General features: G+C 42.6%; 1 pseudogene across 1 annotated transcript; it reads left to right on the top strand.

Annotated features, from left to right (window-relative positions):
* The first annotated feature begins 21,026 nt into the window (after positions 1 to 21,026).
* Positions 21,027 to 37,705, top strand: LOC308491973 (kinesin-like protein KIF2C; annotated as a pseudogene). Its single transcript has 21 exons — positions 21,027 to 21,090; positions 22,324 to 22,418; positions 24,655 to 24,753; positions 24,917 to 24,965; positions 27,115 to 27,237; positions 28,278 to 28,400; positions 28,950 to 29,050; positions 29,677 to 29,769; positions 30,243 to 30,297; positions 30,384 to 30,546; positions 31,765 to 31,855; positions 32,093 to 32,160; positions 32,239 to 32,330; positions 33,139 to 33,281; positions 34,048 to 34,254; positions 34,339 to 34,446; positions 35,224 to 35,291; positions 35,633 to 35,738; positions 35,831 to 35,944; positions 37,386 to 37,509; positions 37,638 to 37,705. The product of its transcript is annotated as a kinesin-like protein KIF2C (transcript).
* The last annotated feature ends 34,384 nt before the right edge of the window (positions 37,706 to 72,089 follow it).

Raw genomic sequence — 72,089 nt, forward strand, 5'->3', positions numbered from 1 at the left:
TACAGAATTGTATACCTGAAATTTGTACAACTGTCATAACAACTGTCACCCAAATAAAGTTTAATTAAAAAACAATAGTGTGCTGTGCATGTACAGAAGGTTTCCTGAGGGGCCCAGTAGTGCAATTGCCCCTAGTTATCAGAACCAGGTCCTATAGGGACCAGTGTTGCCTGTATATGCACTCCTATAGTGGTTGGACTGTGACTATTTTGTGTGTCCTATTGAATGTGTCTGGCCTCCTTCTTGGCTGTCTGAGAGGGCTGGCCCCAACTGCTGCGGCACACTGCTGGGTAGGTCCGGCCCCTGGCCTAGCTTCCTGTGAGGACTGGGTGCCTATTGTCGGGGGCGGTCTCCTTGTGTGGTAGGCTGTGGAGTTTGGGCATGACTGCTGCTGCTGTGCGGAGCAGGTCTTTGGTGTGGGTAGCTGCGAGGCCTTACCTCTACTGTTGCGGGTTTGTTGGTGCATGGAGGCTGGCCCCTCAACCCTACTTTGGGGATGGTCTAGTGACACTGGTTGGGTGCTGGCAGGAGTCACCACTTTGGGGGCATGCCAAGTTCCTGCTGGGTACTTGAGAATGAATGTTTCTTTGGATCTCACCAGGGTGTCTGCTGCGTTCTGACGGGTGGGGTGCCACTTTGAAGGCCAACCAAGTGCTGGGAGTCAGATTACCACTTTGGGCACTCACCAGTAACTGGACGATGTGGTCCTGCCTTGGGGGCTCACCCCAGGGACTGCAGGGTAATAGATGCTGGGTTGCTGCCTTGGGGGCCCACTGGGGTGCCTGCCAGGTGCTGGAGGTTGGGGTGCCACTTGGGGGTTGCTGGGGCACCTGCCTCATTTTAGAGGTTGATGTGTTGCTTTGGAGGACCACTGGGTGCTGGAGGGTGGGCCACTGCTTTGGAGGCTTATTGCGTTTTGAGGGGGTGGGGAACCACTTGGGAGAGTGTGTGCTGGCCTGTGTGGGGACTTAGGGTTGGGCAGGTCCTCTAAGAATGCCAGGTTGGGCAAGTATTTATCAGCTTAATAGAGTTTGGGCCCTGGCACCCCCCAGCACAAGCAGGCTGGGAAAAGGGAAGGCAAACAAAGCAAAGAAAGAAAGAATGGCACTCAGTAGTGCTTCCATCCCTGGAGAGAGCCCAAACATTCAGAATAAAATTATGATTTCTTTGTGTAATATGTAAAACCTTTCCTGATCTGATTCCTAGTGCTACTTTCTTTAGGAAGTCTCCTTTGATTTGCCTTTATCCTTACCAATCCTGCTCCCTTAATATGGACTAAGTGCTTATATTGTACAAATCTATAGTATCACTCTGCACCATTAGAGCACTCATCACATGGTATTGCCATTGCTTTTATTTTTTGTTGCCATTTAAATAAGGCCTGTCTAATTAATCTTTATATCTGACAAGAGAAAAACTCCGAGATGTCCTAAATTAAATTACAGCAGGCCAGAGGGTGGGAGGAAGAGACAAGGGAAGTTAATAAGTTAATAGGTATGGGCCCAAATCAACAAAAGACTGATCACATTCCTTACTGTATTCTAGGGCTTTAGTAAATCAAGTTTAAAAGGAATCATAAGTTATTTTGCATATCACCAAACTTCTATTTCAAGTCTTTTTGACATTTGAATCAACTTTGAATCAACTTCCAGGCAGCATCGTGCATACGCATGAACTTTCCGGATTTTTGCCCACAACCAATCCAGGAACATAAAACACTTCTTCCTCATGGATTAATTACCTATTCCAGAACTATCTCCACTTCACCTTTTCCTGCCCTGCCCCCATTATCTATAGCCAATGTAAATTTTTTCAAAACAACTTCTCCCTTTCTTCCCCAAACTCATTGTATCAAAGAACCTCATTAACTCAGACATGTTTGTTTTCTCCATCTAGGTCTGCTGCTGGTGTTTCAGATTGCAAGCTCCATATCCCGGTCCTTTTTCTGGCTAGCATATGGCTCAATAAACCCTTTCTTTCAGGACAAATTTTGGTTTTGAAGGTGTTTGTTTGTTTGTTTGTTTGTCACCTCTCTATGTCAGTGCCTTGACATCAGCCCTTGGAATACTGGAATATTTATTGAATGAATGTGTGCAAGAATGAGTGAAAAGTTTTGAAATCTAAATTGAAGAATTTAGGTTCCTATGCAGGGAAATGGCAGGAAAATCACTGATGAACATTGGTGAATAGATAAGGTCTAGATATTTGAAAGTATATAGAGATGGTGACAAAACTGATAACTACAAAACTTTTGTAACAGCCACAAGATGAAAAAGACTCAAAAGGGTAAGTTGATGACATGCAAAATAACTCTTGATTCCTTTTGAACTTAATTTAATAAAGTCCTAGAATGCATTATGTCATTGGCCCCAGTAAAGATTATAGAATCACCTTATAGTATTCTCAAAGCAGTATGTGTTCCGAATTTATATATATTTATATATATAATAAATGGCATATATAAATATATATAAATATATAAATATAATTATATTTATATAAATATAATTAACATTTATATGTTAATATATAAATATAATAAATAAATATATAAATATAATTAACATTGGGATGTAAAGAAAACCAAGACTACTTTAAGTGTTTAAATCTAATGTGGTTACAATTTGTTTAAAACAAGCTTCTTTCTTTTATGTTTCAATTTTTCCTCATTGGGTCTTCTAGCTAGAAAAGCCCTAAAGTTGCATGTTTGTTTTATATGTGGTTTAAGTTCTGTTTTCTTCATATGTGCTTGTCAAATGCTGCCATAATTGTACTTTTAAAATGAAACTCTTTGCTTATTAATTCATATCAATAAAAAGCTTAGAATAATTTGACTCCTTCTGAAGTCAAGTTCAGAAAACTGGTATTTATTTTTCTTAAATAGCCTAGAAGGGTAATGTTGTCATTTTGTTACAGGTGTTAACATTTGTTAAATTTGAATCATATGATATTTATTTTTAAGGTCCATTATGCTTTGAACAATTTAAAATATTTAAAAAACTATTAATTTAACTGTTATAAATTAAACAAGTATCACTCAGTATTTCTTTTACCCATATTTGTACCAACAGAAAACAATTGGTATTGCCTATCACTCTGATTCTCATTGGCAATTTTAGAAGCTATTTTTATCTTTATTTTATCTAGAGATGCTCTAGCACATGATTAAAAATATGTTTAATTCAAGTAAGAGAAGCTTGTTGAATATTAACCTACGCGTTTGATTTTCAGCTGTTGAAGTGCTTTCCCTTCTTTTTAATCTGTATAAAACCATCAAGATTTTTCAAGTGGCCCACATTCTATTTGAAGCTAATCATTTAGTTCAGTAAGTAATAAAAAGCATGAACAGCCTCCTATAATCTGAAAAGAGCTCCCAAGTAGGCAGTGGGCACAGCATTCTTATTAAATGATTCTGACTATCCAGTCTTTAGAGCAATATTGAATTCTGTGGTTACTGCATTGTTTTATAAAGAATCTCTATATTACTTTCAGAGGCAAATAGAGTGGTACCTCGGTTTTCGAATGTAATCCAATAGTTCTGAAACGTTCGAAAACAGCCGACAGCTAGGCCTCAGGATCTTGCACTCAGCGGAAGTCGTGTGGCATGTTCAACTTCTGAGTTGTGTTCGAAAACCGAAGCATTTACTTCCGGGTTTACGGCATTCATAAACCAAAACGTTCGTCAACGGAATCGTTCGAAAACCGAGGTACTGCTGTATAAATTTTGAACTTTACTACATTATGATAGATTATTTTTTCTTCTAAGATAAAGAAATGTTTTCTGATTTTCTTAGTGTCATTTTTTTAAACTATAAATGTGTTGTTGAATTATGCCACAAAAGCGTTCCTTCAAACCCTTTTGTTATAAATAAAGTACAAATGCAGAAAAACACACAAATGTATGGCTTAAGGAATTCTTTTAAGGCAGACATCATTTTAACTACCACCGAAGTCGAGAAATAGAAATTTACCACCCACCTCAGAAGCTCTGCAGTTGCTGACCCCCAATCATAATATCATAATCCCACCCCACCCTGATAGCAACCACTATATTGACTTTTATAGTCATCATGTGCTTACAGCTTTATCACTGATGTGTTTATCCCTGACACTATAATCTAATCTTGCCCAATTAAAATATTTATTCTACAGGTCCCTTATTCATCTTTTTCCTCACAATTTCTTTGTTAAAGATGTGTGGGGATGTTGACTGTAATTCAAGAAGTTACTCTATATTCCATATTCCCTGTAACTTGGCAGCTGAATTCAGAGGCTTGATCAGACTCAGGATTGATTCCTTCATGTTTTTGTCAGGATGTACTTAATGCTATTTTCTCCCTCATTGTGATGTTAGCTGCTGTTGATGCTCAGTATCTAGATCTGTTAATTCACTGGGAGTTGCAAGCAGCGATATTCTAGTTCTATCATTTCTTTTTCAAATATTGGGTGGATAAAAATACTTACTTGCCCATATTTGGTTACCTAGTAGAATAGTTCATACAGGAAAGTCAGGATAAATGCTCAATTCTTTACCTTTAATTATCAGTTTTTAGGATAATGAATTGACTCCCTTTAATGTTATTATAAACTCATAGATTAAAAATTTTAATTGAAATTTTTCTCTTTGAAGCTCAAATTATTGTACCATTGGCCAGTGGGAACCTCTGAAGTTGGCACCTGAGACCTTTTGATATGTCCCGAATAGTCTTTAATTGTTTCTTCTTTGTCCAATATAACAATGTTCCAGGTTTATCTTCTCCCTCAGACCTGGATTGACCCATTTCTCCAAGAAACACTAGTTTCTGTTAATGGCAAATAATATTTCAAGACCATTATCTAGGCAATAGGGAAATTTGATTAGACATTGTTTCTAAGCTTCTTTAGTAGACAAAACTAGAATATTTTACACACACACACACACACACACACCCTATAGTAGTGAATATAACTTCATATTGATATTTAAAATATATTACTATAAAGATTTTTTCTTTCTTTTTTTTTTTTACATAACCTCCTTTATATTTTACCTCTTTACTCCAATTTGAAAACTCTGTTTATCAAGGACACAAGATATCACGGAATTAGAATAACTTATAACTACTTTTGTCTTTGACATACATTATTTTGGAAAGAACCTTGGCGTAATGATGTCCCTCTGTGTATGTTGTCATTTATGAATGTTGTAAGAAAGAACTACAATGAATTTGTCCTATTTATTTGCCAAGTTCCTATAACTTTTATTATTTTAGAGTTCTTTTATATTTTCACTCAAAGTAAATTTTGCCATCTTCCCAGATAGTTCCTTCTTCCTTGACTTCTCACTCTTCAGTTCCTTCAACTCAAAAAGTTTCTTCTATAATCCTATAATAGGCATTTTCTTTAGAATGTTATTACCTTAAGAACTATTTTCCAAGTAAATATTAGATTGGCACCTGTTGTATGCTTTATCAAGAACTGGATGGTCAAATTCGTAATAAATGTGGTTTGTCAATGTGATCAGCAGGTGTTAAATAAGTAGAAGAATCAAATGGTTGTTAATTAAAATTATTTATTAAAACATGATTAGTGGCTTTTGTTTAATTCAGGAAAAAAGATTTCTATTAGTTGATAAATAATAGAGTTGTCATTGAGGAAAAACACTACAGCAATACTCTTTTATCCCCCTGGTGGGCTTTCTTAAACATTTGTATTTCAACCCATTTTATTTATTACTTTAATTAACATGATTTGGATGTATTATTCCCAAAATAAAGAGAAATAAAATAAGGAAAAGATCAGGATATTTGCATTTGTTATTACAATTATCCAGAATATTTTCCATCATGAAAGTTCTACATAATAGTTGTGATCAATTGTCTTCTATAGAGGCAAAGAGTTTATTTCCATTCTCTAATGTAACGATTGTTTTTTTAATCAAAGAAATTCAATTAAGACCACTTTGACTATTAACTCTGAAATGAGTGAGCTATTATACAACCTAGAAATTCACTATTTTTTATATTGAACTTTCTGTTCTAAATTTAAAATAAAATTGTGTTTTAAGCAGTCAGAAGTTTATACATTTTAACATAAGGATATCTTGGAGTTCTTTTTTAGAGCTTTGGCTCAGTTTTTAAATTAGGAATGTAAAATTACTTTTAATCCTAAAATTTTGAACATATTCATTATATCAAGTAGAGAATGACTAGAGTTATAATATACTTGCAATTACTGTACTAATATTTTTTGAATAATAAAAAAGTCCCTGAGGAAAATGTAGAAATGTGTATCAAGGGTCTTTTGAGGAGGTGTCCTGCACCTCCCACCTTCCAACAATGTGCTTGATTAGGATGTCTTATCATTCATTGAGCACCAGCAGGAGAGTCAGCACTTCTCTGATGGCGACACCAGGATATGACCAGGACTCTGGGACCTGCTCTTTTACATCTCAAATATTTAAAAGCAAGTTAAAAATAAAAACTTTAAAACACTTTTTAAAGCGTTAAGCAAGTCTAATATGTTTCTTTTCACTTAAAGTCTCTCTAGGTGTGTTTTTAAAAATCACACTATAACGTTTATACTGCTGTAGTTCAAGTAACATTACAATTTTGGTAAAGAAACTTTCCCATAAAATTAAAACAGGGTAAGAAAAGATGATATAGGAACATTTGTGACAACATGGATGGATCTTGAGAGTATAATGCTAAGTGAAATAAGTCAGACAGAAAAAGCAGAGAACCCTATGATTTCACTGAAATGTGGTATATAAACCAAAAACAACAAAAGAACAAGACAAACAAATGAGAAACAAGAACTCATCGACACAGACAATAGTTTAGTGGTTACCAGAGGGTAAAGGGGTGGGAAGTGGGAGATGAGGGTAAGGGGGATCAAATATATGGTGATGAAAGGGGAACTGACTCTGGGTGGTGAACACACAATGGGATTTATAGATGATGTAGTACAGAATTGTACACCTGAAATCTATGTAATTTCACTAACAATTGTCACCCCAATAAATTAAAAAAAAAAAAAAAAAGAAGAAGGCTCAGATCCTAGAGAAGGCCAGGGAATTTGTTACCTCATCTTTAACAACCAAGACAGGGAAAATGAAGAAAGAAAGGAACAGCAAAACCAGAAACAAGCCAGACTTTTGGCTGCAGTTATAGACAGATCAATGCCAGAGCCACTTCAGAACCACCCTGGCAACCCCAGAAAAGGAACACCAGTTAAAGGAGTCTGCTTTGGATGTGGAAGCCCACACCATTGAAGTAAGGAGGGTCCTAATCCTCCAAAGCAGCTGTGCCCTCTGGACAAACTAAAAGGGCACTAGACTTTTTAAAAGGACTCTGGAGAAGCTTTGTCAGAACCCCAAGCCCTGGGTCTAATTGCTGCCCATTGCTTTATGCTTGTAAATTCTGATCTCAATTCTGTTATTTCCTATGCTATTAATTTGGGAGAGGTTCAGCAGGCACTCAGGAAATATGGGGCCTGGCAACTCCCCCAGGCTGACCCCTGTACACATTGTAGCCCCATAGAGTCAGGAGACCAAGTTTTAGAAGCCTAAAGGGAGGTGTCCGTGACAGACCAGTTAGCTCCTAAATGGAAGGGACTTTTTGCAGTTCTTCCAAGTACCCCCAACTATTGTCGGGCTTCAGAGATTCAGTGGTTGGGTCCACTTCCCTTGAATGAAACCTGTTTCATTTAAGTCTCCACAGGACTCCCCCAGAAGGAAGACTGTCACTCCCGTTCCTATGAGCCAATTGAAGACCTTAAGCTCCTCTTCAAACAGACCGATAACTGCTGGAGCTGCTCGTTATTGCCTTTCTCTTGGGCCTTACTTTGGATCTAGTTTTCCTCTTTACTTGTGCCCCACCTGGGATCTAACATAAGAGCTGGGGCAATGGCCTGTGTGACTACTGCATATGCCATAAACAGCCCCCTCCCCACTATGATAGATTAGCAAGAAACTCCAGTGCCCATAGGCAGGGATGATGCCCACTCTCAGCAGGAAGCAGCTAAGAACAGACATCGTCCCCTGCCCTTGCAACCATACTAATTTCATAGAAATAAAACAAATAAAAGACAGGAGAGAATTGAAGCATGGCCCGGTTGGGACCCCCATAGCGGAGGTCTCGCACCAGCCCCAGCCTCAGCCGTCCTTGACCTATGTCCTAACAATAGATCACCCCCGGCAGCTTGAGTCCGAAATGCCCCGGCCCGGTCCAGCTTTTAGAAAATTATCCTGAAACTTATGATTAGTACCCTTAGGCTTATTGATCACAATTTCTATAGTCTAGCATTCATTCCAGGCTACTCCCATCATTGTCCCTGGGTTGCAGACTTCACCCGAGAACCACGCTGCCAGAGGGAAGGCTCCATGTAGACCTCTGGAACCACCACGTAGCCTCTGGAGGAACGCCCAGATTTCCCTTTAAATCATGCTAAGATAGTCTGAGAATATTAGGCAGTTTTTGAAGGTGTCCTGCTGCCTTCTCAGCCCACTGGTGCTCTGACAATAAATGCTTATCCTATAGCACAACTCCTGTGTTGGTCTATTGGCTGAATGGCGCAGGCAGCATGAGCACCGGACTTGGTTGCCCTTGATTCACCAGGTCACCCTATGCCTCTCCTTCAGCTGACCCCAAGGTCCAACAAAGCATCATGTGGGGACTTCTGAAACCTCCATTTCTGTAGCCCTGGGAGGCCAAGCCCAGGGTGTGGAGGACGTGATGCTAAAAAAAGATTCCACCAGCCCTGTGGCCTGCAATGCCTCAGTAGTGAGCTCGTAACTATCACATAGTACTGAGGGTGTGTCCTAAATGTCTGTCTGTCTCAGGGATGCCATCATGTTCCATTCATGGGATTGTGTACAAAGCAGGGTTCTAAGCACTTTTTGTGTACTAAGCTGTTTAATCCTCATGACACGCCTGTGTCCAGGTGAGGAAACTGAGGTCCTTGGTCCACAGCTTGTTCATGCCAGAGCCGGGACATGAGGCCAGGCAGTGTGGGCACTTCTCCACTGCACCCCAATGACACTGCACCTCAGTGACAACCATGCCATTCTATAAAGGGGAAAGTAAGTACCGGTCTGTAATCTCTTACCTGCAATTTCAAAAACCAAAACACCTCCACAAGCTAGAAGTTTCTTTCTACTTTGGCGTTTGTACTCTATTTACTTCCTCTAGTGTGCCTTTTCACAATTGTCCACATAAATGCCGATGTATTTGATTATAAGGTATCACCCCAGATCCCTGGGAGTGTTATGCAATATTCATTCAGCATCCGCACCTGGGTCCCTTTCTAAAGTCCAAAGAATTCTAAATTCTGAAACATCTGGCCCCAAGGGTTTTGCATAAGGGATTGTGGACTCGTGTTAATAAAGTTTTATGGTAAGAAACATACGTATTTTCTTTACAGTTGTCAGGCTGCATGGTAGGATAAGTTGGGGTGCGAGGTGGGTCTGACCCCCACTGATGGAGGTGCGAATGCCTGGGTGGGCCCTTAGGGCTCCCTCAGCCGCAGATGCATTTAGGGGCTCCCAAGCTGAGGTTGAACCTTCTTCCCTGGGGAAGGGTGGGGGCCGAGTGTGCTTGGGGAGCAGACTAGAGGAGGCTCCTGGCCAACCAGTGTCACTTTGAATTGGTACAGCCGTGTCACCTTTCTGTCCCCTACCCACCCAAGACTTCGGGTTTCTCCACGGACTCCCAGACCCATCCCCCAGCTTTGGTCCCACCCAGGCAAGCACAGAACTTAGACCAGCGGCTTGCATGGCTTCAGTGCAGGGGCTTATAAGCTCAGGGAGTCAGCAGACCGGCTGGCTCTGTAACTGTGAGCCCTGGGCAGAATGGGCTGGAAGCTCCTGTCCAGATCTACACTTCTCCATTTCCGGGGCCCTGAATATTTACCTTTAGGGCTATGGGATATAGGACCATCTCTTCAGATGAGGAAAAAGGGCCATGAGGCTACGGACTGGTACAGTCCCACCGTGGCCCCTACAGGACAGCAGCAGGGCCCTGCCCACCTACCACCAAATGTAGAGTCACTTCACTTTTCCAAGTGGCCTCATTGGCTACTTGATTTACGAACTGTCTGAGGGTAAGGGTCATCCTGTCTACATCTGTCCTGGATATCCATCAGCAAACACTTGTCTTTTGCACCTCAGTGCCTTCTCCTGCTGAGAAGTGCCTCAGTGCCTTCTCTGCCCACCTGACCACCCTGATTTACTAAAACATGGCATCTACATGGGGACCTGGGGCTCCCGGGAAATGGGGGCTAGTAGACAGGAGAAGTGCCCCAAGAAGTGTCAAAGTAAAAATGTCCAAACCTGTAGAGAATTTTTATAAGAATTTATTTGAGCCAAACTGATGACATTACAGAAAAGCAAGATCTCAGATGCTCTGGAGAATGACACATTTGGAATTAAAAAGGGGCCATGTGGAAGATTACATGAAAGTGGGAGAAAGCAAGGAACAGGATAGTTAAGAAGATTATGTGCTCCCTTGAGGGTGGTTACCCCTTTGAGGGGTAGAAGCTCTCATATCAGGGTGGAATCACAAGAGTAACTGAGAGCATAGGCTGTCTCACCTGTGTCTTTCTTTAGTAGATAGTAAAGATAGTAAAGCCTATCTTTACTGTAAGTCAGACTGTTTAAACTTAACCTTGCCCCTCTCTATTCCTGTGGCTGGCTGTACCTGGGACCTCATCTTCACACAGACTTGCTACACATCTGAAATCCTGAACTCCAACTGCACTATGACCTTAGCTCTTAGCCTCCTGATGCAGTTAAACACACTCCACTTATACCTGCCCGTTAGCTGTATGGAGGTCACTGTTCCATTGATTCCTAATTGTTTTCCTTCCCAATGGGTCATATACTTGCTAGTCTTCCTTCCTATCCCACTGAGCCCGGACCTCACGCTTAGTCTGGGCATGAACTGATGCATGTTGTGGTCTAGACCAAGGTTTCTAACCTCAGCACTGCTGATCTTTTGAGTGAGAGAATTCTTTATTGGGGTTGGGTCCTGGGCACAGTAGGGTGGGGACAGAGCAGGCGTGCTGTTTCCAGGCTCTCGGCCTCACGTGGAAAGGTGCTGGCTCAAGGAGTAAATGGCCATCAACTGTGATTGGATGGCCATCAGCTGTGGTTAGTTGGCTGTCAGCTGTAACCAGTGAGCCATTGGCCACTAATACAACTGCTGTGGCTATGCTAGCAGCGAATGGTGGCTGAGCTGACAAGCACGGATTGCAGTTAGCACAGCGGGTTGCAGTTAACAAGTGAGGTTGGTTAACAGAGAAGCGGCCGGCAGGTTGCGGCTAGTGTGGCTCCTGCTTCCTGTGTCTCTAACCCAGGCGCCGGCGAGTGTGGTGGTGCGACTCCACTGTCTATGACTCCGTGGGTGTTCCTTTTTGGCCTCACCGTATCCTGCCTTCTTGTGTGGGGAGCGGGAGCTGAGACCCCGCATGACACCCTGAATGACGGGTACTTAGCAGCATCCCTGGTCTCCACCCACTAGATAGAAGTAGCACCCACCAGTTGTGACAACAAATGTCTACAGTCAGATGTCAGGGGAGGGAGTGTTGAGAATCACTGGTCTAGACTCAGGGAAACCGGGCATATCCAGACATGCCATTACCAGCCTCACTTAGGCCCTATAGCCAGTGCCTGGCACAGGTGTTCCAAAGTGTTAAGTAAAAGAACAGCCTCGCCTAGCCGGAAGCTTGTTAAATGTAGTCTTAACATCAGCGATTAATTGATAGGACCCAGACTTCTCCCAGCTCTTGGCGTGCAGGTAGCAGGGTCAGCAAGCCTTTTTTAAACATTAGAACTGCCATTGGGAGAAAAGGACTATTGCAGACAAAGCTTACATGACATCAAGATCTGGAAATGATTAGTAAAAGGCACTTTAGCTACTCCTCAGTTTCAGCAAGGCCATAGGGCAGTCTCTTCTGTTTTGGTTTTTAAGTATTATGCAAAACTAACACGCAAGACCAAAGTCGGCCTGCCCTTGTCAGAGTAGGGGTGGCCCTGGACTGATACACACTAACATCAGCCCTAAGGTACTTTCTTAAATGCCAAGGTTCCTCTGCCGTTGGCCATCAACCTTTGGCCCCTATGCCACGCCTTCTGGAACTTTTATAGGACCTACAGATTCCGTGTATTTCCCAGCCCCAGGCCCTGACTCCTTCTGAAAGTTATGCTATAACAGTGACGTTACTACAAATACTTACTGCTAAGATTACAGAAGGGGGGAGGCAGGGCCACTAGTCCTCTAGACCAGGTCTAAAGGACTTCCTGCCCTGACGGACGTGTCCTCAGTCTCTGCTGTCTGACACAGGAGATATAGCTACATGTACTTCTGAGCTAGTGCACCTCAGGGTCTGAGCTTGTAATTGTGTTTAATTTTCAGTGATTTTAAATAGCCATACTTGGCTAGTGGCTCTCAAATCCCTATACAGTTCTGTGCAAAGAAGGCAGGTTGAATTCTGGTCCTTCCTAGGACACTAAAGGGTAGTACCAAGTGATAAGGGAGGATGAGAACAGGTGAGACCACTTTGATTCGCAATCACAAGAAATAGGCTGCAAGATGACATTTTTAGGCATGAAAAGAGAAAATATTTAAAAGAAGGCTTTCTTGTATTTATTTTTTTTAATCAGACCAAATCGGCCTTGAGCATTTCACTTGTGTCCATCACAAGTGCAGGGAGGGCATGCCAGGGGAGAAACTCTAATGGAAGTTAGCTACAAAATAAATTTTATTGCCCCCTTCCTAAAAGAGCTGAGCTGTGTCCTCAAAATAGGGAGGATGTAAGTATAAATAAGGGTTATTTCTTTATAAAATAAATAAATAATGACTTTTTGAAAATGCGATGTGGGGAAACCCCAAGTATTAAAGCAGGTAACTCTGTTCTCTTCCCTTTGTCATTTCACAGCAAATCCTGACAGGGTGGTGACGAGGTCTTGGAGTGGTAGAAGGTAAAGCAGTTTGTGCTGGCAGTGTTAGTGAGAGAAGTGAGAGGTGCTAGGAGTAACTAGGCCAAAAGGAGACCGGGAGAGCAAGGTGGTGATAATTTAACTTTCTGGGCTTGGGGAAACATTGCTCATCTCTGCATGTGTGAAGTGTAGGAGATGCAACAAGGCTCCTGTTAGTGGGAGAAAATGTCCAAGTTTCTGCTTTTCTCTCCACTTCTTCCCCTCCCAAGTGGGAGGATGGATACCTCAGGGATTTGAATTAAAGAACAGGGAGGCTCATTCCTCCATAGCTACCCCTACTGAGGTTCATCCTTAGGCCTTGCTAGCCTTTCCCTCACCCCAAAGGCCTCGGATCCGGAGTTGGACTGAGCCTTCTGGTTGACAATTCCACTCGGCACCAAAGCAGGGCCCACAAAGATCAAGGGCGATCCAGGTGGCCTGGAAGAGGATCCCTGGAGGCCACACACAACCCCTTTGTCTGCCTTTTCCTAAGCACATAGGCCCCCCTTCTCCCCCTACAGCAAAGGATGGAATTTCTCCGCAGGCCGGCTATGTAGCCCAAGTGTGAGTAGAGAGGGCGGTCTCCTCTTCAGCCCTCGTATCTTGTACGCTAGCTGGCCTCAAGGTTCCATTTCAACATATTCTCCTGACCCTAGTTCATATGAAATTCTCCTCCTGGTAAAAAGCTCAGAAAAGACACCATGGGTCATCTTTTATTTTTCCCTACGACCTAATGCTGTGTTCAATCCTTTAACATGAAGGCCAGAAGTTTGCCTTCCCTGCATTTCTATACTCCTGCCTGGGCTAAGGCCACCTGGCGGGACCATGCCCACTTCCACAGCCTCTGACTCCGCACATCTGCTGAAGCAACCAGGGCCTGGGGAATCCCACAGTACACTTCCCAGGGAAGACCAAACCAAATGCCCTAGGACCTGCTTTCTGGGGGACCGTTAGATCTCAGATTTCTGCCTATGATGGACACTGAATCTTTTTCAAGAGACAAAAAAAGGACGTGTTTACTTTGTAAGATCTGTTCCCAGCATTCATTTAATGCCACACTCCTACCTCTCACTAGCAAGAATGGAACAGACCAGTAATTATACTCCCATGTTTCCTGTCTCCAACATTTTTGAGGTTAATTCTTTAGGGCTCACATAGCTGTGAGGTTCCTTTTAAACATGGATTCTTAGGCCTACCTCAGGGATGCTGATTCCTGGGCAAAGTTCAAGGGCTCCCTGGGAAAAGTTCAAGAAACAGAGCTGTAAGAGCGGCACAAATGTAATAATGTGACTGAGTTCTGATGTCTTTGGAAAGCGGAGGGAAGAGGTGGAGGAGTGCTCCAGGGCGGAGAGGAAATCCTCTGTCTTACAGGCCGACAGCCAGGGAAGTGCTTGCACAGTCCATTTACAAACCCAGATGCATCGATCACTGGCCTGGCCGAATCATGGGCAGCGAGCAGGTACTGCAGTGGGTGAAGGCAGGGACCACGACCACAGGAGAAACAAGATACGTGGATTGGGGTGAAGTGTTGGAAAAGGGGAAGGACAGCCAGTGGGGGTGCCAAGGAGGCAGGTGGCATACGAGCCGGTAAGTCACCAGGCTGTGGAGGAGCATAGGTGGACAGCCTGCAAGACCTCCGGAGCGTAGGTGTTCTCAAAGGAGGGATCGTAGCCTTCCCCATACACCTGGGTGGCCACAAACCGTGCCAGCTTTGCCACCACCCCTCACCTAAATTCTGCCTTCCTTCCTGCAGGCCTCCCAGCATGCGCTACCAAGGTCCTGCCCCAAGGCTGCCAGACCACCCACCTCCATCTCATTGTTTGGTTTGCAGCTTCTCCAACAATCCAGCTCTTTCCAATGAACACATTCCCCCTCCCCTCAACCCCCATATATCTTCCTTCCAACTGGAACATTCCCCCTCTATCCAGGGGCCTCTTCCATATCTGCTTGTCTTTGATCCAATCCCCTGCCAATCACCCTTCCCTCCGCCCCATGGAACTCCAAAAGACAGGTCCCATCTGTTTTGTTCCCTGCTGTACTCCCAAGACCTAAAACAGGGCCTGGTACCCAAAAGTGCTCACTAAGTAAGTTGCATGCATTTCCTCTGCCAGGCCTTGTTCTGGGAGCATTACCTATCTTAACTCATGTACTCTCCACTACACCATGTGAGCTTTAGGTAGTATAATTTCCAATCTCATTTCATAGATGATTTCACTACACCTCAAATGCAAAACACCTGGAAAGCAGAGGCATGTTGACTTTTTAAACAGAAGCAGATTAAAAAAAAAAAAAAAAGATGTAGGACTCCTTCAGTTCTTAACTAGACTTAGAAAAACTTCCCGGAATACAGCTTCACACTATAAAAAACAAAGAAAAAACGTCTTGCGGTAGAATCCTTTGACATCTGCACACTGCTTCACACTGCTCTGCAGCGAATACTGTGCATTCTGGATCTGGTCCTGTGTTCCTGTAAGGGTAATGATCCGATCTCCCGAAACTTCTAAAGGCTCATCAGTATTAATCAAAGTTCTACACTCAGGATGAATTTGTTTAATCTGCTGACCACCTTTGCCAATAATAGATCCAGCCAAATCTTTGGGAATAGTTAGTAACTTGGTAAGTAATAATAGGTCCACCAAATTGGGATCACAAGGCTGTGCACATCCCTTGATGGGAGACTCTGATGTAAGATCAAGGATGATCTGTACACACTCTGCAACCCTATCAGGTTTTCCTCCAATAAGAACGACTCCGTCAGGGGAATGAGGACAGCACTCCTGGAAAAGCTTAACTGTTGTCTGAGTGTTCTCTTCTCTGAATGTTCTTTGATTTTACCGTGTTTCCGGAAAATAAGACCTAACCGGAAAATAAGCACTAGCATGATTTGCCGGATGCTCACAATAGAAAATAAGCCCTATGCATCTTTTGGAGCAAAAATGAATATAAGACCAGGCCTTATTTTCAGGAAAATACGGTAAGGCTTATTTTATATTACAAACATCCTGAAATATCATGCCAGGGCTTATTTTCCGCTTAGGTCTTATTTTCGGGGAAACACAGTAGCACCTTTGACCCCAATAATTCCTCCTGCCAGACTCTGATAAATCAACAGTCTCACCTAGCAGTCAAAGTCTCTTCCTTTGTAGTGTTGATACTTTAAGCCTTCGGCAGCATCAGATTCTAGCGGGAGCTGGCTGGTTGCAGTGGGTGATGGCAACTGCAGGCCCTCTTCCAAGGTAGAGATGATTTTCTTCAGAATTTCTCCAATTGTTTCAACATCAGCACTGATAGTCAATGTGTGCTCGGGCTACTGCTGTCTGGGGCTGAAACACTGGCACTGTCCTCTGTACGCAGAGCATGAATATGCTTGCCTCCTTTTCCAATCACTGCCCCAGCATTCTTGCTCTGAAGCAGAATGCAAAATTCAACCATCTCATCAGTGTTTCGAGATCTTTTAAGGCTTGTTCCACTTCCATATCTCTGCAGGGCGTTTACCAAATTCATCACTGGTTTATGTGTTGAGAAGGTTTCCTCTGGCTGTTCAGTTTCCATTTTCATGGATTAAATGGACACACCATCTATAGGCCATAAACAAGCAGGACATAGGCAAGATGTGGAGGTTAGTGCCACCAAGAAACAAAGGATAATCCTGAAAGTGTGTTTAAAAGAGAGGGTTTATTAGCTCATTGATGACCAGGAAAAAAAACAAAAGTGCAGGCGGGAGGTGAGCTCTATTCTCCCACTCCCCAACCCAGGTCTTGGTGCCTGGAGTCTAAACCACCAGCAGCATGGATAGGTAGATATGACAACATGTTATTGTCCCTAAGTTTTGCAAGCATTTTTATATATCAAGTAGGGGGAGAAAGACATAAACCATTCTAATTTACATTACGTATAGACACAGGATGGCCTAGTTCTGGGATAGGCGCAGCAGAGCCCTCCTGGGATAGGGGGTTAGCTGTGGGCAGCAGATTGGAAAATTCATGTGTAGATAAGATGCAGAGGTCCTGGGATTCAGTGGAGCCTGGCTATTATGTCTTTGAATAATCGCAGAAATAGTCACCTGAAAAATATCCTAAATTCCAACAGATACACATATGTGAGCAGTCTTTTCTCAGAGCTGCTCCATAGCTATTAACACGCTAACTTCTGTCTCCCTTACTCTCCGGATGCTGCAAGTTTAATTTAGAACAATTTTAATTTACAACATTGCACAATTTTTCTTGTCATATGTATTCCTTGTCTTTTTGGAATTTACTGATCTGCTTTTATTATTTGCTTTTTGCTTCATTTTTTTTAAAATATAAGCAAATACACACTTTTTCTTTCTTGCTATCTCCTCCTTTCTTCTCACTACTCTGCACCTTTCCCCACTTACTGACATATTCTGGAGATCACCCCGTAGTGGAATTTAACTGGAAGCCTGCTCTGACCTGGCACTGTTTTAAGTACTGGGGGAATGGGAACAAATGACACACACTACCTAGTACAAGGGAGTTCACGATTCAGAGGAAGAGACAGATAATAAATTAAGGTATTCCTCATTCCTTTCCACAGTTGCCAAGAATTCGAGAGTGAATGTGCCTCAGTTTATTCAACCAGATTCTTTTGATGGACAATTAAGCTAACTCTCACTATAAAACATCAGGACTTTACATGGATATGTGATAAAGATATAGCTTTAAATCAATACCCATATTGCTAATTAGCAACACCATTTATAAAACCCTAGCCCTAACTGGACCTGCTGGGCTAACGTTATCCAACGCCACATATAACCAAATCACCTCTTCCCCCAGCCAAAGAGAGAGGCTACCCAAGGTTCCCTCCTCCCCAGAGTGAAAAAGCTCTCTCTGTACTGGCATGGAAGGAGTTTCAGTAAATACTAATGGAAAGGGGGAAAACAATGTGTTGTATACTATAACTGGAGTGGACAAAGGAAAAAAGCATACAGAGAAATATTTATAAATGCAGAGAAGAGCTCGTCCAGCTGCTGCTGCTGCCTCTTCTTCACCAATTTTCCCTGGTATCCTACACCTGGTCATTTCCTCCCGCTCACTCACCCTCGTTGGCTCCACTCTGGCTTCTGTCCTCAGCGCTACCCTCGCTACAGCAACTCTGACCTCCAGGTGGTGAAGGCAAGCTGCTCCGGTTCTCACCTAACGGGCTGCTCAGTAGCATCTGACAGTCACCACTCGTTTTCCTCCAGATGCTTCCTTCCTCAGCTACAGTGACCCCAAGCGGTCCTCCATACTCTTTTCGTTTTCCACCAGCCTCAGTCTCCTCTGTGCACTTATTTCTCGCCACCTGAACTTTAGTCCTTGGGGTTCCTTAGGGGTTAGTACTAGGCCCCCAGTTCTTCTCACTTCCACAGGCCAGCTTCAATTGCAAACACACCCCCTAGGCCTGGCTTCTCTACTCTCTGTACCCAAATAGCAAGTTGGATGTCTCCAAGACACCTCAAATTCCACATGCCCCAAAATGAATTCATTATTCCCTCCAACCTGTATAACCCCCTGTCTCTGTAAATGACACCGCTTCTGAATCAAAACTTTAAGAGGCATCTTTAACACCTCTCCCTCAGCCCACTCAGCTGATCAGTTACCAAGAGTTGTTTATTTTACCATCAAAACATGTCTCAGAAACATCTACTTCTCCCCTTCTACTGATGCCATCCTGTTAAGAGCCTTGACTTCAATGCACCAGTCTCTCCTGAGTTTCCCCCGATCATACACCTCCACGTGTCTTCCCTACAGCTTCGTTTCTCTCTCCCTGGCCACAAAATGCCAGAGTCCTCAAAACTGAGCCAGAGGCTTTTTTCGTGCTCTTATTGTACTCTGGCTCCATAAGATAACTCAAACTCAACCATTGTTTCAAGTAGTCTATATTGACCAGGGTCTCCCAGATTCTCATTGCATATCCAGTCTGTATTATGGGGGTGGTACTCCAAATCAGGAGGCTACTTGATATCTCCACTTAGATAACTGGGTCAACCAAAGACAACTGAATACAATTCATCCAAAACTAAATTGATATCATTCGCCAAATCTGATCTTCCAGTATCATACCTCCGCGAACGCTAGCTCTGTCCATCCCAGAACAAGCCACAAACCCAGCAAGCATCCTTGAGAACTCCATCTCCTTTATCTTCCATATCTAATCCACTTCCAAGTCCTGCTGCTTTTATCTCCCAAACATCTCTGAAACCGGTTCCCTTCTTTCTGTCTCCGTCATCACTGACCTAGCCAAATCATTCAGGCATCATTAACTGGAAGTCTGCTCTGACCTGGCACTGTTTTCAGTACTGGGGGAATGGGAACAAATGACACACACAACCCAACACAAGGGAGTTCACAATTCAGAGGAAGATACGGACAATAAACAAACATATACTATTATGGAAAATAAAGCATGGTGAGGGGATGAATGTGGAGGACGGAGGGCTGTGTTTATACGAGCTGTGCCTTCAAGAAAGTACCATCTGGGCAGCACCACGAGGAAGTGAGTCACGTGGGCTCGTGGCCGTCCGTCCGTCCATCATCCATCCGTCCGTCCGTCCATTCATCCGTCCATCCGTCCATCCGTCCGTCCGTCCATCCATCCGTCCGTCCATCCGTCCGTCCGTCCGTCCGTCCGTCCATCCGTCCATCCATCCATCCGTCCATCCGTCCATCCGTCCGTCCGTCCATCCATCCATCCGTCCATCTGTCCGTCCGTCCATCCATCCATCCGGAAGAACGGGCCCTGAGGCGGGAGCCTGCTGGGCCTGCCCCATGAACGGCAAGGTGGCCAGAGTGACTGGAGTCCTCGAGTAAAGGGCAGAGGGAGGGAGGTGACGGTGAAGAGGCAGCCGGGGCAGGACCGTGTGCTCTTGTCACTGCTCTGCTTAAACTTCTTCAATGACTTCTCATTAGAATAAAAGCCAAAATTATTACCTATAAGCTACAAGATGCCAAATGATGTCACTCCTCTCCCCGTCACCTACTGCCTTCCAGCCCCACTAGCTTCTTTCGTTTCTTCCAGACAAAATTCTTTCCTGCCTCAGAGCCTTGGCACACACCATTTTCACATCTTGGTGTGGAAGGCTCTTCCTCTCTTTCTTGCCCCCCCATTTTGATACGTCCAGTTCCTCCTCGTTCTCTACACTCCGGTTAAACATCACTTCAGAGATTTCTTTCCCGGCCACTTTACGGCAAGTGGGTTCCTCCGTTATTCTCTATCCCAGCTTTCAATTTCCCTCGGAGCACTTACCTCAGTGTTACTTGTTCTTTACTTCTTTTTGTCCCCTATTCCTATTAGAAATGTCAGGTCAAGGAGGGCAAGAACGACTGTCTCCAGCACCTAGCACCGTGGCCCAGCACGGGACACACAGCACAGCTGTCTAGTGACTCTGTGTCTTCCAGGCACGTTAAACGTAGTGCCCCCCCCGCCCCTAAATGAATAAATAAATAAATGAATAAATAAATAAATAAATAAAAATGTTAAATAAATAAATTAAGTAAAATGTTAAATAAATAAAAAAGCGAAAACAAAAACAACATAGTCCCTCCTTTAAACTTCGCAACAACTCCACGAGGAAGGAAACACACTCCCCATCGTGCAAAGAAGGACACGCAGTTTCTGATTTGTCGGCGGTCACCGAGCGACTGAGAGTCCAGATTCGACGCGAGGTCTGCAGGACCCCAGCGCCGTCCCTCAAACACCGCACTGAAGTTCCTCAGTTCGGGGGAACACCCCAGGACAGAGGAGTTCTGGTATCGCGCCGGAACAAGAACGCTTTGGTCCCGCGGGCCGGGCAAGTTCCCAGCAGCCCCCGCGCTCGGAGTGGCCGCCCGCCGAGGGGGCGGTCCCAGGCGCCGGAAGACTGACAGGAGACTACATGTCCCAGAAGGCTTCGCGGGAAAGCGCTGACTGGTGGAAGTACGGCCGGCGACAGCGTGATGACGTAGCAGAAACGCTGGTGCAGGGGATTTAAACTGTGGCGGTTTACTCGGGGTTGAGACCGTGGGATCAGCAGGGTTGTGGTTTCTTTCCGCTTTGAGCTGTTCGCCTGCGCCACCGTGGTCTGCTAATGGACTCGTCGCTTCAGGCCGGCTTGTTTCCCGGTCTCGCCATCAACATCCAACGCAGTAATGGTGAGGGGCGGGGTCCTGAGGCCAGGGGGACCCGTGGGCTGTGACACGACTGAAATTACTGCCCGTCTGCGAACGTCAGAACCCCGACACTTTGCGGGATTTCACCCACACTCCGGTTCTGGGTCTCTGCTCTGGCAGTGGGTCTTCCCTTTGCAAGGCCAGGGGGTCTCTGTACTGGCGGTGGTCCCCTCTCTGTCCTCCGGGAGTGGGCGGGGCTCCTCCACGTCAGGGACCTTCCAGGAAAGTTACGGCTGCTAGATTAGCTTAACCCCCCAAAGGTTCTCCCTGGAAACTGCCCAGCTCTTGGAGGAACCTCGGCTTCCTGGCCCCTCTACTCTCATAAATATCGCACATCTGTAGTATTTAAGGCACCCGGGACTCAGGGTAATGAAACAGACTGATGTGGGGACAGAGCCAGGAGAGCAGTTTCCAGGCTCAGCCTCACATAGAAAGGTGCTGGCTCAGGTAGTAAATGGCCATCAACTGTGATCGGATGGCCATCGGCTATGGCTAGTTGGCTGTCAGCTGTAACCAGTGAGCCATTGGCCACTAATATAACTGCCGTGGCTACGTTAGCAGAAAATGGGGGCTAGCAAGAGATGGTGGCTGAGCCAGCAAGCGCGGACTGCAGAGGCAGATGCCGCTGGTGAGAATATAGTGATGTGACTCCACCATCTATGGCTCCATGGGTGTTCCTTTTTGGCCTCACCACGTCCTGCGTTCTCGTAGGGAGTGGGACCAGAGACCCTGCGTGACTCCCTGCATGACACCAGATACCTGCTCTTCAGAAGCTTACAATGTCTCGTATGGTTGATACCCACCACAGCTGTCTCAGGTCTAATACCACTGTCATTAGGAGACTGGTCAGACATAACTGTGAAGAGTGAATTAGGGAAACCCCAGAGCGCTCTAGCCTCAGTGCTGCGTCAAGGGACAGTTCACCTAGGGACTAGGGTGACTCCCCTTGCCAAATATACCTTCACCCCACTGTAGACTCTCTTTTGAGTGGGGCTGAATCCTTATCCCCTGCAACTCAGTTTTAAGACTTGTTCCCTGCACACCTCACTATGGGATGTCCTAAGGGTGAAGTACCAGGAGGTTGTTTATCTCCTAGTGTTAAAAAGAAAGGGGGAAAAAAGGCAGCTGTCCATTTTTCAGGTCAACTCCATGTTGAGAGTCTGTGGGATCCTAAAAGTGAAAAAGATGGGTAATTCTGGACTTTTCATACTATAGGCTTAATTCAGAGTGCCATTGTAAGGACTGTGAACTTGGAGACAGCCTGTGTTTCAGTGGAATGCACAGAAGGAGGTGCCACAAGAGGCAAAGAGGTAGGTTCGATGAGTATGCCTCCACCACATGTAACACCTTCCTCCCTAAAAGATCTGTGAGAAAATGGAACTTGTGAGAACCTTGTTTTTGATGCTGTGTTCTTCTCCCTAATCTTAAACTCAGTCTTTTGGGGATGCATTGGGATTTTATTTAGTCAGGCCTGTTCTAAATTGAAGTAATCAACAGTTTCTGGTGTGTTTGTAGAAAGCAAATGGCTCAGAATGCTAAAACTTTGCTTGCCCATTCGAGCATCTGAGTGCATATGATACTTGTTTGGGGAACAAAGTTGATAACCTCGCTGAGAAGACAAAAGTACGTTTCTGAAACACCAAATAACAGAAAGCAACTTGTGATGAATGGCACAGATAAACAGAGCAGCTCAGAGGTAGAACTCACTGGGGATGAGCCGGCTTGTGGGGGTGGGGCAGGGAGGTTGATCAGGTGACCCTCATGGGGCCTAACGAAGAAGTTGGCTCCAGGCAGCAGGAGACTCAGGGGGCTGGGTCTTCATCTCCCGCGCTAAGATGTTTCAGATTTCATTCTGCAGGCAGTGGGGAGCCTTGGAAGGATTTTAAGAAGAGGAGAGATGAGAGATACGACTAAGACATTTATGTTTTAAAGGCTTTGTGATGTGGTGAAGAGGTCACCGGCGTAGGAGTATGTAAAGCTGGATTCTAGTCTGGCTCTGCCACTTCTTTATATGTTCCTCAGACACATTTCTGTCCCTCTCAGAAATTTAGTTTGCTCATCTATACAATGAGTATGATAATATCCACCTCATTGGGTTCTTGTGAAGATTTATGCAACAAATCCTTTTGTACTGGTTCCAAAATGCCAGACAGTGTGTTTGGTTCTGGGGACAGATAAGTGAGTAAGACCTGGAGCCTCTTTCATGGAGCTTAAAGAGATAACACATGTAAAAGGCTTAGCATGGTGAGTTATGATAGGTATGCAGATAGTTAGATGGTGTACTTGAGAAATGAGAGGATTGAATACATTATCTGCCCTTGAATCAAGAGGTTCCTAAAATTTCTTTCAACCAGCTGTTAGCAGTTCCTTGTGATTTGTTTTTGTTTTGTTGTTTACAAATGCAGTTCTTATTGGGTCTCACTCCAGCTGAGATATTACCTGTGGATTAAGGTCCAGACTTCTTAGTGAGGTATTCAAAGCCTTTTTAAGATCTGATCCCAATCTACCTTTTCTTTGTACCACACATCATATCCTGTGCCAGGGGCAAATGGGGCAGGTCCCCACTCTGACCATGCCTAGTACCTTGCTGCCTTCACACTTTCTTGTTCCTTCTCCCTGGGATGTTCACTCTAAATCACCAATGAGAGAATCAGTTAATGTCAGAACTATAGCCCTTTGTACGTGTGATTTCTCTGCCCCATTTGAATGTGAGCTCATTGAAGCAAGAGCGATAGATTCTTTAATTTATCTTTTAATACCTTCTTCTGCCTTACTTAAGCCCAATAAATGTTTGCATAAGCCAGTGAATAAATACAGGTTGCATAAGTAGAAGGTAAAGCTCTTACCCTGGTGAGAGCTCTCATCCTTGCTTCAGTTCTGTCACATTTCAAAATACAAATATCCAAGTTGATGCTATTTTGCTGTGTTTGAACCTGCTGGAAAGTATGCTGATGCAGTTTGAGTTGTTCTTAGAGGGTTTCAGGATGTGACGTAAACGCAGAATTGTGACCTCATTGCGGGCATGAGCAGGACACTGTGACTAGGGAAGAAGTTTCTGGGCCCATCAGAAAATGTAGGTAGACTTATGGTGAGGTAGCAGCTCTCGGGAACTTGTCCCTGCCTGGAAGATCCTGAAGGGCCCTCCATTTTGACTATCACCAGGACAGTTAGAACTTGGTTCCTCTTCCGTGTTAGCCAGCAAAATGTGTTCGGGGTGCTCTTCCCAGCAGGACCCCATGCCCAGAAGAACAGTAAGGAAGGCAAGTGGCCTAGACCTGCTGTGGACTACCTGACTATTTGCCTGCCTGTCTTCCTCTTCACCTCATTCGCATCTCTGACATCTACCGTCAGCTTGGAAATCAGAAATCAATATCCATCTAGACGGTAAACCATGACTAAGGAGTAAGTATTTGCTTATAGCTGTTAGTACTTCAGTGGAACTTAAAGTTGGCAAAGTCTGAATCTAGGGGTAGCCTTGGTTGCAGAGATGCAATTAGATTGAACAGGCTATGTTGTTTCACTGAAACGTTTGCTTGCTCCTTGCAGATTGATTTTAAAGATGTGGCCACAATAAACCCAGAACTCTTACAGCTTCTTCCCTTACTCCCGAAGGACAATCTGCCCCTGTAGAATGTAACGGTTCAGGTTGGTGCCTTCATCTGGCTGCAGCCAGTGCTCCAGAGGATTCACTTGGCTTATTCCTCTTTGCTGGGTTGATTTCTGGGACTGCCTAGGACTTCAGCACAGCACATAGGCCCTTGAGAATCGATAAGAGCCATATATTATGGTGGTTTGTTTTGTTTTTCAGAAACAAAAACGCAGATCAGTCAACTCCAAAATTCCCGCTCCAAAAGAAGGTAAATGGCTTTCTACTGGCTTATTGTCATGGGGTTGTGCCAGAAATGGTGTTCCCGGGGCTCAGGAAGCTATGAAGATTCATTGCTCCAATTTAGCAGGTGGCTTCTCTGTGGGTTGAGTCCCACTTTATCTTCAAAGTGTCTTTCTCAGTGAGGAAGAATCCCACCTACAAGGAGGAGGAAATGGGAGTATTGGTACAAAGATTCAGTTATGTAACATAAATAAGTTCTGGCGATGAATGTACAACACAAGGCCTCTGATTAATCATACGGCATTGTGTACTTAAAATTTTAACTGAGTGGAGATAGTATTTTAGTGCTCTTACCACAAAAGGAAAAAAAAACATAAAAAGGCAATGGGCAGAAACTTTTGGGGTGATGGGTAATTTTATGGCATTGATTGTAATGATGGTTTCATGGATGTATACTTATCTCTAAACCTATCAAATTGTATACATTAAATATCTACAGCTTTTTGTATGTCAATCATAACTCAAAGCAGTTAAAAAAAAAAAAGAAGAAGAATCCAGCCCTCCAACCTACAGTTCTTAGGCCAACCTCTCAGGGACCTTGTGCATTTGGGAAATTTGCTGACTGGTGTGGAAGTTTTTGCTGTAGAATCCAGAGCAGTCATCAGCCATTGGCAGGCTTGTTTTCTTTCCTTGAGAACAATGTGCCGAGGAGGGAAGTCGTGAGTAGGCTATGAGAAAAGCTAGGTCTGGGCTGTTTAGAAGTATAGTCGATGGTGCCATGAAGATCTGGGGGTGGGATGGGATGGGTGGGATTTGAGCAGTGCCTCAAAGTCTAGGAGACTTGGGCTTTCTCTGCAGTAGTCAGCATAAACCTACTTTAACTACAATAGTCTGTGACCGTAGGGTGTGGTTGTAGGTACAAACTGCCCAAGAAATCCAGCTTATTGTTGGGAGCTAACTAGACCCGCATGGCCTATTCCACCCCAGAGGTTTATCACTACCCTAACATGATCCAGCCACCTCAGGGGCCAAGATAACTACCTGGCTGGAGCTTCAGGTTCCTGGGAGCGTAGGGGGAGAGGTGGTGCAATTGCGAGCTTGGGTTGGACATGAGTAGTGTGGTGTTGACCCTCGCGCTGGCTGTGCCGTTGGGGCCTATAGGAGAGATGGGAGTGGCAGCAGCCTCACTCCACATGCATGAGCCCAAAAGATAATTGCCACAGCTCCTTTGAATGGAAAAAAATCTTAATAAAGGTGCGTGCTATTAAACAGTAGAAATGAAATACAAAATTACCGGTCTTTTGGGAAATAGGAAATTGTAATAATTCGTGCTCTTATGAAAGACATGGATTAGACCGAGCCATCAAATCACCCTAAATTTAGGAGACTTATAATTTCAGTACAAGTTGATCTTTGCCTATATGACACCTAGGTTTCTATTTCCAAATTTGTGACTTCTTTCATTTTATAGGTGAATTGCTTCTCTCTTATGGAGGGAAACTGTATAGATGGATAGAAATTGACAAGCATTCAAATATAACTGAATTGTTCCTATCAGTTAAGCATTCTTTTAAGATTGCAGAAAATCAATATAGTTGATCCCATGGGTTTCTGATGATGTGGCCCAGGCCTGGCTTTGTAAAGCATCCTGGAGCAGTGGGAAAAGCCCCGACTTTGGAATCTGACAGTCCTGGGTTCACATCCTGGCTCTGACACTTACATTTGAGTGACATTGGGCAAGCTGCTTAATTTATCTGAGCCTTAATGTCCCCTTCTATGAGATGAGAATACTGATATTTACCTTATAATGTTGTTTTGCGATATGGGAAGGTTGTTTGTAGAATGGTAGGTGCTGCTGCTAAGATTAATAATGCTTTTTTTCCGGGATTAGGTCTGCCTCTCCAGAAATGATTGGCTGTGGGTCCCTCCATTTACTCAAGACAGATGCTCTTGTGGGAGATATACTTGTCCTCAGGAGCTCTCAGATTTGCAGAATGTGAACAAATTCATTTTGGGGTCACTAATACTTAGCCTTTCTAATTTTTCCTTTCCTCGTGCGGAAGGAATGGAAAGTTGGTGGGCTCCTTTCCTGGTGGTTAGGGCTCATTTCACCCGTATAGAATCTTAGAGAGTTGCCCCCATCGGCCCTCCTGATCGTGCTGCCCCCAGTTCTCCAGGTCTCCAAGGCCGCTCCACTCGCATGTCCACTATCCCAGAGGTTCGCATCCCCACTCAGGAGAATGATACGGAGGTGGAGCTGCCTGCGCCTGCAAATTCCCGCAAGCTGTTTTCAGTTCCCAGTGAGCAATGAATCTGTTCTCCCTGTTTGAGGCCCTACAGCAGCATCTCACACATTGCCCTGAACCTGTTTGGTAATATCCTAATTCCTGTACTCCCCCGGCTTCAGTACTGTCCTCCCTCTGCCCCATCGCTCCCTTATCTGGAAATTAATCTCATTTTACTTTTTTAACTTTATTGAAACATAATGTACAGTATATACAGAAAAGTAAACATATCATTGAGTAAACATATCACAAACTGAACACACTCATGTAACCAACACCTAGATCAAACAGCATGACCAGCACCCAAAAGTCCCCCTTAGGCTCACTTCCAGTTCCTAAGCCCCCAAGGGTACCCATAATCCTGACTTCTGAAAGCATAAATTAGCTTTTACTCATTTTGCACTTTATATATATGGATTTTTAAAAATATCTTTAATTGTCAGCTTTTATTAGGTACATAAAGTAGATGCAAATTTTATAAGATGCACAATCATTACATCGTATATATATCAAATTCAGCTCTAATAAAATGAAGGTAAACAAAAGGGTCACGACCAAGTATGGGAGGTAAAGAGTCATCACGGGTTGTACCTTTCTGGGTTGAATCAGTGTGGTTAGTTGTTGCTCAGGTTCCCATTATTCCTGGCTTTTCTGTCCCATTAACCACGTGGGTTCCAAGGCTTTTGAGAAGTCAGAAAGGCCTGGCTTTTCTCCCAAATGAGTAGAAAGGGCTGGCGAAGAAGCCACGCTTGGGTCAGGTCTAAAGAGTTCAGGCCTTTAAAGGCTTTTCCCTTCGTGTGTAGAGCCCACACTGAGCAACTCAGCACCCTTTTAAGGTTTTTTTGGTCTCCAGGAGCCTGCCCCTGCAGGGATACTGGTCAAGTTCAGGCTGTGGGCTGAGGTGAAGAGAAAAGCCCAAACTCTGCTCACACTATAGAAGCCTAAGCCCATGCTGAGCTGGTAGTCAGTAGCCCTCCTCTTGGCCCATTGGGGCTCAGATGAGCACAGCTGCAGTATGCCTTCCTGCTTCTCCCATGACTCTTGTTCCCCCACAGCTGGTCCCCATGGGCTCTCCTGCCATGCAGTGGCTGAAATACCATTGATGATAGTCAGCGCAGAAGTGGAAGAACAAGTCCATTCCATCCGAGACAGCTCTTCTACAAACCCTGGGAACGCAGGTGGACACGCTGAGCTGTCTGCTGCCCTGTTCCCTGTGTAGGAAACGTAGTTACATCCTGTCTCAAACCCGGTCTGCCTTGGTAACTGTGTTCAAACTGTGTTTGTCACATGGGGGCAGGTTTCCCTATGGCCATGGAATCAATCTTTCACAAGAGGTGACCCTGTCACCAGAAGCGGGCAGGAGCCTTCTAATGTATTTGAGGTGTCATCACAGCTATAGTCTTGGCTGACACCTGAAGAACAGTCCAGAATGACCATCAAGACCAAGCAGGGATGGTTTCACCTCTTCTGGTTGTTGAGAAAATGCCACAGAAGTGTGGAGAGAGCTTGGTTAGACCTGGAATGCTCATGTTAGCTCATCTTTACTTTGTGGGCTTGGCCATCCCAAGAATCCCATGTACTGCTGCTTCTCCTTGCATATGGTGGTTTAAGAGCAAGGGTCTAGAGAAGGGCTAGTCCTGGGAACAGTCCAGGACTCAGTACAACAGCCAGGGAGGATCAGGCTGGCTGGCCTAGACAAGTGAAAAAATGGTTTTTTCCCCTTCTAGTTCGGAGGAAATCATGTATTGTGAAGGAAATGGGAAAAATGTAGAGCAAGCGAGGAGAGAAGCGGGCCCAGAACTCTGAAATGAGACTAAAGCGAGCTCAGGTACCTTTCTTGAGCCAGGGTTTTTGCACAGGTACCTTTAACTTCAACGTTAACGGCAAACGGATGTGGTTGGACCCCAGCGTTACTGAGACTCCAATTCTGATATCCAAGAAGCTTAAGTGGTGTCTCATCGGGATTCCGAGAACAAATAAGTCAGATGTTTTTCTGAAGGCCCTCAAAGGAGGACTACTTCGTGCTGATGTCCAGTGGGCATGCTTATCTCATAGCGCATTGGCTAGCAGGGCTGCTGGGCCCTTGCCTGCATCCCCCAACCTAGTTGTGTGTATGTGGTGGACGTGCTACAATGAGTTCCAGTTTGGAGCATTTCCCCTTAGTTGGATCAATTGCCCCAGAGAATCCCAGCCTTCTGATCTCCTAAGATGTGGGACAGTGGCCCTCGCCCTTGTTCCTAAGGTGGTTTTGTGCATGCCTAAGACCCTCACCAATCTCTCTTCCCAGGGCTTTGTGCCTGAGTTCTCAGCCTAGAGCCAGGGTGAGATTGTGTGGGGCTTTGTCAACTTGGACGGGCTGTGTGCACATAAAGAGATGTTGCTTCTGCTTAGGACTGAGGCCTGAGAGCACTTACCTCTAAGCAGTCATTTGCGTTTTGCTCTTGTCCCAAACAGGAGTGTGACAACAGCGTTCCAAACTGGGAATTTGCCCAGATGATAAAAGAATTTCGGGCTACTTTGGATTGTCATCCACTTACTCTGATCCTATAAGTCAAGCCAAAGGGCTTCTCCCTCTCCTTCCTTAGTAGGTGTACGATTAAGAGACAGAACACTTCTCTTGAAGGGTGTAAGAGCATTCAGGAATCATCACTCACTCTTGAGGGTTTTTTAAATATCCTGTGGTGGGCTGGAGCTAGTGAGGCCTAGATGGGAGAGTCTGATTTTTATCAACTCCCTTTCACCCCCCATCTTCCCGTTTCCATAGGGTGGCCAGATTCTTACTAATAATCATGAAAGTGGGCTGAAATTTCCTGTAAGCAGTGAGAAAACTGGGAAGAAAATTCCGAGCTACGCTCTTGTGCTCCAGAGTTATCAATGGGGGAGGCAGGGTCCTAGTGTTAGATCTTGTCTCCTGACTGGGCCAGATACGGGATTAGGAGGGGCGGGGGTTCTGGTTAAACTTTCCTTTAATTCTGTCCTAACCTTTTGTTGGTTGGTTGTCTTCTCTCATCTCCTTGAAGATTGAAGAGCACAGGATATGTGTTTGTGTTAGGAAACACTCACTGAATAAACAAGGTAAACTCCATTCAGGCAGAAAGAGGCTTTGGACTGAGGGTTCCCATGTCTAGGGAGCATGCCCTGAAAATACTTTCCTTCTGCAGAATTGACCAAGAAAGAAATTGACGTTATTTCCAGTGCTAGCAAGTAACTCCTTTTTGTACATGAGCCCAAGTTAAAAGTGGACTTAACAAAGTATCTGGAGAACCAGGCATTCTGCTTTGACTTTGCATTTGATGAAATGGCTTCAAATGAAGTTGTCTACAGGTTAGTCTCTTGCCTTTTTTTTCCCCTCCTTCCTCCCCACCACCCTGCTCCCCTTTCGTCTTTTCAATGCAAGACATTGTGGTAACACTGCTCACAGACGTGCTGAACTCTGAAGCCTTTCCTGGCCTCCTCTCCTGTTTTCTTTTGATCAGCTCTCACATAGAGCTGGTTCTGGCTCCTGTTTCCAGGAAGGTCCCATTTCGGCTGCTATGTGCCATTTTGCAGCTTCAGTGGCCCATCCTTTAATGGATCAGAAGTGAGATACCATGTTTCCCTGAAAATCAGACCAGGTCTTACATTAATTTTTGCCCCAAAGGACGCATTAGGGCTTATGTTCAGGGGATGTCATCCTGAAAAATCATGCTAGGGCTTATTTTCTGGTTAGGTCTTATTTTCAGGGAAATACGGTATAAACCATGGCACTGGGCTGGGCTGCACAGGCTCTAGGGGTTCTTCCAAGGTCTTAAGATGCCACCTTATTACCCACTGGGCTGGGCTTAACAGACTCAGCAAATTCTAGGACTGCTCTGTCCAATATAGTATCCACTAGCTTCATGTGGCAGTTTAAATGGGAGTTAAAATATAATTAAAAATTCAGTTCTTCAGTCACACCAGCCACATTCCAAGTACTCAGTAGCCACATGTGGCTGAGAAGTGGCTACTCGTGGACAGCACAGATATAGAACATTTCCATCATCACAGAAAGTTCTATTGGACAACACTACTGTACACCAGAAGTCGACAAACTTGTGGGCCAAATTTGGCTCAGAATTCCTTTTTATATGGCTTTCAGACGAAGAATTGTTTTATATTTAGAAAAGTGTGACAAATCTATGGGAAGCACAAAGCCTAAAATACTTTAGGCTCGTGCTGTAGAGGGTTTCCTCTGATCTTTGTAGTGCATCTTATGCTAGAGGTTGGCTGCTAAGCTCAGGCTTTCCTTTTGTGTCTCCGGAGTGAGAGGATGGGCTGGTGGCTCAGAGTGTGGACCATCAGCCTGCTCTTGGCAGGCCAGTCCAGCACTCCCAAGTCGGGTAGGGAAAATTCCAGATTTGTAAGGGGCTGGGGTCAGCTGGGACCCCTTTGCAGCAGAGGCGTGCTAGTGCTTGGAAGGAGGCATTAAGGCCCCAGGAGCTCTGCAGCGGAAGGGTGCAGCAGGACCGTGTGCCAGGGCGCACATTTTGGGAGAGAGAAACACTTCCCTGTCCTTTCTCCTAGGTTCACAGCAAGGCCACTGGTACATGCAGTTTTCTAAGGCGGAAAAGCAACCTGTTTTGCATATGGCCAGACGGGAAGTGGCAAGACATATGTGAGTATCGGGCATGGCAGGGAGCGAGCCTGCCCATAGTGCAACACTAGGTCCCTGAAAATGAAGACAGTGAGTTTCTTGCAGAAAGTCCCCTCAGTGCAGGTGCCCCATCACTAGATACGCCTGCTGTGTCATGTGCAGGGAGAGGCCTTCCCAGGTCCAGCCTCCTGGCTTTGGTGTCGCCCACTTTGGTGATGGAGCCAGTAGTGCTCTAGCCTCGGCCCCTTCCCTTTGCAGACTATGGATGGAGACCCCTCTGGGAAAGCCCAGAATGAATGCATCCAAAGGGATCTATGCAATGGCCTGTGAGTATTGTGTTCTGCCACAGTGGGGTCGGGCACTGAAAGGCAGGTTGCTTCCTTAATCCAGGCTGTCGCCCACAGCCCGCGATGTCTTCCTCCTGAAGAATCAGCCCCGCTATCGGAACCTAGGTCTGGAAGTCTGTGTGACATTCTTCGAGATTTACAATGGGAAGGTAGCTGGCAGGGAGTCCATTCATGCTGTCGGGGCCCCTGAACTTTCTAAAACCTTGAGGTTGGCTAGACATTGTAGAAGCCAAACAACCTGTGGGCTGTGAAGCCTTTGGGCCACTCTGCCCTGACACGTGGGTCGGTAGGGGGTCATCTGATGGTGGGATGGAACCCCAGCTGAACCAGTATGGCAGGAATCCTCAGGGCTCCCTCTCAGAGGTGAGGTTCTCATTGTGTGTGCCATGTGCTTCCTCCACCCACCTCCTTCACAACTTTCTCTTCTCCTGATTACACACATTCATTCTCATATTCATATCCATCCTCCCTTCCTTCCCGTGTGTGTGTGTGTGTGTGTGTGTGTGTGTGTTGTGTATAATACACACACACACACACACAGACACGTTTCTATACTCTGTTTTTGCAGAATTGCCTTCCTCAGAGCAGGATCTAAATAAGAATAGCTAACATTGATTAGTAATATGACATTATGTGCCATGCACTATTCTAAGCCCTTGTTTCAATCCATTTATTCACAACAACCTGACAAGGAAGTATTACTGTCACTATTCTGCAGATGAGAACTAAGCCTAGAGTGGTTAAGTACTTACCCAGGCTCACACAGCTAATAAAGCAGCAAGAGTCGCATCAACCTGAGGCAGCCTGGTTCAGAACCCACGAGTACTGCCGTGCTGGCCCGCCCCACCCAGCCCCGCCGTTCCTGCTGCTAGCCCTTGTCTAAGCTGGGAAGGAGGGAGGAGTCAGATGGGTGCCCGGCACCTAATGGCCTTGGCCTTCGTTCCCTTCCTGGCACAGGTGTTCGACCTGCTCAATAAGAGGGCCAAGCTGCGCGTGCTGGAGGATGGCAGGCAGGAGGTGCAGGTGGTGGGGCTGTAGGAGCACCTGGTGAGCTGTGCGGATGAGGTCATCAGGATGATCGACGTAGGCAGTGCCTGCAGGTCAGAGTTCTGGCAGGGGAAGGGGCCGCCTTCTCATGCCCAGGTCAGTGGACAGACTGGCTGCAAGTCCATTGTGTGTGCTCAGCGTGGTCAGGGCTGTGAAGGCCTCTGCGTTAAGGGTCTCAATGGGGCGGATGACCCAGGCCCATCAGGAGCAAGTCAAAGTGTCTTAAGTCTAAGCACGGCAGGCTTTATTCCCAGACTCAGCCCAAAGGCAGGCTTCCTGACTTCTCTGGGTTTCTGTTTGCTGTTCCCCCTCTCTGTGGTGGGACCCAGGAGCTCTGCGTCTGTTCTAGGCTGGAGATGGTAGGGAGGGGCCCTTCCTCCAGGGCCCTCCCTAGGCGTGGTGCCGTGGAGTGCTGGGCAACTCCTAGAGGCCCAGGGAGCAAGCTGCCCTCTGCGGTGCCGTCAAGTTCTGTCAAGTTCATGACAGCCCCTCGTTCCCTGGGTCCCCTGCAACTGAGGCAACTCACCTTTCACCATGTCTTGATGGGCCCCCAGGTCTGGCCAAACCCCAGCACAGAATCCAGTACTTTGACTGGCAGGAAAACTTACTAGGTCCAGAGCTGGAGGGAGAGCTGCTGCTGAGGGAGGGCAGAACAGAAGCCTGGGACAAAAAGACACAGGGCTTTTTCTTAGAGTCCTGACATGTGTCCCTCTCTTCCCAGGAACTCATTGCTATGGACTGGGGTGGCTTAGACTGGGGTGCCATGGTGGCTGGTGACTTCAGAAACTCATAGCCTTCCTTTGCCCTCCTTCGCCACAGGACCTCTGGGCAGACATTTGCCAACTTCACCTCTTCCTGCTCCCATGCCTGCTTCCAGATTCTTCTTCGAACCAAAGGGAGAGTGCATGGCAAGTTGTCTTTGGTGGATCTGGCAGGGAATGAATGACGTGCCCGACACTTCCAGTGCTGACCGGGCAGACCCGCATGGAGGGTGCAGAAATCAACAAAAGTCTCCTGGCTCTGAAGGTATCGGGCAAACCGATGGAGGGAGGAAGTGGGTAGCGTGGGAGGAAGGCAGGGACCTCAGTTGCACCTGCTGCCCCACAGTAGTGCATCAGGGCCCTGGGACAGAACAAGGCTCACACCCCGTTCCACGAGAGCAAGCTGACACAGGTGCTACGGGACTCCTTTATCAAGGACCTGCATGACGAGTGCGGGGTGCTTAGTCCTATCCTGGGCAGGAGGCCTGGTGCCCTTGGTTGTCTGGGTTTCTAGGCTCTAACTTGACTGGGCTTCACCCCCCGCCTTTCAGCACCAGGCTCCTCTTTGCCTACCTAAGAGGGGAGGAAAGGATGTAATCCCTTTAGTGTATGTCCATGCAGCTCTGGGTTTGGGGGAGGTCATTCCTGCCTTAATTGTGGAAAGGAGGCTCCAGAATTCAGAAGGCCCTTTGGGGAAGCAGAAGAGGGAAGTCCTAGCTCCTGTAGCTTTCCTCAGGTTCCTTGGCTCCCACCCTAGGAGATAGAAAAGGGCTATTGTCTTGAGTGGCTTTTGCTCCCTTCTTTATCCACAAGCCCTTCTAGCTAGGGTCTGTCTCCCTTCCCTCCAGGGAATATCCTCTCCCCTGCCTCCTGGGGAAGATGTGGAGTTCTGACTAAGCTCTACACCCTTCTCCCTGAGGCATTATCCCTGAGCCTGGGCAAGCTGAGGGTCCAGCAGTAGCCACAGGGCCTTAAGGTGTGACCTTGGAGGGAGGAATGGGTCAGTAAAGAGATAAAGAAGCAGGGGGTAATCAGATGCGCCTTTTAACGCAGGGAACCAATTTTTAAGGCATCTTAATTTGAAGTGCCCATGGAGCAAGTTGTCTGGCACAGAGTGGGTGCTTAATGAGGTCTCCCCCCAATATCATGTGGGTGTCAATGGCCTGGAGAGACTCCTCCTGGCAGCCTGTCCGCATGATCCTCCACCTTTAACCACCCATTCCCTCTTCTGCAGATTGCCACGATCTCACCGAGCATAAGCTCCTGTGAATATACCTTAAAGACACTAAGATACGCAGACAGGTACCAGTCCCTATGGCCAGGTGGGGTGGGGAGGAGGGTGTGGGAGCGGGGAAAGGAAGGGCAGCGATGAGAGAGGTGGAGGCTCTGGGGCCTTAGCCCTGCTGTCTGCTCTTCTGCGCTTCCGGGAATCTGAGGCTTGGCGCTTCAGACATGATGCTAGAAGGTCTGTCCTAATCCCCTTGAGGCCGTGGTGGAGAGTCAGTGTACACGAGGGTCTCTGAGGCCAAAGGCAAAGCTGCTACCCCATCCCCTTGAAGCCTCAAACCTCGCAGTCTAAGAGGTGCAGTACTCCTGTGAGTGCCATGGAGGTTGCTATGGGGTCTGAGACCTTGTTTCCTCAGGCTCAAGTTGCTGAGCCCCCACAGTGGGCCCAGTGGGGAGCAGCCAACTCAGATGGAAACAGAAGAGATGGAAGCCAGCTCTGCATGAGCACTGAACGCAGGCGATGTAAGGGGCAGGGTGGGCTCAGGCAAGACAGAAACATGGCCTGCTGAGGGAACTGGGCCATATCATTGTGTCACTCCTTTTGGCCCCCTTAGTTCTCCAAGGAAGAGGAGGAACTGTCTTCTCAGATGTCCAGCTTTAATGAAGCCATGACTCAGATCGGAGAGCTGAAAGAGAGGGCCATGGAAGAGCTCCAGGAGATTATACAGGTGGGGAGCTGGTGCGGCCCAGGGGGGACTGGATACCCACTTAGCGCAGGCCCTCAGCTGTGCTCAGCACCATTCCTTGAACATGACCTGGACTTTGCTCCCGTAGGTCTTTGGGTTGGTGTGATAAGAGGCAGCCCTATACACTAGCTTTCCTTAATTCTGTACCTGTTCATCCAGCTGTTCTTTTCGGGTGGCTAATTGGCACAGCCCCTTCAGCCTGGCACACACAGGCTTTCCTCCATCCTCCCAGCCTGAGCTGGTCTCTCCCATGGTCCCGATTGAGGGTTTTGGAGGGTCATTTATATGCAGGAACCTTGCCTCGTTATTCAGTGAATGTTTGGTGAGTACTTTCTATGTGCCAGCTCCTATGCCGAGACCAAGGACCAAAAACATGGAATATGGATAGTAGGCCCTAAAGTAAAACTTAATCCTAATTTTCTATTTATAAGCCAATTTCCTTTGAAACTCCTTTAGCCTCACTGGGCCTCAGTTTCTTCATCCCTAGAATGAGAGAGACAGGATGCTTTTGTCTGAGGATTAAGCAATACGCTATCCAAACCCTCAGCAGCGCTCAGCCTGTGGGCAGCATTTAGTAAACGGTACATGCCAGCACTGCCACCATCCCTGCTGTGGAAGAACAGTTCCTCAGAGCAAAGCAGAAAGGAAGAGCATGGGGCGCTTAGAACTGAGGAGGGAGTGCTCCCTCCCTGAATGCTCAGGGGTACAGATGTTTAAAAGGACATGGCACTTTCAGGAAGAATGAAAAGTTTAGTCAGAGCAAAAGGTGTGAGCAGGTGATGGAGGGAGATTAAGGCTGTGGCTAGGTCAGCGGGGACCTGATGCTAAAGGGCCTTCGGGTTCATCCTAGAGGCCTGGACTTCGTTATGAGGCCAGTGGATGTCTTTGAGGAGAGTTCAGTGGAGCGGTGCCAGGGTCACATCGGAGCTTTGGGGACATCGCTGTGGCCACAGTGTGGGCCTGGTCTGGGCACGAGGGCAGTGTGTGAGTAGAGGCAGATAGGAGTTCAGAGCAGTCAGGAGATGGTTGGAAAGAGTTCAAGAGAGATGTTGGTGCTCAGACTGAGTGTGGCAATGGCCGTGGGACCGGACTGAGGACATGAGGTTCAAGAACCACTTGAAGGGTGGAGTTGGTAGGATTTGGGAACAAACAAGATGAAAGAAGAAAGGTGTTGTCAGATTTTGGGCATCAAGACAGATGACATTCATTTGGTGTAAAGACAGGGACAAGTTTGGGGTAAGGCAGAGGATGAATCCAAGTAAGGACGTCTGCAGCAGAGGCTCAGGAGGCAGGGTGTGGCCAGCCCTGGAGGAGAGCGCTTCCTGCATGGCAGCAGTATTGCAGGTGGTAGGGCCCCAGGAACGATTTGCTAAATTGGTTTAGTCACTGTTGAACTGACAAGGTCCTCTCTCTGTCATTACAGCAAGGGCCAGGCTGGCTTGAGCTCTTTGAGATGACGGAGCAGCCAGACTACGACCTGGACACTTTTGTGAACAAGGCAGAGGCGGCCGTGGCCCAGCAAACCAAGCACATCTCTGCTCTGCAAGGTGGGTACAGCTGCACAGGGTGCACCTTGAAGACGGGGCCTGTGCAGGTGGTGGCAGCTGGCCTGAGGGTTGGTGTCTCTAAGACCCCACTGACCCCGAGTGCACCACCTCCCTCCCCTTCCTTCCAGATGTCCTCAAGGCCTTGCGCTTGGCCATGCACCTGGAAGAGCAGGCCAGCAAACAAATCAGCAGCTAGTGACGACTACAAATAAAGATGTTTGGTTTCACCCCCCATCCTTTTCACCATCTCATCCCTCCCCAGTGAACTTTGGGCACCTGGTGGGTCTATTTAGGGCCTGAGCTGGGACAGGGTCTCACCGGGGAAAGGCCAGGTATGGGTGCATTGGGGCCAGGGCCGCTGGGCAAGGGGGTCAGAGTGACATGGGACACTCCTTTTCTTCAGTTGTAGCCTTGAGGGGAGCAAGCAAGGATGGGAGGAGGGAGCTCTTGGTTACCCTCTGCGTTGTTGCCCTTCTCTCCAAGTGGGGAAGGCTCGCTGGCAGTTTTCCCTTGGTTGGCATTCTGCCTGTGTGGACTGGCTGCTGGTGGAGAGGTCGCTGGGGTTGTCCTGCTCTGGGGAGAGGGAGGAGCCTTTAGTCCACTCGGTGCTGGCTCGGGCCTGCCTTCCCTATCCTTGGTCTGGGCACTGATGTGTCTTGCACTTTAAACAACGTTTCTGGAACCTCTTCCTTCATTGGTATTTTTTGAGGCCCAAGAGGATCCCTGCTGTTTTCTGTTTTATGTATTTATACATGTATTTATACTTTGTCTAACAATAAAGAAAGAAGAAGCAAATCAGCTTCTGTGGGAAGGTCCTGGGATGTGTCTGAGCTTTCTGGAACTGAAGACACAACTGCAGCTCTGTGGAGCTGATTCTGTATTTCACCCAGGAGACCAAATCCACACCTGCAGTTAAGTGCCGTGCTGAAGACTCCAGCCTCTGTCTTGTTCAGTAATGCTGACTAGGTCCCAAGCCCCCTCCTGGGGACAGGAGGTATAAGCAGAAAGGAGATGGCACTCTGTCAGTCTGCTCGAGGCACATTAATAAGATTCTGTAGGAACACTGACACGAGAGCCCTCGGCTTGCTAGGAAGAAAAGGATCTGATAGGCAGCTCCAGTTCGGTCTTGAGAAATGAATAGAAGTTTGCCAGGTAAACTGAGGGACCGAGCATAGCACATGGGCAGTTTGGGAACTGGAAGACTCCAGCCAGATTCAGTGTCATGGAGCATGAATGCTCTAAATGGTAATGTACCACTAAAAGGTTTTTGGCCTAGGAGTCACATAATCAAATGTCTGTTTTAGAGGCGGCCCGTTAGCTCAATTGGTTAGAGTGCAGGGCTCTTCACAACAAAGTCGCCGGTTCCATCTCCCCATGGGCCACTATGAGCTGCGCCCTCCACAACTAGGGACGGGGTCTCAGCGGGGAAAGGCCACTATGTGACTTGGAGCTGATGGATCCTGGAAAAACACAAATAAATAAAAGTTAAAAAATGTGTGTGTGTGTGTGTGTTTTAGAAAGGCGTCGGTCAAGGAGATGGGTGGGGTTGAACAGACCATGTTCTGGCCCTCTAAGCCGTGGTTACTTCATTTGTAAAGTAGAACATTCTCTACTTCATGGTGAGAGAATACGTGAATTTGAGGTACCATTAAATAACTAAATACAGGAGCTAGTTTCAGAAATTTAGCTGAATCAGATGTTTGACAAACAGCACTGGCTCTGAGGCCTTAAAATCTTCCAGATACCTAACTTTTCCCCTCACCTGTAAAATGAGGCCACCAGTACCCACGTCTCAGAACTGAAAAGATGAGATGAAAGAATGCCAGCACCCCAGGCGTGAGCACCTCACCTAGAATCCCGTGAGTCCCTGACGGGGCTCCTGCTTGAATTCCTGACTCCAGTAAGCCATTCTCCCCGAAAAGCCTGAGGAATCTGTAAGTTAGTCCTTGCTTGGAACCCTTTAATAACATCCCTTTGCACAAAAGGTAAGTTCTGAATGCCCTACTGTGGCCTATGAGGCCCTGCCTACTCAGCTCCTCTGTACCGGCATAGGGGGAATGTAATTTGGACAGAATATTTTTGAGGCTAAAAGCCCAGCTGCAGAAGCCACACTAGGATGGGACCCCTGACTGCCCGAACCTTAACTCAGTTGTTTAACCTCTTTGTACTATCTGTATCTGTGACACGGGAGTAACACTGGTATAGAATTGTTAGGAAAATTGAGTAAATATATACAGAGCAGTAAGTACAGTGTCACATTTAGTAAGTGCTATGTAAGCACATAAGGACAAAGATTTTTGCTGTATTTAATAACTACCACAATGTCTAGAACATAGGGTAAGCACACAATATATATATTTTTAATGAGTGAATAAACTGTATCCTACCACTCACTGTTCTCCATCCATACTGGCCTTTACTTCTTGACTATTTCAGGGCTTTTTTTAAAAGTAAAAAAAAAACCATATAATTCATATACTATAAAATTCACACTTTTAAAGTATACGATTTAGTGGCTTTTAGCACACTTGTTTATTGGGCAACCATCACCACTAATTTCAGAGCATTTTGATCCCCCAAATATAAACCCCATACCCATTAGCAGTCACTCCCATTCTCCTTTCCCCTCAGTGCTATGAACCACTAATCTACATTTCTTTCTCTATGGATTTGCCTATTCTGGACGTTTCGTATAAATGCAATCAAATAGAATGTGGTCTTTCATATCTGGCTTCTTTCACTTTAAAGGATCATGTTATAGCACATATCAGTACTTCGTTCCTTTTTATGGCCAAGTAATAGTCCATTGTATGGATAGACCACGTTTCATCTGTCAGTTGATGAACGTTGGGGTTGTTACCACTTTGGGGCATTATGCATAAACCATTCAGTCCATGAACATTCACATGCAAGTTTTTGTCTGAGCAGGTTTCCAGTTCTCGGGTGTATCCAAGTCCTTTGCCCATTTTTAAGTTGAATGTCTTCATTGTTGACTTTTAAGAGCTCTACGTTCTGAGTACTGGGCCCTTATCAAATATATGATTTGCAAATATTTTCCCTCATTCTGTGGGTTGTCTTTCACTTTCTTGATAGTGTCCTTTGAAACACAAACGCTTTAAATTTTTACGAAGTTCAACTTACCTTTTTTCTATTGCTTGTGCCTTTAGTGTCAGATGTAAGAACCCATTGCCAAATCCAAAGTTGGGAAAGTTTACTCTAATAGTTTCTTCTAAGAGTTTTATATTTGGGTCCTTGATCCATCTGTAGTTAATTTTTGTAGGTGATGTGAATTAGGGGTCTGAATTCATTTTTTTCATGTGGATATCCAGTTTTTCCAGCACCATCTGTTGAAAGGACTATTCTTTCCCCCATTAAATTGTCTTGGCGCCGTTGTTGAAAATCAATTGACCATAGATGTATGGGCTAATTTCTGGACTTTAAATGCTGTTCCATTAATCTATATGTCTGTCTTTATGCCAATACTACACTGCTTGGTTACTATAATTTGTAATAAGTTTTGAAATCAGAAAGTGTGACTCCTCCAACTTTGTTCTTTGTCAATACTGTTGCAGCTATTCGGGACCCCATGCAATGCTGTATGAAGGTAAAGATAAGCTTTCCATTTCTGCAAAAAATGCCTGATGGGATTTTGATAGCAATCGTATTGAATGTAGATTGCGCTGGGTAGTGTTGCCATCTTAACAATATTAAGTCTTCCAACGCCGGAACACGAAATGTTTTTCCATGTTTTAGTTCGTCTTTAATTTCTTTCAACAATAGTTATAATTTTCAGTGTACAAGTCTTTCACCTCTTCGTTAAATTTATTTCTTAGGTATTTTATTCTTTTGGATGCTATTGTAAAAAAAGAATTATTTTTCTTAGGTTCCTTTTCCGATTGTTCATTGCTGGTGTGTAGAAACACAACTTTTTGTGTATTGACCTTGTACCTTGCAGCTTTGCTAAGTTTGTTTATTAACTCTAATAGTGTTTGTTTGGTTTGTGGGGTTTTTTTGTAGATTCTTTGAAATTTTCTCTATACAGGATCATGTCATCTATGAGCAGAGATAGTTTGACTTCTTCCTTTCCAGTCCTTTTATTTCTTGCCTAATTGCCCTGGGTAGAACACCCAGTACAGTTTTGAATGGAAGTCATGAGAGTGGATATCCTAATCTTGTTTCTGATCATTAAGGATGATGTTAGCTGTGGGGATTTTGTAGATGGTCTTTTTCAGGCAGAGGAAGTTCACTTCTGTTTCTAGTTCGTTGAGTGTTTTTATCATGAAAGGTATTAGATTTTGTCACATGCTTTTTCTATGTTTTGATCACGTGTTTTCCCCCTTTATTCCATCCATAAGGTATATCCTGTTAATTGATTTTCAGGTGTTAAACCAACCTTGCAAACGTGGATAAACCCCACTTGCTCATGATGTATATAACACTTAATTTCTACTTGTGCAGAGCTTCAGGTTGAGCCATATCTCACTGATAGTAGAGCCTTTTCAGGTCTGTCCTGGCTGGCCACATCTCAACCCTGCATATGCATGTGGTCCTCTAGATTCCCAGGAATATGTGGGAGTTTTTCAAATCTTCCTATTTGAAAAGGCCCTGTTTTTCCTTTTAAGTGGTGTGTTTTGTTGTTGTTCTTTGTCAGACTACTTAGCCCCAATTAGTAATGCTGCCCTCAGGCATCTGTGTTGCCCTTGACTTTTTTTAAACAAACACCCTAGGGATAGGGCGGGTCACAGAGTGAGCTCTGAGTGAGGTCAAATAAAGACAAGCTCTAACAATGGAGCTTTTCAGCCAGACAGCTCAAATGGTGGCAGTTCTTTGGGAATGGGGCTTTTGGGGGAACTCTAGGCCCATTCTGCCCCCTCCAATTGCTGTTTTCAAAGCCACTGTGGAGCTGGGAAAAGAAAGTGGCATTAGGGCAAATTTAAAAACAACAAAGATCACTGCTCCCAGATTCAGCTGTTTTTCTTGAATAAATGTTCCTAGATTATTGCAAGCCTTTTATTAATTTCAGAGTTCTGGAGAAGTTGATTTTTTTTTTTAATTAATTTTATTGGGGTGACAATTGTTAGTAAATTTACATAGATTTCAGGTGTACAATTCTGTATTACATCGTCTATAAATCCCATTGTGTGTTCACCACCCAGAGTCAGTTCTCCTTCCATCACCATATATTTGATCCCCTTTACCCTCATCACCCATCCCCCACCCCCTTACCCTCTGGTAACCACTAAATTATTGTCTGTGTCTATGAGTTTTTGTTTCTCATTTGTTTGTCTTGTTCTTTTTGGTTTATATACCACATATCAGTGAAATCATAGGGTTCTCTGCTTTTTCTGTCTGACTGGTTTCACTTAGCATTATTCTCTCGAGATCCATCCATGTTGTCACAAATGTTCCTATATCATCTTTCCTTAACGCCGAATAGTATTCCATTGTGTATATGTACCACAACTTCTTTATCCATTCATCTATCGAAGGACATTTTGGTTGTTTCCATGTCTTGGCCACCGTAAACAAAGCTGCAATGAACATTGGCGTACACGTGTCTCTATAGAGAAATGCTTTTATATTTTTGGGGTAGATACCCAGGAGAGCGATTGCTGGGTCATATGGTAATTCTATTCGTAATTTCTTGAGGAACCTCCACACTGCCTTCCATAGCGGCTGCACCAGTCTGCATTCCCACCAACAGTGTATGAGAGTTCCTTTTTCTCCACAGCCTCTCCAACACTTGTTACTATTTGTTTTGTTGATGAAAGCCATTCTGACTGGGGTGAGGTGATATCTCATTGTGGTTTTCATTTGCATTTCTCTGATGATTAGCGATGTTGAGCATTTTTTCATATGTCTATTTGCCATTTGTATATCCTCTTTGGAGAAATGTCTCTTCAGGTCCTCTGTCCATTTTTCAATTGGGTTGTTTGTTTTTTTGTTGTTGAGTTTCATGAGTTCCTTGTATATTTTGGATATTAGCCCCTTATCAGAGGAACTGTTTGCGAAAATCTTCTCCCATTCAGTTGGTTGCCTCATTATTTTGTCAATAGTTTCTTTTGCTGTGCAGAAGCTTTTCAGTTTCATATAATCCCATTTGTTTATTTTAGTTTTTACTTCCATTGCCTTTGGAGTCAAATTCATAAAATTCTCTTTGAACCCAAGGTCCATAAGTTTAGTACCTATGTTTTCTTCAATGCAGTTTATTGTGTCAGGTCTTATGCTTAAGTCTTTGATCCATTTTGAATTAATTTTGGTACATGGTGACAGATAGCAGTCCAGTTTCATTCTTTTGCACGTAGCTATCCAATTCTGCCAGCACCATTTATTGAAGAGGCTGTCTTTCGTCCATTGTATGTTTTTAGCTTCTTTGTCAAAAATTATCTGTCCATATTTATGTGGTTTTATTTCTGGGTTCTCAATTCTATTCCATTGGTCTATGTGTCTGTTTTTCCGCCAATACCATGCTGTTTTGATTATTGTAGCCCTGTAGTACAAGGAAAAATCAGGGAGTGTGATACCTCCAGTATTGTTCTTTTTTTTTAATATTGCTTTGGCTATTCGGGGTCTTTTGTGGTTCCAAACAAATCTGATGATTTTTTGTTCTATTTCTTTAAAAAATGCCATTGGGATTTTAATGGGGATTGCATTAAATCTGTATATGGCTTTGGGTAATATGGCCATTTTAACTATGTTGATTCTTCCAATCCATGAGCACGGAATGTCTTTCCATTTCTTTGTGTCTTCTTCAATTTCTTTCAAAAATGTCTTATAGTTTTCAGCATATAAATCCTTCACATCCTTGTTTAAGTTTATTCCTAGGTATTTTATTCTTTTTGCTGCAATTGCAAAAGGAATTGTTTTTTCTATCTCTTTTTCTGAGATTTCATTGTTGGTATATAGGAAAGCAATGGACTTTTGTACGTTGATTTTGTAGCCAGCAACTTTACTATATTCATTGATTGTTTCTAATAGCTTTTTGGTGGAGTCTTTAGGGTTTTCTATGTATAGCATCATGTCATCTGCAAAGAGTGACAATTTAACTTCTTCATTCCCAATTTGGATGCCTTTTATTTCTTTCTCTTGCCTGATAGCTCTGGCGAGGACTTCCAACACTATGTTGAAAAGCAGAGGTGATAGGGGACAACCTTGTCGTGTTCCTGAACGTAGAGCAAAGGGCTTCAGCTTTTCACCATTAATTATGAGGTTAGCTGAGGGCTTGTCGTATATGGCCTTTATTATGTTGAGGTATTTTCCTTCTATACCAATTTTAGTAAGTGTTTTAATCATAAATGGATGTTGTATCTTATCAAATGCTTTTTCTGCATCAATTGATAGAATCATATGATTTTTGTCCTTTATTTTGTTTATGTGATGTATCACATTGATGGATTTGCGAATGTTGAACCATCCTTGTGCCCCGGGGATGAACCCCACTTGGTCGTGATGAATAATCTTTTTAATGCATTGTTGTATTCGATTTGCTAGAATTTTGTTTAGGATTTTAGCATCTGTATTCATCAGAGATATAGGTCTGTAGTTTTCTTTTTTTGTGTTGTCCTTACCAGGTTTTGGTATCAGGGTAATGTTGGCCTCATAAAATGAGTTAGGGAGTACTGACTCTTCTTCAATTTTTTGGAAGAGTTTGAGCAGGATTGGTATTAGATCCTCTTTGAAGGTTTGGTAGAATTCACTGGTGAAGCCATCTGGTCCAGGACTTTTGATTTTGGGAAGGTTTTTGATGACTGATTCAATTTCCTTACTGGTGATCGGCCTGTTAAGATTTTCCAGTTCTTCATGATTCAGCCTTGGAAGGCTATATGTTTCTAAGAACTTGTCCATTTCTTTTAAGTTATTAAATTTGGTGGCATATAGTCCTTCATAGTATTCTTGGATAATCCTTTGTATTTCTGTGGTGTCCGTGATAACTTCCCCTTTTTCATTTCTGATTTTGTTAATTAGTGTCTTCTCTCTTTTTATCTTAGTGAGTCTAGCCAAGGGTTTGTCGATTTTGTTAATCTTTTCAAAGAACCAGCTTTTTGTCACATTAATTTTTTCTATTGTCTTTTTGTTCTCTATTTCATTTAGTTCTGCTCTGATTTTTGTTATTTCCTTTCTTCTGCTGACCTTGGGTTTCGCTTGTTCTTAATTTCTAGTTTTTTAAGGTGTAACATGAGGTTATTTATTTGGGATTTTTCTTGTTTCTTGAGATAGGCCTGTAATGATATAAATTTCCCTCTTAAAACTGCTTTCGCGACATCCCAAAAATTTTGGTAGGATGTATTTTCATTGTCATTTGTTTCTATGTATCTTTTGAGCTCTCCTCTAATTTCTTCTTTGACCCAGTCATTCTTTAAAAGTATGTTGTTTAATCTCCATGTATTTGTGTTTTTTCCTGCTTTCTTTTTGCAGTTGATATCCAATTTCAAAGCTTTGTGATCAGAGAATATGCTTGGTATGATTTCAATCTTCTTAAATTTGCTGAGGCTGATTTTGTGTCCCAATATATGGTCTATCCTTGAGAATATTCCATGTACACTAGAAAAGAATGTATAGTCTGATGTTTTAGGATGAAGTGCTCTATATATGTCAATTATGTCCAATTCATCTAATGTGTCATTTAGGGCTGCGATTTCGTTATTTATCTTCTGTTTGGATGATCTATCCATAGCTGTCAATGATGTATTTAAGTCCCCTAGTATAATTGTGTTTTGGTCAATTTCTCCCTTTAGTTCTGTTAGTAGTTGCTTGGTATATTTCGGTGCTCCCTGATTGGGGGCATAAATATTGATGACTGTTATGTCTTCTTGTTGTATAGTCCCCTTTACCATTATGAAGTGTCCATCTTTGTCTCTTGTTATCTTTTTCACCCTGAAGTCTGTTTCATCTGATATCATTATGGCTACACCTGATTTTTTCTGGGTACCATTTGCTTGAAGTGTCAATTTCCACCCTTTCACTTTGAGTCTATGCTTGTCCTTGTAGCTGAGATGTGTCTCTTGTAGGCAGCATATGGTTGGGTTTAGTTTTTTGATCCAATCTGCTACTCTGTGTCTCTTTATTGGTGAGTTCAGTCCATTTACATTCAGGGTGATTATTGATATGTGAGGATTTCCTGTCATTCTGTCTTTAGTTTTCTGGTAAGGCTGTGTCTCCATTGTTTCTTTGCCTTTTTGTTGTTGTCTGTTATTTCTGTGTGGTAGTATTCTATGATGTTTCCCTCTGTTTCTTCTTTTATTACAGTATATATTTCAGATTTGGATGTTTTTTGAGTGGTTACCCTTGAGTTTATGTAAAAGAAAGTTTGATATTTAGAGTATTCCAGTTTCTTCAGTACGCTTACTTTCTCTATTCCCATATTCCAGTTCAGGCCTTTACGCTCCCCCTTTTTATGTTTCGGTTATCACAAGTTGTCCCTGTTGATGGTGGTCTAATAGCCTCCTTTAGTATTTCTTGTAGTGCAGGTCGTGTATTAGAAAATTCCCTCAGCTTCTGGATGTCTGGAAAGGTCTTTATTCCTCCTTCATATCTAAAGGAGATCTTTGCTGGATATATTATTCTTGGCTCATGATTTCTCTCTTTCAATAGTTTGAATATTTGGTTCCATTCCCTCCTAGTTTGTAGAGTTTCTGCTGAAAAATCTGATGATAATCTAATGGGCTTTCCTTTGTAAGTTACCGTCTTCTTTTCCCTGGCTGCCTTGAGGATTCTTTCTTTGTCATTGATTTTAGACAGCTTCAATACAATGTGCCTTGGTGAAGGCCTGTTGGGATTGAGGTAATTAGGTGTTCTATTTGCTTCTTGGATTCGAGGATCCAGTTCTGTCCACAAGTTTGGGAAGTTCTCATCGACGATTTGTTTGAATATATTCTCTGTTCCCTTCCCTCTTTCTTCTCCTTCTGGTATGCCCATTATTCTTATATTGCTCTTTCTGATGTAGTCAGAAAGTTCTTGTAGAGTTCTTTCATTTCTTTCAAGTCTCAAGTCTCTTTCTTCTTCCCTCTGTGTAAATTCCAGGTTCCTATCTTCGATGTCACTGATTCTTTCCTCCATCTGGTCAACTCTACTACCTAAGCTGGATATTTTATTGTTAATTTCTTCTATTGAGTTCTTAATCTCCAGAAATTCTATTTGGTTCCTTTTCAAGATTTCAATCTCTTTTGTAAAATGCTCATGGTGTTCTTTGATTGTGTTTCTGAGTTCATTAAACTGCCTTTCTGTGTTTTCTTGCATCTCGTTCAGTTTTTTCAGAATTGCGATCTTGAATTCTCTGTCATTTAAATCACAAAGGTCCATATCTCTAAGTTCCTTTTCTGGAGACTTTTCACTTTCTTTCTGAGGTATCTTGTTGCCTTGGTTATTCATGGCAATCACTGATTTACTATTTCTCTTCCTAGACATCTACAGGAGTGTCTTCTGCAACAGGTTGATAGGTATGCGAAGAGCTTTTGGAGTTCCAAAGCTCTTTCTGCACCAGCTTCAGAGCCCGTTTGTTTCAGCAGTTCTGTTTACTCCTGCAGGGATCCGCCCAGATAGGTGGGGCCAGGGGCGGGGTGAGTTGTGAGAGGTGGCCCAGAGCAATGGCGGCGACCACCACCACAGCGAGTCCTGCTTCCACAGCTCCCTCCCCTTTGCCGGAACTAGTTGAGCTGCGAATCTGTGTCTGCGGTCCACAGTTCTCAGAGCAGCAAATATTCTGTTCTTTTGATGTGACAGTGCTGCTGTTCCACTTCTAGCACCGGGCAGGTGGGGGCGGGGCGAGCTCTGGGAGGGTAGGGAGGGGGCGGCTAGTCTCCGTGCCTAAGGCTTCCGTTCTCCGCTCGGCAGTGAGGGCTTAAACCACGGATTTCAGCCCTCTTCCCTCAGTCTTTGCTCCGAGGTCTGCCGTGAGCGAGCGTTGGGTTCAGCGGTTTTATATGCTGCCCCCTCAGCCCTGTGGGCCGTAAGCGGAGCCCTAGCAGTCCGAGTCCTTCCCTCTCCCGCAGCGGCGGTAGTTCCGGGAGCAGAGGGCTCCGAGCACTGAGCTAGGTCTGTGTCCTGTGCCCGCGCGGCTCCGGCTCCGCACTTCTCCTCTCCCTCCTCCCCCGCTCGCGCGATTCACCCACCTGGAGGTGAATTCAGTAGTCGGCCTCTTCGTCTTCCCTGTCTGCTGTGCAAGGAGTCCTTTGTGGAGTTATTGTTGTCCGATTCGTTGTAAATTCCAGGAGAGCGTTACAGAGGCTCACCTCACGCCGCCATTTTTTTTTCGTCTCGGAAAAGTTGATTTTGACAATTTTGCCAGTGTTCTCTTTACTTTTATGGTGGAGCGGTTTTTTTTTGGAAGGTCCTTATTCCACCGTTCCAGAAGTGCTTACCCTTCTCAGGACTTTTTACACTTGATGTTCCTTCTGCCTGGAACCATCAGCTCTTCAGAAGCCTCTGTTTTTCCTCTCTGGTCTCAGTTTACCCCAGGTCTCTGTCACCAGAGAAGCCATCTCAGAGTATTCCATCTCAAGTTCACACCCCGCCCCATGATAGCACATTGCTTCCTTCACAGCATCGATTACAATCTATCTTTTTCTTGTCCAGTAGAGTTTATACTTCAAGTAAGTCTTTGTAAAGATTCCCCAGGGCCTAATACCAATTATTGTTCTTAATTTCTAGTAGCACTAGTCTGCATAACTACGTGACCTTATCCAGCAGCATTCTGTAACCCAGGTGTCAGGAACAAGAGGTTGGATTGATCCCAGGTTTAAGGACTTACAGGTGAGGAACTGGTGAAAAGTTAAGATTGAGGGAGGTAAATATGCTCATATGTAGGCACCTGGAATATGATAGGAATAGTATTAGAGTGATAGTGAGTCAGGATTTAAAATCTAGGCACAAGTTGGTGAGAACCAGAATTGACAGATAACTGCAGTAAAGAGAAGTAGTGAGTGTTATGGTCTTACTGCTTAAGATTTAAAGTTTGTGGTTTTTAGGGTGGATAGAGTGAGAATGGCCTGAAATTGGCAATGAAGACAATGGAGCACACCTGTCTCCCTTCTAGAGAACAAGAGTGTAGTCATCCTCCACTTGAGGTTGACAAGGAAAAGTCCTCTGAGAGAACCAGGTTTCTGTTAGAAGGCAAAAGAAAAGGAAACATTCAGAGAAGTGGCTGATGATATAGAGGATTTTTCTGTATGACACAGGACATAGAAGATTTTAGGAAATGGATGGTGGGAAATTGGTTTTAGAAAAAGAATATAATAACCCGTGTCAGGATTAGAATATAGGTGATAGGTACAATTTAGGAGATGATTTTTTTTAAGGTGACTAATGAAAATAGGGACAAGGGCATTAATAGGATTAATGTCAGTGGTCTCAAAGCAAATGAAATGGTGGCCAGGCTAAAGTATTAGAGGGAAACAGGAGAGACAATCTTGCCAGGATGGCATGGAACTCGCTTCTCCTGTAGAAATCCCAAACTCTCTGAATAACCCAAGCCAGGGCCAGGAAGTCACTGTTTGGGGTTTGATCCTGGAATCAGTCCTCTACCACACGCACATGGTCTGTGAGCTACCAAGGAAACAGTCTCCGCTGAACCTAAGCCCAGCCCTGCCTATTCTCCTGGAAGGATCTTCTATTCTCTCAGACTCCCCACCTCAGGTGTTACTCTCAGCCAGCCCTGCTCAATTTCAAAGGCAGGAGTCGAAATGGGCACAACGCTAAACAAAATCTGTTGTGGCTCCTCAGGGTTCCTTACCTTTGGGATGTTTCTGGTTTCCTGGACGGGTGGTAAAGGCGGAATCTCCAGCAGGTAGCACAGGAACAGAAGGAGGGAACAAACACCATAAAGGCAAGTGAGGAGAACCTGTAATGACACAGAGCTGAAACTCACACAAATTTCAATAAGGCTATTCAGAAATGCAAACACATTCCACTGCAGGAAACCCATTATCTGAATCCCATGGTGCCTGAGGCAACTGAGCTGTGACAGTGCAGACTCTTGACTTTATTACCAGGCCTGCCTGCCAGACCGTTGAAGAGTCACAAAGGGTTGTGACACAGCCCCTCCCCCACCCACCAGACCAGCAGATCCCTCCATCCCTCTTGGGCCTCTAGGTCCCTCTGCCCTCTGCGGGCATCCTATTTTCCAATCCATCTTTCATCATATATTGACCTTAAGGAAAGGTTCTGCTTGTTCCACCTGTAACCCAGATGTGACCTGGGTCCCCCTTTGCTGTGTGGAGACCTTGACTTGGGGCTAACCACGTCCACTCCCCTGAAAGTGTGAAATACTGCCTGGAATGTTTGCTTGTTCCCGTTTACACTCAGGGATATACCAAGTGAACCAAACAGATAGCAACCATGGCCGTCCAGGAGCTTGTGTTCTAGTGGTGGGGACATGCAATGAACAAACGTGTAAATGAAATATTTCCTGTGCTATATAGGGATAAATGTAGGAGAAAACAGTCAAGGAAGGGAGATAGGGCATATCTAGAATGGGGGCAGGGTAACATTTACAAAGGAAGGAGGGTTTCAATCCAATTTTCAGATTGGACTACCAAAGAAGTTTCCACTGAAAAGATGAATTTGAGGAAAGATGTGAAGGAGGTGAGAGGGTGAGCCATAATACCTTGGGGAAGTAACTTCCTGACTGAAGGAATAACAAGTTCAAAGGCCCTGAGTTTGAAATGTGTGTCTTTGTTTAAAGGAGGCCAGTGTGGCTGAAACAGAGTACTAATTGCTAGTATAGTAGGATATGAGGTTTGCAAATTAAGTTCGCGAACTCATCCTAGAAAAAGTGCTCTATATTTCATTGTTGAATATCACTATGGTCACCTTCGAAGTACTCCCCTTGGGAAGCTATGCACCGATGACAGTGCCTAGTCCACCCTTCAAAGCAATTTTGGAACTTTCTGGAATGGCCATCAGAGCTGTCGTCATATTACCCTTGATGTCCTGAATGTCATTAAATGCCTTCCTTTCAATATTTCCTTTAACTTCAGGTGAAGAAAGAAGTCATTGGGGGCCAGATCAGGTGAGTAGGGAAGGTGTTCCAATACAGTTATTTAAACTCTCTGTGAGGGCTAAAAACTCGCTCACAGACAGTGCCAGTGAGCTGGTGCATTGTCATGATGCAAGAGCCATGAATTGTTGATGAAAAAGTTCAGGTCGTCTAACTCTTTCACACAGCCTTTTCAGCACTTCCAAGTAGTAAACTTGGTTAACTATTTGTCCAGTTTGTACAAATTCATAATGAATAATCCCTCTGATGTCAAAAAAAGTTAGCAACATTGTTGCAACAAGTTTGGGAACTTAATTGTCTGACCTATAAATTCAGAGAGACAATGGCGGTTGTACCATGTAAGTTCTTGGGTGCAAATATGTCATTTTTCTTTGTTCTTTCTATTGTTATCTGTAAGTACATTGACTTCACACATCTAGTCCACTTTCACGTCCTTCCAGAATTCTGAGGGGTTACCCAATTCCAGGAGTGTGGTTCCCAGTTTTCTTCTATGCCGTGAGGAGCTGGGCTCTCAGTAGTTCACGTCTGTGTTTCTTGTTGCTTCCGCACTGTCCTTCTGTCCCAGTGCAGTCTTCTAAGTTCTGAGGGACACTATTCAGACACGTCAGGTCTAAGTCACTGCCCAACTATAGCAGGACCTGTACTTAGACCCAGACGACACTGTACTCCTGCTTCACAGCTGCATACTCAGCCACAGTTTATCAAATCTTACCACCTGTGCCAACGTGGCTGGGTCTGGCAGGGTAACATCCAGCTGCGGCTTTGCCATGACTCTTAGTCCCTTGACATAATAAATCTGTGTGGCTGGCAAAGCCTCCCCTGGCTGATGTGCTGCACTGGTGTTCATTTACAAAGGCATTTCCTCATTGGCTTGGTGATTACGTGACAACATTATGAGAGGGATAAGTCCTTCCTCTGCCTGTAGATAGCCCAGGGAAACCTGAGTGAACATATGTTGGGTTTCAGCTCCAATCGACCACATCTCCAGACGGTACCTTATGAAGGGCACAATCCACCTAACCTTAAATGGTGGTGCTGGCCTACACTTTCTCCCTTGGGTCCTGGGTCTCCTATACAAATGCATTGAATCTTTGCCTAGTTACCAGGGAACTCAGGGAGCATCAAACTTGGAAACAAGAAAGGTCTTTTATACTTGAATCCTAGGACAGTTGTTCTATCCTTCAGCTACTTTTGAGACTGCAAGAGAAGACTTTCAAATAAATTTTTTCTTGAACAAGGTGATCTGTGGCTTTTAACTATAAACTTCTGAGAGGCTAGCATTTTCACTATGTCTTTAGTGGATATCTTGTTTAAATACTAATTCATATCTTTCCTTTTTTCTTTTTCTTTGTCAATTTTGCTAAAGGTGTATCCATTATTTTTTCACCTTTTCAAAGAACCAGATTTTGGTTACATTGATAGTCTCTGTTGTATTTTGTTTTCAATTTCATTAATTTCTGTCTTTATTGTTCCCTTCTCCTTGCTTTGGGTATATTTCATGTTATTTTCTTAACATGAAAGCTTAGATTATAGGTTTGAAACGTTTCTTTTTTCTGATGTAGACATTTGATGCTATAAATTTCCCTCTAAAGCTTGCTTTAGTGGTATCTCACAAATCTTTATGTTCAGTTCAAAATCTTTTGTAATTTCTCTAAGACCTCTTTAATCCATATATGTGATGTTTCATTTCCAATATTCAGAGATTTTCCTTTATCTTTCAGTTATTGATTTCTAGTCAAAGTACATTATGTTCAGAGGATGTACTTTGATTTAAATTCTTTTAAATTTATTAAGATTTGTTTTATGATTTAGTGTATTATCTAGCTTGGTAAATATTCCATGTGAAGTTGAAACAACTGTTTATTTTGTTGTTGTTAGATGGAATGTTCTATAAATATGAGTATAATTCAGATATAGTTGGTTGATGGTGTTACTTAGTTCTTGTATATTCTTGCTGATCAGTTACTGACACAAGTCTTGAAATCACCAACATTAATTGTGTATTTATCTATTTATCTGGCAGTTTTTGTTTCATGTATTTTGAAGCTCTATTTTTACATACATTCACATACATACATTAAGATTGTTGCGTCTTCTTGGTGACTTGATTATTATCATTGGTAATGTTCATCTTTATCTTTGGTAACTTTCTTTGTTGCAAGGTGAACTTTATCTAATATTAATCTAAACACTCTGCTTTCTTTTGAATGTGCAAGGAGTCAATCTTTTCCCTTCCTGGTACGTTTACCTTACCTTTATCATTATCAGTTGAAGTAAATTTGTTGTAGACAACATATGGTTAAAGTAATTTTTTTAAAATTATGTTTCATTTTTTGAATAATTGTTTTATTTTTTATAAATAATTATTGGAATACAATATTATATTAGTTTCAGGTGTACAACATACAGTTAGACATTTATATAACTTACAAAGTGATCACCTTGATAAATCTAGTACCCATCTGACACCATGCATTATTTCCATATTATTGACTATATTCCTTAAGCTATACCTAACGTACATCCCCAGGGCAATGTTGTTACTACCAATTTGTATTTCTCTTTTATACACATCCCCAACCCCCCGCCCAGCAGGCAATCATCAAAATGTTGTACCTATGAGTTTGTATTTTGTTTGTTTGCTTATTTTATTCCTTAGATTTCACACATAATAGAAATCATAAGACATTTGTCGTTTGCTGTATGACTTATTCCACTCAGCACAATACCTTCTTTCTAGTTCCTTCCGGCTTGTTGCAGATGGCAAAATTTCATTTTTTTATGGCTGAATAATTTTCCATTGGATATATGTATCAACTCTTCTTTATCCATTTGTCCATTGATGGACACCTACATTGCCTCCATATCTTGGCTATTGTAACTCATGCTGCAAAGAATGTATGGATGCACATGTCTCTTCAAAGTAATGTTGTTTTGCGTTTCTTCAGATAAATACCCAGAAGTGGGATCACTGGGTCCTTCTTTGTCGCTTGTTTGTCTCTTTGTTTTAAAGTCCATTTTCTCTGGTATAAGTATTGCTACCTCAGCTTCCTTTTTTCCCCGCTTTGTTTCCCTTTTCATGAAATATCTTTTTCCATCCCTTTACTTTCAGTCTGTGTGTGTTTGGTCTGAAGTGTTTCTTATAGGCAACCTATGTAGAGGTCTTGTTTTCTTATCCATTCAGTCAACCTATGTTTTGAATGGGGCATTTAATCCATTTACATTTAAAGTAATTGTTGATAGGTATTGTGGGGACAGAGTCCCAGAGAGCAGTTTCCAGGCTCTCAGCTTTGCGTGGGAGGGGGTGCTGGCTCTGGTGGTGGTTGGCCGTTGGCTGTAGCTGGTTGGCCAATTGGCTGCTGATGTAACTGCCGTGACTGCATTGGTTAATTGGCTGGCTGGCAGGCAGAGAAGTGGATGGTGGATTTTGGATCATGTGGATCCTACTTCGTGTGGCTCGCCCGGCCGCCAGCGAGAATATAGTGGTATGACTCCCCTATCTATGGCTCCGTGAGTGTTCCTTTGTGGCCTCACCATATCCTACGTTCTTATGTGGGGAGAGGGAGCTGAGACCCTACGTGACACCCCACGTGACAGGTATGTAGTTATTGACATTTTATTATTCATATTTTTAATCTTGTTTTTACCTTCTTACTCTTCTTGAAGAAGTCCCTTTAACATTTCTTGTAATAATGGTTTGGCATTGTTGAACTCCTCTGGCTTTTTCTTGCCTGGGAATCTCTTTATCTGTCCTTCAGTTCTAAATGATAGCTTTGCTGGGTAGGGTAGTCTTGGTTGTAGGTCCCTACTTTTCTTCATTTTGAATATTTCATGCCAATCCGTTCTGGCCTGCAAAGTTTCTGCTGGGAAATTAGTTGACGGGTTTATGGGAGCTCCCTTGTGGGTAACTAACTGCTTTTCTCTTGCTACTTTTAAGACTCTCTGTTTTTAACCTTCGGCACTTTAATTATGCTGTGTCTTAGTGTGGGCCGCTTTGGGTTTATCTTGTTTGAGACTCTCTGTACTTCCTGTGCTTGTATGTTTATTTTCTATACTAGATTAGGGAAGTTTTCTGTTATTATTTCTTGAAATAGATTTTTCATTTCTTGCTCCTTTGTTCTTTTTCTGGTAATGCAATGATGCGGATATTGATACCCTTGATATTGTCCCAGAGGCCCCTTACACTGTACTCATTTTTTTTTATTCTTTTTTGTTTTTGCTGTTCTGATTGGGTATGTTCTGCTACCTGATTTTCGAAATAGCTGATTCAGTCCTCTGCCACATCTAATCTACTGTTGATCCTTTATAACGTATTCTTTCTTTCAATTATTGTATTCTTCATTTCTGACTGGTGTTTTCTTATGTTTTCTATCTCCATTTTTATGTTTCCAATCTCTGTGTTGATGTTCTCCCAGAGATCATCGAGCATTCTTATAAACAGTGTTTTGAACTTTGTGTCTGGTAGTTACTTGTCTCCATTTTGTTTAGTTATTTTTCTGGAGCTTCCTTCTGTTCTTTTTTGGGGGACATGTTTCTTTGTCTCCCCATTTTCACTGCCTCCTTGTGTTTGTTTCTACTTATTAGGTAGAGTTGCTACATCTCTCAGTCTTAGTAGTGTGGCCTCATGTAGTAGGAGTCCTGTGGAGCCCAGTGGCACAGTCTCCGGGTCACCTGAGCTGGTTGCTCCAGGAGTGTCTCTTGTGTGGATTGTGTGTGCCCTCCTGTTGCAGTTGAGCCTTGGTTGCTGTTTGCAAGTAAATGACAGGAATTGATCCTTGGGCTGATTGTTTGTGAGGACTGGCTGTGACTGCTTTGGAGGAGCTGTTGTTCAAGAGCTGACCCTATGGAGCAGAATTTGCTTTAGCAGGGCTCTGGTGCCTTTGCAGTCTGCCCATTGGGCGTTTTACCCATGAAGGCAGCTTGGTGGTGCTCCAGCTTGGTCCCAAGTTGGTCAGTGGGTGTGCCAACTCTGGGGCTACCTGCGAGGGGTCCCACCCCAGGCCAAGTTCAGCTTCAGCCTGTACCCTGTGCAGGGACACCTGAAATGAGCCACAGACAATCTGCAGATGGCAGCCACTCACAATGGACTTGGAGGTGCCTGGGTGAAGCCAAGCCACTGACTGAGGCCAGCTGCTGCTAGAGCTGGATTTAGGGCTTCTCAGCACAGGATACGGGGCACAGTGAGGCCAGATGATGCTTGTTTGGGTTTTGTGAATCTCTGAGATATTTTAGTACAGTTCGCAGCATGAGCCAAGACAATCTGTTTGTATAGAAGCAGCTTGGGTGAATCTGAAAGTGGGGTGGGGAAGTGTCTCAGGGACTCATCAGGGTGGGGTAATGGGTGTTACCCAAGTGATGAAGATTCAGATATGGTGGCTGCCTGCATCAACGTGCTGGGAGGTTTGGGGTCTCAACAAAGAAATAATGGATTCTACCAGCACTTCCGTCTTGAAGAAAGCTCCCTCTCCAGTCCTCACCTTGAATCCAGATAACACAGTTTCTCCCTGTATGTCCCTCGCACCTTTTGAGCTGTTGCCCCAGTGCCGGTGCTCAGAGAGACTGAGTCTATGCATGGGCCCTTTAAGAAAAGTGCCTGGGACTCCAGCCACCCTTGATCTCACTCAGCCGTTATCTCTGCTGGTTTTCACAGCCAGTAGTTGTGGGACTTCTCTCTTCCTGGCACTGGAACCCTGGGCTGGGGACTGTGTTATGGGGCTGGGACCCCTCACTACTCCAGGGGGACATCCACAGCTGAGGTATCCTTCCAGATTTTTAAGGATCACACTTGGGTATGGGACCAGCACGTTCCAGGTTTCTGCCCCTCCTAACAGTCTCAAGGGGCCTTATTCTGTATGTCCTTAGTTGTAGGACTTCTGTTCAGCTAGACTTCAGGAGATACTCAATGATGGTTGTTCTGTAATTTAGTTGTAATTTTGATGTGGTCGTGAGAGAAGAAGCAAGCACAGTGTTTATCTACTCTGCCACCTTGACTGGAAATAATATAAAAATTACTCTCTTTTTTATTTTTAAATTCAATTTGTTGAGGTGACAATGGTTAATAAAAGGATATAGGTTTGAAGTGTACAATTCTATAACACATAATGTATTGTGTGTTCACAACCCAAAGTAAAATTCCTTTTCATCAGCATATATTTGACGCCCTTTTTCCTCTTCTATAACCTTCCTGCCCCCTTACCCTCTGGTAACCAATAAACTTGTCTGTGTCTGAGTTTTTGCTTGTTTGTTTGTCTTGTTCATTTGTGGCTTTCCGTTTTATATCACACATATGAGTGAAGTCAAATGGTTCTTGAGTTTTTCTGTCTGATTTATTTCACTTAGCACGATAATCTCAAGGTCCATCCATGTTGTCACAAATGGCAGTATTTTATCTTTTCTTATGTCTGAGTAATAGTGCAGTGCATGTATGTGCCACATCTTCTTGATCCAATCATTTATCGAAGGACATTTTAGTTTCCGTGTTTTGGCCACTGTGAATAATGCTACAGTGAACAGAGGAGTACATATAGCTTTATGGATAAATGTTTTCAGATACAAATGATTTTTTTTAATTAAAATATTTTGGGGTGACAATTGTTAGTAAAGTTACGTAGATTTCAGGCGTACAATTCTGTAATACTTCATTTATATATCACATTGTGTGTTCACCACCCAGAGTCAGTTCTCTTTCCATCACCATATGTTTGATCCCCTTTACTCTCATCTACTACCTCCATTCCCCCTTATCCTCTGGTAACCACTAAATTATTGTCTGTGTCTATGAGTTTTTGTTTTTCATTGTTTGTCTTGTTCTTTTGTTGTTTTCAGTTTTATATACCACATATCAGTGAAATCATATGATTCTTGACTTTTTCTGACTTATTTTGCTTAGCATAATAATCTCAAGAGCCATCCACATTGTCACAAATGGTATGATTCCAACTTTTCTTATGACAGAATAGTATTCCATTGTGTATATATACCAAAACTTTATCCAATCATCTAGTGAAGGACACTTTGGTTGTTTCCATGTCTTTTAATGTCTTTCTTTTATATTTACATGTACTTTGACTAGGTGCATTTAATGTATTTTATTTATTTGGAATTTTGTCTGTCAGTTTATTTTATGTTTGATTCCTCTATTTTCCCGTTTTGCCTCCTTTTGGGTTATTTGAACACTTTTAATTATTCTATTAAAAATATATAGCATATTTTGACTCTGTATCTTTATGTATTTTCTTTAGTGCATGATCTAGGGATTGCAATAAACGTACGTTTCACTGTTTACTTAGAATGAATACTTTACTACTTGTAGTAGAATGTAGAAATCTTACTATAGTAAAGATAAAAACCTTTGTCTTCCCCTTTCTCTGTTGGAGTTGCTTATGTATTACATTTACATACATTAAAAACCTTTTCAGACATTGTTATAATTATTTTTACTTTCAACTCTCATTTATATTTTAAAAGAATACAAGAATAGTTTATTTACCCAGATATATACCATTTGTTTTCATTTCATTTTTGATGTTACAAATTCCCTTCTAGTATTTTTCTCATGCCTGAAAATATATTCTTTGGTACTTCTTTTAGAGTAGATGATATGGCAGCACAATCACAATTTCTCTTTATTTCCCATTTATTCCTGAAGGATATTTTTGCTGGATATGGAATTCTGGGTACTCAGTTCTTTTCTTTCAGCACTTTAAAAACATTGTTTTACTTCCATCTGATCATCTTCATTTCTGATGTGAAGCCACTTGTATCCTGATTTCCCCATCATTATGTCATTTTTCTTTGATTACTTGTGAGATTTTTTTTTTGCCTTTAGTTTTTATCAGTTTGATTATGATGTATTTGAGCATAGATTTGTTTGTTTGCTTGTATGGTTTATCTGTTGGGGTTCACTATGACTATTGAATCTGTAGCTTTATGTCTTTTGCTAAATTTTTGAAATTTTCAGTAATTCAAAAATTTTTTTCTGCATTGTACTCGGTATCTTGTCTCCTGAGATTTCAATTACAGAAATGTTTTACTTTTTGATAAGGTACCACAGTCTTTGAGATTGTTCCTTTCTTCTCATCCTTTTATCTTTGTTGTTCAGATTTAATACTTTCTACTGACCTATTTTCAAGGTTCACTGGTCGTTTCTCCTATCATACCCATCTGGTATTGATTCTATCAAGTGGGTGTTACATATGTTCCTGTATTTTTCAGTTCTGAAATGTCCCTGTGTTTCTTCTTTATATTTTCTATTTCTTTGCTGAGACTTTCTCTTTTCATTTGTTTAAAGAGTGTTCACCCTGACGTCTTAGAGTATGATTATAATAGCAGATTTAAAGTGTTATATTTCATCATCTGTCTTATCTCTGTATTGTTGTCTCTTGACTGACTTTTCTAAAGCAAGTTGAGATTTATCTGCTCTGTATATACCAAGAAATTTTTAAATTATATCCGGAACACTTTAAATGTTGTTACTAGATTTTAGCTCTTGTTTTAAATTTAAATAAAATATTTTTTGCAAGCTATTGACCTGATTCAGTTTAAGCCACAGTTTCACCCAGTCTTTGTCGATGTTGGTTTCATCATAAGTTCTGTTTTAAAAGACTGTTCAGTGTTATTTGGATTTGTATTTCATGTGTACCACTTATTGACCAATCTGGAAACTGGGCAGTGATCTATACATTCAGTTTTCAAAGCTTTGGTACCTTGAATAACATCGGAACGAGACACATACAGCTCAGGTGCAAGACAAGTTAATAACCTTTTCGGAGTTCTTTTCCCCTTGGGCTTTCCTTTCTCAAGCTCCACCCTTCTTCATAATCTCTTGATCTCTTCTGGGTCCCTGGAACTTCTTGTGTTTTGTTTTGTTTTGTTTTTTATTTGGTTTGTCACTAGAAAGTTGGTACTTCATTTACCCTGCTCTGTTGTGCACATTCCATGACTGTGTCCATGTCTTGGGATGACAGAGAGAAAAAAAAAGAAGTTCTGCCCTTTCATATTCCTCAGATTGTGGAGAAAGGAGTCTTTCCAGCAAACTTTTAGGCTAATTCCAACCTCGGTTTGCACCACTGTCATTGCCACCACTTCTTAGTTGCCAGAAAATGGGAAAAAGAGGGAAAAATAAACATATGGAAAATTTTCCTCACCCTTTCTGAGGAAAGAGACTCCTTTTCTGCTTCTTGCATCAGAATTAGAGTTTGTTTCAGCCTCTTCGTTGTTTGTGCCAATGTCCACTTTATGTTTCAAATTGTGTTGAGTTCAGACTGGTGGATACTAGTAGGGAAGAATAAGGTAAATTCACTTCCAGTTTGATGGTACTTCTAATTTTGGCCTTCATTATCAATGTGCCTGGTACTATTAACTGTTCAGAGTTGTAAAACAGATGCTCCATGCATTTTTCTAAGTTTAATAGCTTCATTCAAAGGAGACAGAGGATGAAGTGTGTTTACTCCATCTTGCCTAGAATTGAAAGCCTCCATCATATTTAATTAAATATTGAGATAAGAACAAAAACGTCTTCCAAGAAAGGATTCATTGTGGCCATTTCAAAATTGGGTACAACCTATTTAGTAAAACAATTTTAAGTCTGTTCTGAATGTTTTAGTTTTTGTGTGTTGGATGGAAAGAAGTCAGGGCATGCAGGATAAACTTAAAGGAGGAAATTTAACTGTAGTCACTCCTATTTATCTGCCACATCTTGTCTGTTATCCTACCAAATGGCTTGTTTTAGAGTATAAGTGTGGACTTAAATATGCTAACATTAGAACCCAAGTACAATTCTGTTCCAAGTAATCAGGATACTTCTCTGACCCTGTCATGTTGAATATATCCAGAGCAATAACCATGAGATTATACCCCATGATAATTCCTCAAAAATCATGCAGCTTCACTGTTCAAGCACCAGAATTCACTCTGTATGTGTGAAGTGAATTAGATATTAATACTCCAAGCTGTGTATTTCTGCATGAGAATGTTTTCATGTTTCTCTCCGAGTCCAGAGCTCATAATGGCTACCTATGTCACTTTGAGTAGATATCAAAGCCATTTCCTAACTCCTAGTGCCAGGTTAATTTCTCTCACCTCTTATAGTCCTCTTCAGAGGACTTTTTCAGTCATGCCTTGTGTCTTTTGCTATCTCATGCACTGACTAAGCAATCTGATTCTTTAAAGGGATTATCTTATTAAAATTAGTAGTTTTAAGTATAGTTCAGTTGTTTAATAGAGTGACCATAATTAAATAACATCAAACTTTTTCACATAATTATTACCTATTTAAGTGAATAGTTTGATTTAATTTGTTAGCAAGTCTACAAATATCACTGATGTTTAACGTTCTCATTTCAAAGCATATAGATGCTAGTGGATATGACTTTTTTACTTTTGCTAAATTCATATCTGAATATTTATTCATGTTTTTGAATATCTTTCCATTGCCTGGTGAGAGTGTATTGAGAGGATAAAACCATCACTGTCTTATTGGTATTCACATTCATTTTTACCTCCCTTCCTGCAATTTTAGTGAAAGAGGCAACACTCATCCTCTCCAAGGCTATTTCATCAACAATAGCTATAAATTCCATGTCCTCCTATCTCAGTAGAAACCTTAGTTAATTATTTGCTGCCTTTCTCCTATGTATTTAATTTATCTCTCCCTTTCTGCTTCTCCATTGGTTCTACCTACTCAGATATAACTTCATCTTAAAAATGTCTTCCTTAGGTACAGTTACTGGTGTCACACAACTTTCTTCTGTTTCTTTCCTTGAGAATGTTGATAACATTTGCTGTTTCACGTTCTAATTTTCTATATATTTTAAAAAATCCATTGCCACCTGGCTTCCTCTACAACCAGGCAATTAGAAATGGTCACTTTCTTTTCTTTCACTTTTTATACTGCTCTCACTAAAGCACTTTGTCTTTGTTGGTTATCCTTACTGTTATAAACCAATTTCTCTGAACTTGTATGATACTACAGTTTCTTGATTTTTCCCCGGTCTTTTGACTAGCGTTAGCATACATCTTGAACTCCACTTTTTTCACTTAAATAATAGTTTACTCTAATTGCATAGTTTCATGTACTATAAACAGATCACTCTCAAATCTATATCTGTAGTCCATATCAAGAGAGAAGGAGAAAGGGTGGTGGGAGGTACCATCAGTCTTCTACCGGATATTATCCCTTTGCTACTCCATAGGCACTTCAAATTCAACGTGTCCAAAACTGGGCTCATGCTCATTATACTATCCTTTTACCCCTTTATTCATTGAACCCTTATACCCAAATATAGTTCAAAACCTGTGTTCTCTCATACAAGGTGTGACAATTAAGTTCGTAAACTTGTTGTAATGATATTGCTAACCTTTTTTGATATCAGAGGGATTATTCATTATGAATTTCTACCAACTGGACAGACAATTAACGAAGTTTACTATTTGGAAGTGCTGAAAAGACTATGTGAAAAAGTTAGATGACCTGAACTTTTCGGAAACAATTCATGGCTCTTGCATCGTGAAAATGTACCAACTCACACAGCACTGTCACTGAGTTTTTTAGACAGTCAACAAATAACTATTGGAATACCCACCACACTCACCTAATCTGGCCCCCAGTGACTTCTTTACCCAAAGATAAAGGAAATTTTGAAAGGAAGACATTTTGATGACATTCAGGACATCAAGGATAGTATGACGACAACTCTGATGGCTATTCCAAAAAAAGAGTTCCAAAATTGCTTTGAAGGGTGGACTAGGCACTGGCGATGGTGCATAGCTTCCCAAGGTGAGTACTTCGAAGGTGACAGTAGTGATATTCAGCAATGAGATATGGAGCACTTTTTCTAGGATGAGTTAGCGAATGCAATTGTCAGATCTTGTAGCTCCATGGTTAATATGCAAGCAAATCCTAACAATGTTGTTTATATATTTACTTACATATTTTTATAATAAAATATAGATATATACATTATTAATATAGTTTCAGGTTTACAACATTGTTATTCGACATTAATATACCTAATGAAGTGATCACCACAATAAATCTAGTACCTCTCTGTCAAGGTATGAGGTTATTATATTATTGACTATGTTCCCTATGCTATATATTATTTCCTTGTGACTTATTTACATAATAACTGGAAATTTGTACCTCTTAACACCTTTCAACTTTTCTGCCATACCCCCTAACCTCTTTTTCTCTGGCAACCGTCAGTTTTTTCTTTATGAAACCGTTTCTATTTTGTATTTTTAGTTCATTTGTTACAGTTTTTAGATTCCACATACATGTAAAATAACGTAGTATTTGTCTTCCTTTGCCTTAATTAACTTAGCATAATACCCTCTACATTCATCGATATTGTCACAAATGGCAAGATTTTATTCTGCTCATGGCTGTATAATATTCCATTCTACCACATCTTTATCTATTCATCTATTGACAGACACCTCAGTGGCTTTCATATCTTGGTTATTATAAATAATAGTATAATGAACATAAGGATGCATATATCGTTTCTTTCTTATTTATTTAAAATTTTATTTTATTTTTCTTTTTTTTTTATAGTTTATTTTATTTTATTTTTACATCCCTCACACCGTGAACCCCCCTCCCCCCATCCACCAGCACTCCGACCTCACACCGAGCCATCACATTATACACATAAAATTATAGTTGGCATTCATTAACGTCCAGCCTTTGGTGTACAATGCCATGACCAGGCATCCACAGCATCCCTGAGGTGGTCTCCCAAACAGGACACATGTCCATCGGACACCCAACAAAATCCTCAAACACTATTGAATAAGTTCCCCAAAGTAATTCTCAAAAAACCCTGAGGCCATCCTGTGGTCACCAGCCGCCCCCCAATACTTCACCCTTCCCCCCATCCCCAACCCCCTCCCCCCCGCCCATCTAACAACTCTCGGTTTTTTGTGTCCCCAAAACTGTTTCTGATTAGTTCATACTATTCAGTATTATGTTAGCTTTGGGTGTACAACATAGTATTAGGCATTTATATAACTTACAAAGTAATTCCCCAAGGAAGTCTAATACCCACCTGGCACCATACAGAGTTATTACATTATTGACTGTATTTCCTGTGCTATATTTTCCATCTCCATGACTATTTTGTAACTGCCAATTGGTACTTCTTAATCTCTTTACCTTTTTCACCCAGCCCCCTAATGGCCCTCCCATTTAGAAACCATCTGTTTCTTCTCTGTTCCTGTGAGTTGGTTTCTGTTTTGTTTATTTGTCTTTTAGATTCCACCTAGAAGTGAAATCATATGGTGTTGATCCTTCTCTGTGTGATTTATTTCACTTAGCATACTACCTTCTAGGTCCATCCATGTTGTTGCAAATGGTAAGATTTCATTTCTTTTAACTGCTGAGTAATATTCCATTGTACATATGTATCATATCTTCTTTATCCAATTGTGTATCAACGGAAAATTAGATTACTTCCATATCTTGCTATTGTATATGAAATATCCTTCTTTGTCTCTTGTTATAGGCTTTGTTTTAAAATCTATTTTTTCTCATGTATTTCTAACCCAGTTTTTATTTTTAATTTCCATTTGCATGAAATATCTTTTTCCATCCTTTCACTTCCAATCTGTATGTGTCTTCTGATCTGAAGTTGATCTGTTGTAGGTAGCAAATGTATGGATTTTGTTTTCTTCTACATTCGAACACCTAAGTCTTTTGATTTAAGCATTTTATCCATTTACATTTAAAGTAATTATTCTTTTTTAATTTATTGGGGTGACAATTGTTAGTGAAATTATATAGATTTCAGGTGTACAATTCGGTGTTACATCATCTATAAATCCCATTGTGTTCACCACCCAGAGTCAGTTCTCCTTCCATCACCATATATTTGATCCCCCTTACCTTCATCTCCACCCCACAACCCCCTTACCCTCTGGTAATCACTAAACTATTGTCTGTGTCTATGAGTTTTTGTTTCTCATTTGTTTGTCTTGTTCTTTTGTTGTTTTTGGTTTATATAACACATATCAGTGAAATCATATGATTCTCTGCTTTTTCTGTCTAACTTATTTTGCTTAGCATTATACTCTCAAGATCCATCCATGTTGTCACAAATGTTCCTATACCATTTTTTGTTACCGCCCAATAGCATTCCATTGTGTATATATACCACAACTTCTTTATCCATTCATCTATCGAAGGACATTTTGGTTGTTTCCCTGTCTTGGCCACCGTAAACAAAGCTGCAATGAACGTTGGAGCACACAAGTCTTTATGGATAAATGTTTTCAGATTTTTTGGATAGATACCCAGGAGAGGCATTGCTGGGTCATGTGGTAATTCTATTCGTAATTTTTTGAGGACCCTCCACACTGCCTCCCATAATGGCTGCACCAGTCTGCATTCCCACCAACAGTATATGAGGGTTCCTTTTTCTCCACAGCTTCTCCAACACTTGTTACTATTTGTCTTGTTGATGATAACCATTCTGACTGGGGTGAGGTGATATCTTATTGTGGTTTTTATTTGCATATCTCTGATGATTAGTGATGTTGAACCTTTTTTCATATGTCTATTTATCATTTTTATGTCCTCTTTGGAGAAATGTCTCTTCAGGTCCTCTACCAATTTTTCAATTGGGTTGTTTGTTTTTTTGTTGTTGAATTTCATGAATTCCTTGTATATTTTGGATATTAGCCCCTTATGGAGGCACTGTTTGCAAAAATCTGCTCCCATTCAGTTGGTTGCCTCTTTATTTTGTTGATGGTTTCTTTTTCTGTGCAGAAGCTTTTAAGTTTCATATAGTCCCAATCATTTATTTTAGCTTTTACTTCCATTAGCTTTGGAGTCAAAGTCATAAAATGCTCTTTGAACCCAAGGTCCATAAGTTTAGTACTTATGTTTTCTTCTATGCATTATTATTTCAGGTCTTATGCTTAAGTCTTTGATCCATTTTGAATTAATTTCGGTACATGGTGACAGATAGCAGTCCAGTTTCATTCTTTTGCATGTGGCTATCCAATTCTCCCAGCACCATTTATTGAAGAGGCAGTCTTTCCTCCATTGTATGTTTTTAGCTCCTTTGTCAAAAATCATCTGTCCATATATATGTGGTTTTATTTCTGGGTTCTCAATTCTATTCAATTGGTCTATGTGTCTGTTTTTCTGCCAATACCATGCTGTTTTGATTATTGTAGCCCTGTAGTAGAAGCTAAAGTCAGGGAGTGCGATACCTCCAGTATTGTTCTTTTTTCTTAAGATTGCTTTGGCTATTCAGGGTCTTTTGTTGTTCCAAACAAATCTGATGATTTTTTGTTCTTTTTCTTTAAAAAATGCCATTGAAGTTTTGATGCGGATTGCATTAAATCTGTATATTGCTTTGGGTAATATGGCCATTTTAACTATGTTGATTTTTCCAATCCATGAGCACGGAATGTCTTTCCATTTCTTTGTGTCTTCTTCAATTTCTTTCATAAATGTCTTATAATTTTCAGCATATAAATCCTTTACATCCTTGGTTAAGTTTATTCCTAAGTATTTTATTCTTTTTGCTACAATTGCAAAGGGAATTGTTTTTCGTATTTCTTTTTCTGAGATTTCATTGTTAGTATATAGGAATGGAATGGACTTTTGTACGTTGATTTTGTAGCCAGCAACTTTACTGTATTCATTGATTGTTTCTAACAGCTTTTTGGTGGAGTCTTTAGGGTTTTCTATATATAGCATCAAGTCATCTACAAAAAGTGATAATTTAACTTCTTCATTCCCAATTTGGATGCCTTTTATTTCTTTCTCTTGCCTGATGGCTCTGGCAAGGACTTCCAACACTATGTTGAAAAGCAGAGGTGATAGGGGACAGCCCTGTCGTGTTCCTGAACGTAGAGCAAAGGGCTTCAGTTGTTCACCATTAATTATGAGATTAGCTGAGGGCTTGTCATATATGACCTTTATTATGTTAAGAGATTTTCCTTCTATACCTATCTTATTAAGTGTTTTAATCATAAATGGATGTTGTATCTTGACAATTGCTTTTTCTGCATCAATTGATATAATCAGATGATTTTTGTCCTTTATTTTGTTTATGTGATGTATCACATTGATGGATTTGCAGATGTTGAACCATCCTTGTGCCCCGGGGATGTGCCACATGCAAAAGAATGAAACTTGGTTGTGATGAATAATCTTTTTAATGCATTGTTGTATTCGAATTTCTAGAATTTTGTTTAGGATTTTTGCATCAGTATTCATCAGAGATATTGGTATGCAGTTTTCTTTTTTTGTGTTGTCCTTACCAGGTTTTGGTATCAGGGTAATGTTGGCCTCATAAACTGAGGTAGGGAGTACTGTCTCTTCTTCAATTTTTTTATTTTTTTTGGAAGAGTTTGAGCAGGATTGTTATTAGATCCTGTGTGAAGGTTTGGTACAATTCACTAGTGAAGCCGTCTGGTCCCGGGCTTTTGCCTTTGGGAAGGTTTTGGATGACTGATTCAATTTCGTTACTGGTGATTGGTCTGTTTAGATTTTCCATTTCTTCATGGTTCAGCCTTAGAAGGCTATATGTTTCTAAGAACTTGTCCATTTCTTCTAGGTTGTTGAATTTGGTGTCATATAGTCCTTCATAATATTCTTGCATGATCCTTTGTATTTCTGTGGTGTCCGTGATAACTTCCCCTTTTTCATTTCTGATTTTGTTAAATAGTGTCTTCTCTCTTTTTATCTTAATGAGTCTAGCCAAGGGTTTGTCGATTTTGTTAATCTTTTCAAAGAACGAGCTCTTTGTCACATTAATTTTTCTATTGTCTTTTTGTTCTCTATTTCATTTAGTTCTGCTCTGATTTTTGTTATTTCCTTTCTTCTGCTGACGTTGGGTTTCATTTGTTTTTCTTTTTCTAGTTCTTTAAGGTGTAACATGAGGTTATTTATTTGGGATTTTTCTTGTTTCTTGAGATAGGCCTGTAATGATATAAATTTCCCTCTTAAAACTGCTTTCGCTGCATCGTAAAAAATTTGGTAGGATGTATTTTCATTGTCATTTGTTTCTATGTATCTTTTGATCTCTCCTCTAATTTCTTCTTTGACCCAGTCGTTCTTTAAAAGTATGTTGTTTAATCGCCATGTATTTGTGTTTTTTCCTGCTTTCTTTTTGCAGTTGATATCCAATTTCAAAGCTTTGTGATCAGAGAATATGCTTGGTATGATTTCAATCTTCTTAAATTTGCTGAGGCTGATTTTGTGTCCCAATATATGGTCTATCCTTGAGAATGTTCCATGTACACTCGAAAAGAATGTATAGTCTGATGTTTTAGGATGAAGTGCTCTATATATGTCAATGATGTCCATTTCATCTAATGTGTCATTTAGGGCTGCTATTTCATTATTGATTTTCTGTTTGGATGATCTATCCATAGCTGTCAATGATGTATTTAAGTCCCCTCGTATAATTGTGTTTTGGTCAATTTCTCCCTTTAGTTCTGTTAGTAGTTGCTTGGTATATTTTGGTGCTCCCTGATTGGGGACATAAATATTGATGACTGTTATGTCTTCTTGTTGTATAGTCCCCTTTACCATGATGAAATGTCCATTTTTGTCTCTTGTTATCTTTTTCACCCTGAAGTCTGTTTCATCTGATATCATTATGGCTACACCTGATTTTCTCTGGGTACCATTTGCTTGGAGTGTCAATTTCCACCCTTTCACTTCAAATCTATGCTTGTCCTTGTAGCTGAGATGTGTCTCTTGGAGACAGCATATGGTTGGGTTTAGTTTTTTGATCCAATCTGCTACTCTGTGCCTTTTTATTGGTGAGTTCAGTCCATTTACATTTAGGGTGATTATTGATACGTGACGATTTCCTGTCATTCTATCTTTAGTTTTCTGATAAGACTGTGTCTCCATTGTTTCTTTGCCTTTTCGTTGTTGTCTATTATTTTGTCTGGTGCTATTCTATGATGTTTCCCTCTGTTCCTTCTTTTATTACAGTATATATTTCAGTACTGCATTTTTTTTTGAGCGGTTACCATTAAGATTATGTAAAACACAGTTTGATATTTAGAGTATTCCATTTTCTTCAGCATGCTTACATTCTCCATTCCCATGTTCTGGTTCAGGCCTTTACTTTCCCCCTTTTGATGTTTTCATTGCCACAATTGTCCCTGTTGATCATGGTCAAATAGCCTCCTTTAGTACTTCTTGTAGTGCAGGTCATGTATTAGAAAATTCCCTCAGCTTCTGTATGTCTGGAAAAGGTCTTATTCCTCCTTCATATCTAAAGGATATCTTTGCTGGATATATTATTCTTGGCTCATAATTTCTCTTTTTCAGTAGTTTGAATATTTGGTTCCATTCCCTCCTGCTTGTTGAGTTTCTGCTGAAAACTCTAATGATAATCTAATGGGCTTTCCTTTGTAGGTTACCGTCTTCTTTTCCTTGGCTGCCTTGAGGATTCTTTCTTTGTCATTTATTTTTGACAGCTTCAATACAATGTGCCTTGGAAAAGGCCTGTTGGGGTTGAGGTAATTAGGCGTTCTATTTGCTTCTTGGATTCAAGGATCCAGTTCTTTCACAAGTCTGGGAAGTTCTCATCAACAATTTGTTTGAATATACTCTCTGTTCCCTTCTCCCTTTCTCCCCCTTCTGGTATGCCCATTATTCTTATTGCTCTTTCTGATGGAGTCAGAAAGTTCTTGTAGAGTTCTTTCATTTGTTTTAAGTCTTAAGTCTCTTTTTTCTACCATCTGTGTCATTTCCAGATTTCTATCTTCAATATCACTCATTCTTTCCTCCATCTGGTCAGCTCTACTACCTAAGCTGGTTATTTCATTCTTCATTTCTTCTACTGAGTTCTTAATCTCCAGAAATTGTATTTGGTTCTTTATTAAAATTTCAATCTCTTTGGTAAACTGTTTATGTTGTTCTTTGTTTCTGAGTTCATTAAACTGCCTTTCTGTGTTTTCTTGCACCTCATTGAGTTTTTTCAGAACCGCAGTTTTGAATTCTCTGTCATTTAAGTCACATATTTCCATATCTTTAAGTTCCTTTTCTGGAGACTTTTCATTTTCTTTCTGAGTTGTCTTGTTGCGTTGGTTATTCATGGCAATTACTGATTTATTATTTCTCTTCCTAGACATGTACAGGAGTGTGTTCTGCAACAGGTTGACCAGAAGAGGTCTTTCTTTTCTTTTCCAGTAGGTGTTGGTAGAATGTTTTATTTTCTCTCCGACTGCAGCCTTTTTCCTCTCTCACACTATAGTGTTGTTTTCTCTGCACTATTCCAGCTTCTCACACAATGGGGGGATTCCCTGGAAGGCGGGCTTCTCCTCTGTTAACAGTTTGCCAGGATCATAGAGCACCGCATCCTTGTGGTGATGCGGAGAGCTTTTGAAGTCCCAAAGTTCTTCCTGCACCAGATTCAGACCCTGTGTATTTCAGCAGTTCTGTTTATCCTGCAGGGATCCACCCAGATACGTGGGGACAGGGGTGGGGTGGGTGTTGAGAGGTGGCCCAGAGCAATGGCGGTGACCACCACACAGCTGGTCCTCCTTCCACAACTCCCTCCCCTTTGTCAGAACTAGTTGTGCTGCGAATCTGTGTCTGCGGACCACAGTTCTCAGAATGCAAATATTCTGTTTTTTTGATCTGACACCGCTAATATTCCACTTCTAGCACTGGGCAGGCAGGGGCGAGGCAAACTCTGGGAGGGTAGGGAGAGGGCGGCTAGTCTCAGTGCGTAAGGCTTCCTTTCTCTATGGCAGTGAGGGCTTAAACCACCGTTTTCAGCCTTCTTCCCTCAGTCTTTCTCCGAGGTCTTTGCCATGACCATTGGGTTCAGCCGTGTTATATGCTGTCCCCTTAGCTCTGTGGGCCATAAGCAGAGCCCTAGCAGTCCCAGTTCTTCCCTCTCCTACAGTTGCAGTAGTACCAGGATGCAGCGAGCTCGGAGCACTGAGCTATGTCTGCGTCCTATGCCCACGGGACCCCGTCTCCACACTTCTCCCTTCCCTCTTCCCATGCTCGTGCAATTTTCCCAACTTTAGGTGAATTCAGTAGTGAGTTTCTTGGTCTTGCCTGTCTGCTGTGCAGGGCGTCCTTTATGGAGTTATAGTTGTTCAATTTCTTGTAAATTTCAGGGGAGATTTCCAGAGGCTCACCTCACACCACCATTTTTTTCGAATCCTATATCAAAATCTTAATGGTGTAGTTTAATACACACTTCCCAGAATTTGATAGATAAAGCAGTTAGTAAAAATAGATGGCAGAAATTTTGTTTAAACGATGCATAAATTTGATTTAAAAACTAGACATATAAAATACATATATTGTCATTATGCAAATAGAGAATACACATTCTTCTTTTAAGTCCAGAGAAGAATTACAAATATTGGTTACTTTCTTGGCTACCACAAAAACTTATACAGAGTCCCCAAATATTGGTTTCATAGGGTATATTCTCTTGCAGCCTCCATCACAAGCCAAAAATTAGAAACTAAAAATCAAAAGGTAAAAAGAAATGTCCAGTTGTTAAAATCTAGAACCAAAGACAAATGGCATCCAGAGAACACTGGATGTAGCTGTTCTTATATCAGACAAAATAGATTTCAAGATAAA

The sequence above is a fragment of the Rhinolophus hipposideros genome (assembly GCF_964194185.1).
Source record: "Rhinolophus hipposideros genome assembly, chromosome: 23".
NCBI lineage: Eukaryota > Metazoa > Chordata > Mammalia > Chiroptera > Rhinolophidae > Rhinolophus > Rhinolophus hipposideros.